Below are 72,089 nucleotides of genomic sequence, written 5' to 3' on the forward strand. Positions count from 1 at the left end.
AATGACGCGGCTTTGAAAGACCTGCTTAATGGTTGCCTTGACGAGCCGTTGTCTCATTGTGAGATGGAAGGGCTACAGAGCTTAAACTTTTGGAAGTTTGCCGCATATCTCTGCCATCGGATAGAGTGGGCCTCACCTAGACAACCAGCCAGTGAATCCGCTTCAGAGCCCGTTCCAGTCAGTAAGTCCGTTCCAGCTCGTGAGTCCGTTCCTGAGATCACTGAGGAGGTGGGCGCTGAATCTTCGCTTCCCACACGGAAGAAAAGGAAGCGGAGGAGGAAGGCTCCAGCCAGCGAGTCTACTACAGAGCCCGCTCCAGCCAGCGAGTCTACTACAGAGCCCGCTCCAGTCAGCGAGTCTACTACAGAGCCCGCTCCAGCCAGCGAGTCTACTACAGAGCCCGCTCCAGCCAGCGAGTCTACTACAGAGCCCGCTCCAGCCAGTGAGTCTACTACAGAGCCCGCTCCAGCCAGTGAGTCTACTACAGAGCCCGCTCCAGCCAGTGAGTCTACTACAGAGCCCGCTCCAGCCAGTGAGCCCACTACAGAGCCCGCTCCAGCCAGTGAGCCCACTACAGAGCCCGCTCCAGCCAGTGAGCCCACTACAGAGCCCGCTCCAGCCAGTGAGCCCACTACAGAGCCCGCTCCAGCCAGCGAGCCCACTACAGAGCCCGCTCCAGCCAGCGAGCCCACTACAGAGCCCGCTCCAGCCAGCGAGCCCACTACAGAGCCCGCTCCAGCCAGCGAGCCCACTACAGAGCCCGCTCCAGCCAGCGAGCCCACTACAGAGCCCGCTCCAGCCAGCGAGCCCACTACAGAGCCCGCTCCAGCCAGCGAGCCCACTACAGAGCCCGCTCCAGCCAGCGAGCCCACTACAGAGCCCGCTCCAGCCAGCGAGCCCACTACAGAGCCCGCTCCAGCCAGCGAGCCCACTACAGAGCCCGCTCCAGCCAGCGAGCCCACTCCAGAGCCCGCTCCAGCCAGCGAGCCCACTCCAGCCAGCGAGTCCGCTCCAGCCAGCGAGTCCGCTCCAGCCAGCGAGTCCGCTCCAGCCAGCGAGTCCGCTCCAGCCAGCGAGTCCGCTCCAGCCAGCGAGTCCGCTCCAGCCAGCGAGTCCACTCCAGAGCCCGCTCCAGCCAGTGAGTCCGCTCCAGCCAGTGAGTCTACTCCAGTGCCCGCTCCAGCCAGTGAGTCCACTCCAGTACTGCATGCTCTCCCTGTCAGTCCCGTGATGGCTAGGAGGGCTGTCTTCACTTTTTATATTTTGGCTGTCTTGCGTGCCTGGAGGGTGCACTCAGAACAGCCCGAGCCCGCTCCAGCCAGTGAGTCCGCTCCAGAACCCGCTCCAGCCAGTGAGTCCGCTCCAGAGCCCGCTCCAGCCAGTGAGTCCGCTCCAGAGCCCGCTCCAGCCAGTGAGTCCGCTCCAGAGCCCGCTCCACTCAGTGAGTCCGCTCCAGAGCCCGCTCCAGCCAGTGAGTCCGCTCCAGCCAGTGAGTCCGCTCCAGCCAGTGAGTCCGCTCCAGCCAGTGAGTCTACTCCAGTGCCCGCTCCAGCCAGTGAGTCCACTCCAGTACTGCATGCTCTCCCTGTCAGTCCCGTGATGGCTAGGAGGGCTGTCTTCACTTTTTATATTTTGGCTGTTTTGCGTGCCTGGAGGGTGCACTCAGAACAGCCCGAGCCCGCTCCAGCCAGTGAGTCCGCTCCAGAGCCCGCTCCAGCCAGTGAATCCATTCCAGCCAGTGAGTCCGCTCCAGCTCCGCATGCTCTCCCTGTCAGTCCTGTGATGGACTCAGGGCAGCCCGAGCCCGCTGCCGTCCCAGGGCAGCCCGAGCCCGCTGCCGTCCCAGAGCAGCCCGAGCCCGAGCTCCCTGATACGGCCACGGAGGCCGTCACCGAGCTGCCCGCTCACCCTGATACGGCCACGGAGGCCGTCACCGAGCTGCCCGCTCGCCCTGATACAGCCACGGAGGCCGTCACCGAGCTGCCCGCTCGCCCTGATACGGCCACGGAGGCCGTCACCGAGCTGCCCGCTCGCCCTGATACGGCCTCGAAGCACCCTTGGCTAGTCCTGCCGCCGCCGCCGTCCAAGCCTTCTGCCCTGCCACCGCCGTCCAAGCCTTCTGCCCTGCCGCCGCCGTCCAAGCCTTCTGCCCTGCCGCCGCCGCCCAAGCCTTCTGCCCTGCCGCCGCCGCCCAAGCCTTCTGCCCTGCCGCCGCCGTCCAAGCCTTCTGCCCTGCCGCCTCTGCCCAGGCTGCCAGAACCGTTGAGACCCGCCTGGTCAGTTCCTCCAGCGCCGCCCTGGCACTCAGCCAGGACTCCAGAACTGCTGGAACCAGCCTGGTCAGTTCCTCCAGCGCCGCCCTGGCACTCAGCCAGGACTCCAGAACAGCTGGAACCAGCCTGGTCAGTTCCTCCAGCACCGCCCTGGCACTCAGCCAGGAATCCAGACCTGCCAGTGCCCGTCTGGTCAGTTCCTCCAGCGCCGCCCTGGCACTCAGCCAGGACTCCAGAACCGCTGGAACCAGCCTGGTCAGTTCCTCCAGCACCGCCCTGGCTATCAGTTGGGCACCCTGGATCTGGCCCACCATCCCTCCCCCTGATCCTCCTCCTGTCCACCTCCCTCCTGAGTTTTTGTGTGTTTGTGTTTTGTCTGGTGGAGCGTCTGGTAGCAGCTCCTTTGAGGGGGGGTAATGTCATGATCACCAGTGAGAGTGCCCTTTCAGCCACTAGAGGGCACTCCATCCCGGACTCTCTGTTCACCCATTTCATGGACTACATTTCCCATACACACTCCCTGGACTAATCACCATTCATCATTGCACTCAGCTGTTTTGTGTTTCATTATCAGTGTCTGTCTATTTAGTCTCAGTTGTTTCTGTCCTTGGTTGTGGTTTGTTATATTCTGTTATGTGCACATTTTGTACCGCTGGCTTTTGTTTTCTGTGGACTGTCACTCTGGATTTTGACCCATGCCTGTGCTGGATGTATGATTTTGGATTTCCCTTTTATTAAACTGCTGCACTTGGATCTTACCATCTTGTTTCTGTGTGCAACCGTGACAGAACAAACCACCACTATATTGATCCAGCAGCATGGATTTCCGGATCCCTTTCCCGGCCCGCATTACAGAACGGATGGCTCAAGTTCGGACATTGAGAGCCCTACGGCAAGAAGGATGGGAGGTAGGGTGCTTTGCAAAGGTCTTTTGGGCGATGGCGGTGGGGCTGGATTACAATGACGCGGCTTTGAAAGACCTGCTTAATGGTTGCCTTGACGAGCCGTTGTCTCATTGTGAGATGGAAGGGCTACAGAGCTTAAACTTTTGGAAGTTTGCCGCATATCTCTGCCATCGGATAGAGTGGGCCTCACCTAGACAACCAGCCAGTGAATCCGCTTCAGAGCCCGTTCCAGTCAGTAAGTCCGTTCCAGCTCGTGAGTCCGTTCCTGAGATCACTGAGGAGGTGGGCGCTGAATCTTCGCTTCCCACACGGAAGAAAAGGAAGCGGAGGAGGAAGGCTCCAGCCAGCGAGTCTACTACAGAGCCCGCTCCAGCCAGCGAGTCTACTACAGAGCCCGCTCCAGTCAGCGAGTCTACTACAGAGCCCGCTCCAGCCAGCGAGTCTACTACAGAGCCCGCTCCAGCCAGCGAGTCTACTACAGAGCCCGCTCCAGCCAGCGAGTCTACTACAGAGCCCGCTCCAGCCAGTGAGTCTACTACAGAGCCCGCTCCAGCCAGTGAGTCTACTACAGAGCCCGCTCCAGCCAGTGAGCCCACTACAGAGCCCGCTCCAGCCAGAGAGCCCACTACAGAGCCCGCTCCAGCCAGTGAGCCCACTACAGAGCCCGCTCCAGCCAGCGAGCCCACTACAGAGCCCGCTCCAGCCAGCGAGCCCACTACAGAGCCCGCTCCAGCCAGCGAGCCCACTACAGAGCCCGCTCCAGCCAGCGAGCCCACTACAGAGCCCGCTCCAGCCAGCGAGCCCACTACAGAGCCCGCTCCAACCAGCGAGCCCACTACCTCGCCCGCTCCAGCCAGCGAGCCCACTACAGAGCCCGCTCCAGCCAGCGAGCCCACTACAGAGCCCGCTCCAGCCAGCGAGGCCACTACAGAGCCCGCTCCAGCCAGCGAGCCCACTACAGAGCCCGCTCCAGCCAGCGAGCCCACTACAGAGCCCGCTCCAGCCAGCGAGCCCACTACAGAGCCCGCTCCAGCCAGCGAGCCCACTACAGAGCCCGCTCCAGCCAGCGAGCCCACTACAGAGCCCGCTCCAGCCAGCGAGCCCACTACAGAGCCCGCTCCAGCCAGCGAGCCCACTACAGAGCCCGCTCCAGCCAGCGAGCCCACTACAGAGCCCGCTCCAGCCAGCGAGCCCACTCCAGAGCCCGCTCCAGCCAGCGAGCCCACTCCAGCCAGCGAGTCCGCTCCAGCCAGCGAGTCCGCTCCAGCCAGCGAGTCCACTCCAGAGCCCGCTCCAGCCAGTGAGTCCGCTCCAGCCAGCGAGTCTACTCCAGTGCCCGCTCCAGCCAGTGAGTCCACTCCAGTACTGCATGCTCTCCCTGTCAGTCCCGTGATGGCTAGGAGGGCTGTCTTCACTTTTTATATTTTGGCTGTCTTGCGTGCCTGGAGGGTGCACTCAGAACAGCCCGAGCCCGCTCCAGCCAGTGAGTCCGCTCCAGAACCCGCTCCAGCCAGTGAGTCCGCTCCAGAGCCCGCTCCAGCCAGTGAGTCCGCTCCAGAGCCCGCTCCAGCCAGTGAGTCCGCTCCAGAGCCCGCTCCACTCAGTGAGTCCGCTCCAGAGCCCGCTCCAGCCAGTGAGTCCGCTCCAGCCAGTGAGTCCGCTCCAGCCAGTGAGTCCGCTCCAGCCAGTGAGTCTACTCCAGTGCCCGCTCCAGCCAGTGAGTCCACTCCAGTACTGCATGCTCTCCCTGTCAGTCCCGTGATGGCTAGGAGGGCTGTCTTCACGTTGTCTCTGGTGGCTGTTTTGCGTGCCTGGAGGGTGCACTCAGAACAGCCCGAGCCCGCTCCAGCCAGTGAGTCCGCTCCAGAGCCCGCTCCAGCCAGTGAATCCATTCCAGCCAGTGAGTCCGCTCCAGCTCCGCATGCTCTCCCTGTCAGTCCTGTGATGGACTCAGGGCAGCCCGAGCCCGCTGCCGTCCCAGGGCAGCCCGAGCCCGCTGCCGTCCCAGAGCAGCCCGAGCCCGAGCTCCCTGATACGGCCACGGAGGCCGTCACCGAGCTGCCCGCTCACCCTGATACGGCCACGGAGGCCGTCACCGAGCTGCCCGCTCGCCCTGATACAGCCACGGAGGCCGTCACCGAGCTGCCCGCTCGCCCTGATACGGCCACGGAGGCCGTCACCGAGCTGCCCGCTCGCCCTGATACGGCCTCGAAGCACCCTTGGCTAGTCCTGCCGCCGCCGCCGTCCAAGCCTTCTGCCCTGCCACCGCCGTCCAAGCCTTCTGCCCTGCCGCCGCCGTCCAAGCCTTCTGCCCTGCCGCCGCCGTCCAAGCCTTCTGCCCTGCCGCCGCCGTCCAAGCCTTCTGCCCTGCCGCCGCCGCCCAAGCCTTCTGCCCTGCCGCCGCCGCCCAAGCCTTCTGCCCTGCCGCCGCCGTCCAAGCCTTCTGCCCTGCCGCCTCTGCCCAGGCTGCCAGAACCGTTGAGACCCGCCTGGTCAGTTCCTCCAGCGCCGCCCTGGCACTCAGCCAGGACTCCAGAACTGCTGGAACCAGCCTGGTCAGTTCCTCCAGCGCCGCCCTGGCACTCAGCCAGGACTCCAGAACAGCTGGAACCAGCCTGGTCAGTTCCTCCAGCACCGCCCTGGCACTCAGCCAGGAATCCAGACCTGCCAGTGCCCGTCTGGTCACTTCCTCCAGCGCCGCCCTGGCACTCAGCCAGGACTCCAGAACCGCTGAAACCAGCCTGGTCAGTTCCTCCAGCACCGCCCTGGCTATCAGTTGGGCACCCTGGATCTGGCCCACCATCCCTCCCCCTGATCCTCCTCCTGTCCACCTCCCTCCTGAGTTTTTGTGTGTTTGTGTTTTGTCTGGTGGAGCGTCTGGTAGCCGCTCCTTTGAGGGGGGGTAATGTCATGATCACCAGTGAGAGTGCCCTTTCAGCCACTAGAGGGCACTCCATCCCGGACTCTCTGTTCACCCATTTCATGGTCTACATTTCCCATACACACTCCCTGGACTAATCACCATTCATCATTGCACTCAGCTGTTTTGTGTTTCATTATCAGTGTCTGTCTATTTAGTCTCAGTTGTTTCTGTCCTTGGTTGTGGTTTGTTATATTCTGTTATGTGCACATTTTGTACCGCTGGCTTTTGTTTTCTGTGGACTGTCACTCTGGATTTTGACCCATGCCTGTGCTGGATGTATGATTTTGGATTTCCCTTTTATTAAACTGCTGCACTTGGATCTTACCATCTTGTTTCTGTGTGCAACCGTGACATTCACAGGACAATGTTGTGAAGCATTAATTTTACATTGCCTGGTTAAAAAGCAGCTTTTGCTCTAATCAGAAAAAGGCACACTGACCAGATTTAAATAACATCATGCAACTAAGATTACTCAGTAAACTCTATTCAATTATTTTACCATTAACTAATTGCCTGCTTCCTGCTCTTCCTCTATCTGCACTTCTTGTACTAGGTGCTGACTGCTTTAAAGGAACACTCCACTTTTTTTGAAAATAGGCTCATTTTCCAACTCCCCTAGAGTTAAACAGTTGAGTTTTACCGTTTTCAAATCCATTCAGCCGATCTCCGGGTCTTGCGGTACCACTTTTATAGCTTAGCAGAGATCGCCGGAATGAGAGTATAGTTCCTAGCCATATCGGCCTACAAAATCGCAACTTTTCATTTTCCATCAGTCTTAGTACACGATGTAACTACAGAAGAGTCAAGTTTTAAATAGGAAAAATATTGAAACTCTTTGGTCATTTTTGAGTGAGATGCTAACAGTCTAATCAGATTCAATGAACTATGCTTAGCTATACTAAAAGTGGTACTGCCAGACCCAGAGATCGGCTGAATGGATTCGAAAACGGTAAAACTCAACTGTTTAACTCTAGGGGAGTTGGAAAATTAGCCTATTTTTAAAAAAGTGGAGTGTTTCTTTAAAAATCAGACCGAAATCTGGTATGTGCTAACAGAGATAGATGTCTAGAGATGACTGGATTGAACACATTTCATTTTTAATTTTTCACCTGATGTATTGCACTTATATTTATCTGTAATGACGATTCAACAAAGTGAGGATCCATTTGCAGTTTATTGAAGCAGCAAACACAACAATGGCAAGGACGAGGCAAAAGCGGTAACAGGGACAGGCAGGGATCAGGGCAGGCAGCAAACAGACAAAGTCCAAAGACAGGCAGGGATCAGGGCAGGCAGCAAAAGTACAAAGTCCAGGAACAGACAAAGGTCAGGGCAGGCAGCAGAGAATCAAACACGAGGAACAATCCAATCAAACACAGGTATCAATCCACAATAAACACTAAGAAATGATTGCCGTTTCTCAAAACCAAGTTCGCAAACTTCGGACTCGCGTCCTTGGTAGTTAGGACTTGGCAAGTTCGACTCAGGAGAACGAACTCCCGTGGACGGGAGACCACAAGTCCGGTGATTCTGCAAATGGAACAGCAGCCTTCTTGATAACGTCACTCAGCTCGCTCTGGCTTCTCCGGTTATCTCTGTATGTATATTTTAGCAAAACAACAAAACGAAATTTGTTATAAAACACCACTCTGCCTCTTTTCGTTTTATTTAAAAAACAAACAAAAACGTATTAATAGTCTCAGGCAACGAGTGATTGACTATCTGCAAAGTGTATTTATAACAAAACGAAATATTAAACAACCCTGCCTCTTTTCGTATATATTTAAAAAATATTAAATGTACTATTTGTGCATACTCGGATTAACTTCACTGTAATAAAATGAAATAGGCTATAACATAAAACAAAACCATGTCTCTATTTTTTTTATGTCAGTTTTAATGATCAATAAGCCATTATAAAAGGTAAGAATAACCAATAAGAAATAAAGCCAAAAATTCAGTCAAGCGTACAAAATCAGCGCTTTAGTAGGATACAAAAGTTAAATAGCCATATATAAAGTTATGAAACGTCACGTTGCCCTCAGCCAAAACGGAGCCAGCGGCAAACGTCAGAAGGACTAGACGAGGTAAGGCTGCTCTCGGCTGGGCACATGAGCGCTGAGCGTCCGGTGATCGCCTGGATCTCACAACTCCGACAACGTCAGATCAAATTGTCAGAAAGGCGCAATCTTTATCAAGAAACCACAAATTTGAGCTTTAAACCAGCACATTCTCACCTGAAAAACTCTTAAAACTACATATCATGATATAAACAGAGGTATGTTTAAATTATGCGGGTTTTCTCCTTTACTATTGAAGCTTGCTGGTTAGTGCGAGATGCATTCTGGGATACCTGGCTGTCTCAAGTCTGCACAAGTCACCTCTCGATGCATCCTCGATAAAAGGGGCGGATCAAGAACACATCCGGGAATGCGAACTGAACTTGGCTAGATGCGAACTTTGAATTGGAACAGTACTTGGACAGCGACTGATGACGTTTCACAAGTCCACAAGAACACAAGTACAGACAAGTACGCTTATTGAGAAACGGCCGATCACTGGGCATCAAGACTTTGCAACATGTGTGTGTGATAGTTGCTTAATGGGGTGTTTGTGTGTCATGTGGTGCAGGTGCACGCAATCAGTCTCAAGAATGAGGGCCTATGGGAAATGAAGTCCGAATGGAAAACAGTCAATATTCAGGTGATGTCTCCCTCCGGTGGTGCAAGGAAGGAGGTGCAGGAGCCTCACTTTTAATATATCCAGAAATATTTATGTACTTTAAAAGAAAAGAAGAACACTACCAACATCCCTAATCATCCATGCAGTGGAAGAGTCTACATATAGTCAGCAGGATACATATGAATACAGCAACAATGCATGACTTTCAACCTCTTGTCAAAATGGATGTTTTGAAATATGAATGTTTTGAAGAATTATATTAGGAATGGTGAGGTCTGTTTTAATTATTTTAATTACTTTTTAAAATTATTTTAATGTAAAGAACTTTGAATTACCATTGTGTATGAGATGTGCTAAATAAACTTGCCTTGCCACTATGCAAAAAAATGTCTAGAAATTTGATAAAGCTGATATTCAACAGTTGCAAACAAAGAATAAATAAAGGGAAAAATGCCTAATTATGCATAATTATTTATTTATACCAGAACTAACAGAACATTTTCATGGTGTTAAAATGAGAAGTTGTAAATTTGAAAGTGTGTCAAACCCCTGTTCATCCACACATTTAATTTTGGAAAAAAAAAAAAAAAAAAAAAAGGTCAATCCCCTGTTCAACCACACATGTCATGCTGGCAAAAAAAAAAAAAAAAAAATCAACCACCTTTTTAACCACACATTTCATGCTGCCAAAAAAAAACAACCCCCCCCCCCCCCCCCCAAAAAAAAAAAAAAAAAAAAAAAACAGGTTGAGAGAAACATTTCCTTTACTTATCAGTGTTACTGCCGAACAGACGATTTAATTCTCACTGGTATGTATTGTATATCTCTCAGTATGATCATTTAAAATCATTTCATTTTAATTCATGTTTTAATTTTTATTTGATATATGAATGTGCAGTTTTATAGTCTTATTGAGGTTTTACCATTTATTATTTACAATGAATAAATAATGAAAGAGAACAAAATGTGTGTAAACGATATTGATGTATGTATCCAGGTATTTATGTATGTATGTTTTCTTTCTTGCCAGACATACTAAGATATGGAATTGTCAGGTGAGTTTGTTAAAGTTATGGTGTTTATCTGTGCCTGTTGTGTTTGTTTTACCTATAACAGGCACTGTGTGGATGCAGAATATGCCTGACCCCTTGTGAAAAAGAAGTGCGCTTTAGGATACTGTTAAAAAGAGTAGCCTTATTAAAAAAATAACACCGTTTCAGATAGAGATAGAGATCACCAGATAGAGATCCCCTATATGGGGAGTGCAGATGACAGTATAGCTATGTTTTTATACATCACCCTGTTTTTATGCACATTTTGAAGTAGGCTATCACATCAGAAACGAGTGATGGAAACGACAAATTTCGTTTTTTTTTCGCTAAAAGGTTTTTACGCTCGCTTGAGGTGGTTTTTGACTTGTGTGAAAAATAGTTAATGTGAATAATGGGAGAAGGAATCTTATTTGCCGAATAAATTCTGATGTAGCGAACATTAAACACACGCGACTAAATGGCTGTTTCCACTGATGGTATTTTATATAGTACTACTTACTATTGGTCACTAGGTTATAGCATAGGTGGCGATTTATATTTTTACTTGTGGGTCCTGACACTCCATTGTGTCTTTCTCTTCAAGCGTTTGTGCATCTGATGATTTCATGGGTAGACCAGGTACAGTTGGTTATGGGGTACAGTTGAAACACCTTAAATAACTTGCGTACGCAACAAGTCTGATCTGTGAAATTTTCTTAGCACATGCATATTAGCGCCCTCTTCAACCGTGTGAAATTTGAAGTACATGCGCTTCTCCAGTCCAAAGATAGCGGCGAAAGTTTTTTTCTAAGGTAATTTTTTCAATTCACCACGTCGCTTCCACATTGAATAGCTTCTCATCCTTACATGACTGTTAAAGTTAACTTACATTTTCGTAAACCTTATTTTGTGCTCTATACACTGACATATTGCATGACTTTGTGTCATACAAGGTCTTCGTAAAATCTAGAGAAATGTTCGAGGTGGTCAGCGGGGTACAGTTGAAACACATACCCACCACAGAATCCTATTGCGGCCCATGCATTTTAGTTGCACGGTGTAAGTTCTATTAAGATCTATTAATCTATTAAAATGAATAGATTTCATCTGTTTTATTATTGCTGTTTGCAATTGTTCAATCTTTTTTACTGTTACTCAACTTTTCAACTGTTAATATTAAAATTATGACCAAAAATTAAATATTGTATCGCTGTTTGCCATTACTGCACAATGTTTTACAAATGGACTACTTTTAACTAAACAAAATAATAAAATAAAATACTAAATGGAAATAAAAACTGTTAAATTCTAATTTTTAAAGTTATTTTACATTTGTAGTGAATAGGTTAGGCAGCTTTACAGCATTCCGGATGGGTGTCTCAACTGTACTAGGGTACTGTTTCAACTGTACCTGACTGTTTCCGACATGGGTACAGTTGGAACAAAAAAGCATCTTGTGTTTATGAGCTAATTGTGAAAAATATGACCTACTTATGGATGTTAATAATTAATAATATTTTAGACAAGTAAAAGAAATGTCATATGAAAAATCACTTCGTTTCACTTCTTTTCAGTCCCATAGTTTTGGTGTGGTAACGGTGAAAGCAAAAAGTGTACCAACTGTACCTGGTCTACCCTACACAAAGTTATTCACATCTTGTGAAGAGAAAAACACAGACTGCAAATACATAGGTCTAGGATCAGTTTTCTCTGTAATAATAGCATATTGGTTTGGCAAATTTTACAGTGCATAAGGTTTCTATTTACAATGTTTGGATGAATGGAGAATAAGTTGTAAGATGGGAATTTTCTAAGAGCTCCTACTCGTACCACCTTAATAGTGTTGCCATAGAAACGCAAAATTCCCAGTCCGAGGACGTGATCAGCTCTGAACGTCACGTGTTGTCATCTCGAAATTACGGTAATTGCAACATGGAGTGAACGCTGCATATCTGTAAATACTTTTTTTTAAAATATATATTTTTTTAGATTTTAAGTAGGTTACACTACAAGTGCACATTCAATTCATTTAATTTCACTACTATTCACTTCACAGGGACTGTTTATGAAAGACAAATTTAAACCACTGTACTGAATCAAGTAATTATGTTTCAATATTTCTTGCATCAAAATATTTTTAGAACTTAAGGGTGGGAACAAGAAAGTTATGATCTGCATATATGAAGTAGATAAACCTGATTGAATGTTGTGTAAGAAGGATGACATCCATTTTTTATTAACCCTTTGAGCGGTACGGTCCCACATATGGGATTTTTATTTCAGTGCCCCTGGGCGTACAGTACCACATATGGGATTTCGAACGTTCAGCGACGTCACATAACTGCCAGATTCAAACTGTGCTTTCGCGCCCTGGCTGTGAGACAGACACGCGCGCTCTTGTCATATATCACAGCTATGCAGTGTTTTCAGGCACATAATGTTTATTTTAAGGTTTCAGACATTTAAATATGCATAAGCACCATTAAAACAATACATTAAGCGTTTATAATTTACACATTGATGTCCGACATCAGTGGAAGCAGCAATAACAAATTAATTTGGCGACATTTATTCATATCAGACACACATAATGGGCCTAAGTAACTATAAAGTTTACTCTATTATTCTTCCAGTTCAACAGCCACTTACTTGCTTATATTTCGGGAGAAACTGATGAATTAACCTGCTGTAAATCCGACTGACAGGACTCTTGTGAACTGCAGCGCAAACTAAGATGGCGGCACCCATATCGCATTATAGATCAAGATAAAGATCATTTATAAAGGTTTTAAAACGACAAAACACACTCACTTACACATATTTGAGAATCGGAATATCAGATAGTTGATGACATGGTAAGCAATTTTGCGAATATTTTAAATAAAAAAGGAAAAACTAAATAATAGCGATCCATCTGTCATACAGTGTTATTGTTGCTGCGCTCAGCGCTCGTGACACGCAAGACGCGTCGCTATGGAAACATTAAAGGCGAACGTTCTAAAATAACGGTCGCCTTAAAAAAACTCACTCTGGGGGGACAGTTAGAATATTTTAAACTCACGATCGAAAGGGTTAATAATAGGCCTACACAATAGATTTCAGTGTGTAATAATTTGTTTTAAAAAACTGTTTGATTCATACACATGTTTTTGCTCCACTAGATGACATAACAATGATACCTTGCCCAGACCCGTACCACTGTCCTTGTCATATGGAGACCTTGACCTGGGTCAGTTAAGACTGGATATGTTTATTATTAATACTAATGTTTATGATATAATAAGGTTTATCAGCTTATTTGCTCAATAGTGCATTTTTTTCTCTGGCATTTGCAAAATAGATAGCACAGTGAATGTAGCCTATATATCATTATATCAAATGGGACACTATCATTTTGGCTTTTTGGGGGGTACTACTGCTGTGACGTGTGCGATATGAATAATCATTTGAAGCATGTTATACACTATTTCGTGACTATGTCACGAACTGCCGTGAGACTGGGTTTGCATATGTAGTTCGTCAGCAAGCGGACTATCTGATAGTATCGTGAATGTGTATATGGTTGTCAGTGCATGGGACACCAAATATATTTTTTGTTTTAATAAGATTCTACTAATAAATAGACAAGAATAAACCTGGTGTCCTCAATGATTCTTATTCATTCCGACAAGCATTTGAATGCAACAAGCTCGTAATCATGACTTCTGAAGTGGGAATTATGAAATTTCCGATAGCACGTGAAGGCAGCATAAGGCAAGAGAGCGCATATTTTATTTCAGACATTTAAAAATAAGAGTTCCAGTGCTTGTTTATAGTCTTGCATTATTCAAAAAGAAAATTTCCCGATGTTACACAAAGCTGGTTTCAGTTGCTACCCAGGTAAGTCTGAGATTAGTTTCTAGCTGTGTTCATCATCATGGACCAAAACTGGACCAATCAGCTGTGAGTAAAGTGACATATATCTGATGCTCTTAAACAGTTTATAGTGAAAAAATATTAGAGACAAAATTGCCTGCCTTACAAAATTACTAAGCACTGCAACCGAAACAGCAGCTACCTTTTACAGTTCCTCCTGAACCAAAACAACAAGCTTATGCTACATTCACGCAAGCTCAATCTATGCAAAAGTGGCAGCCCTTCTGGCACACTCAGTGTCCGAATTTACTCTCTCGTTTTCATTCATTCCTTCAAGTAAATTATATTAGTAGACTAATGTGGGGAATAGTGAATGAGGGTATAGGGGATGATCTTCGGAACACAAATTAAGATATTTTCAATAAAATCTGAGAGCTTTCTGATCCCCCATCGAAAGCAATGGTCCAGAAGGGTAGTAAAGAAATCGTTAAAATAGTCCATGTGACAGTGGTTCAATCTTAATGTTATGAAACTATGAGAATACCTTCTGTGTGCAAAAACAAAACAAAAATAATGACTTTATTTAACAATTTCTTCTCTTCCCTGCATTCTCCTTCACTGTTTACATTTCCAGGTTCTACGTCAGAATGGTGACTCAGTATTGTGAGTGGGACGATTCATGATTCTGACGCAGGAGCCAGCCAATAATGTGTCGACGTTCTGACGTAGAACCCAGAAGCGCTGCACTGTGTCTACAATGGAAAGTGTGTAGGAGGATGACAGGGAAGAGAAGAAATTGTTGAATAAAGTCGTTATTTTTGTCAAAGATTAATTATCATGTTTGGAAGATCTGGCATCTGTCATATCATCTCAGATGTATTAGGCAAGGTATGAGGAATGGACCCCAGGTTTATTCTTGCCTATTTATTGGTGGGAATCTTATAAAAGCCAAAATGATATTTAGCTTCCCATTGCTGACAACCATATAAACACTCACCATATCTAGATAGCTTGCTGGTGATTCTGGAATCTTTATCAAATACAAGCTATTTTTGCTGTCTATAATACATACAATATGCTTTAAATGATGATTCATACATGTAAATAGGCACTACTTTAATGACAAGACAAGGTGTTTTAGCTATTGTGGGAAAAAAAGAAGACATAAAAAAACAACCAAGGTGCATTCCAGTTGACTGTAAGTGGAGTGCGAAGTGGACTTCACAGGGCATTGTGCCATCTTAAGTGAGATTCCAATCCGAAGGGAGCAAACATGTTCAGTTTGAAGGGCATAGCATAAGGCAATGCTTATACATCACTTGTAAACTCAATTTGTATTTACTACTGGGGAACGAAAATGTATACCTGAGTTTTCGAGTTTCATGTGCCATAAACTTTAAACTTCTTGGAGAGGGAGAGGGAAAATCACCCAACTGTCATTGCCGTTCAAAGAGTTTTTCAATGGCTTTGCATTGGAGGAGTTTACAAATGTGAAAAAAAAAAAAAAAAAAAAAAACATTATTATACAAACTAGAGTATTTATGAATGTTTATGGTGATGAATGTAACAATATTAGCATATTCTAATGTATTATTGTATTAAACTTTGATTTTCATGTTTATTTCAGATTGATCAATTGTTTGTCTACAGAGAACAACATCTGGATGAATGTTTTAATGAAGGTTTGTTCATCAGCATTTCATAAATGAAATACAGCTAAATAAAATGAGCAACACCCTAATCTCCTTCCTTTTAATTTATCAAAGTTTGCTGTGGAATAAACTCTAACAACAGATATAAGGTGAAGGATGACATCGGGAACAATGTTTTTAGTATTCTTGAGGACAGCGATTATTGTAGCAGGCAACTCAATAGAGAATTCATAATGAATGTTATTAATCACTCAAATCAAGAGATCATCAGACTGGTCCACCCGTATGCTTGTAGCACTTTCAGTCATGAGGTATGTACACTATTTCTGTGTTGTTTAGCCCTTGATTATGTTGGACCGTAAATTATATGTTGTATGTATATTTTAGCTGGAAGTTCAGTCTCCACCAGGCGTTGCCATTGGACATGTTCGGCAAAACTGGCATGTTTGCCTACCTAAATTGACTGTTGAGAATGAACGAGGTGAACCAGCATTTAAGATTGTGGGACCTTGTGTGGCCTTCTTCACAGATGAGAACTTTGAGGTGATGCACCCTCAGATACAAGTTTCTACTTTCCATTGACTTTTATTATTTCTTAAATTGAAGTTATTTTCTACTATTTACATTAATGTTAACCTTCACATAAACTTTTTAGCATTATCAGATTATGATTTTAATGCTTCTAGTAAGCTTGTTAAGCCATTTTTTTCACTGCCTGACCCACATTGGCTGTAGGTGATTCAGGTTGTTCTATATTTCTGGGGAAATTTGATCCCCACACTGAAGGGAAAAACATGACCCCCACACATTTCTTTGGTTTTAAATGTCAGAGTTAACATGATCTTGTTTGCTTTCTTAAGCCGTAGCAGAATGAAGCTTAAATTGTAAATCCAGTGCTGTTTTCTGAAAACATTTATCATAGATCCCAATAGGCCTATTTACTAAAACATTCTAATGTTAAAAAAATACTGTAGATGAGGACTAGCTAGTAACCTTTGCTTGTGTTAATGTTTGTTGCTATTACTTGTCTATATTGTGACCACAGCTGGTGTCTTTGAATGGGGCAGCGATAGACAGACCATTTGGCAAGATCTTCAAACCCTTCTCATGCTGTGGACTAAATGCAGGTGCAGATTTTGTAGTGAGGTTTCCAAGCAACCTGGATTTCAAAATGAAAGCTACACTATTGGGGGCCTGCATACTTATTGTAAATATTGTTAAAAATACTTTTTAAAAAAAACATTTTATTTAACTTTTTGTATTATAATACTTTGTAATTATAACTCCATTCTTTTTTTAGGACTTCATTTATTATGATAAGCCAAAAAACCCGGTAAACTTTGTGGTAAATCTGTTCAACGTAGATTGTCTCAGGTTACGTATGTAACCATAGTTCCCTGAGAAAGGGAAAGAGACACTGTGTCCGATAGGATCGCTTAGGGAATGGCCCGAGTGTGATTGCGTCTGATGCACGTCTGTCAACTAGTCCAATGGCGAGAGTGAACGTCATGGGCGGGTGACGTCATGACTAGGAAAGGATAAATACAGATCCGGCTTCGGCTCAAACTGCTGAAGCAAATCGATCATAGGGATGCAGGGAGTATGGCAACGCGACACAGCGTCTCATTCCCTTTCTCAGGGAACTATGGTTACATACGTAACCTGAGACGTTCCCTTTCGAGGGAACTCGTGCTGCGTCCAACCGATAGGATCGCTTTGGGAATGATATACCAAAACGGCATAATCACAAATACCTGTCTGTGTAAAACTGTGGCACACTTAAGACAGCAAAACCGATGATCCTGGAGCTGCATCCAGGTCAAGGTCATAATACCTCACAAATGTGAGAGGTGAGGACCAACCGGCTGCATCGCAGATCTCTTTGAGGGAAACCCCCGAAATTAAGGCCTTGAAGGCCACCATACTCCTAGTCGAGTGAGCTCTGACAGCTAATGGACACTGCTGGCCTGAGACCTCGTAGGCGAGTGAAATAGCCTCAACTATCCACTTACTTACATTGTGTTTGGATGCAGGACGACCCTTGTTATGTGGTCCAAAGCACACAAATAACTGGTCTGCTTTCCTCCACAGGGCAGCTCTGTGGACATATGTGTCATATGTGGACACAGAAGATTCAGTTTCTCCTGGTCTGGGGTTACAAATGGAGGAGGACAAAAGGCTTGCAGCACTATAGGCCTAGGAACGTTAGTCAAAACCTTTGGAATATACCCAGGTTTAGGGTAAAGGAAGGCTTTGACCATCCCCGGTGCAAATTCAAGACAAGTTGGGCACACTGAAAAGGCCTGAAGGTCTCCTACTCTCTTAGGGGATGAGATGGCAAGAAGGAAGACAGTCTTAAGTGTCAGGAACTTATCTGAGACTGACTCAAGTGGCTCAAATGGAGCTGTATATAGGCCAATAGCCAAATCCCAAGCATGGACCCTAGTGAGCATCACAGGCCTCAGCCTCTGGGTGCAAAGGAGGAAATGGATAACCAATGGGGTTTTCCCCACAGTAGTACCATCCACATGGGCATGGTAAGCAGAGATAGTTGAAACATACACCTTAAGTGTAGATGGGGTTAACCCAGAAGAGAAGCAACTCTGTAGACACTCAAGTACTGAACCAGTCAGGCAGTAGACTGGATCCAACTGTCAAACCCAAAGGTTCCACATTTCTAGATGGGGATGATGAATCATGCCCCCTGCCTGAGACAGGAGGTCCCTCCTGATTGGAATCTTCCAAGCTGAGCCATTGAGATGAGCTATCAGGTCCGAAAACCATATCCGGCTCGGCCAGTGAGTTGCTACTAGCAGTAGACTTATCCCTTCCTGGCAAATTTTCTCCAGAACTCCCGGGAGCAGAACAACTGGGGGAAATGCATACAGACGCATCATTGGCCTGTACCATGGCATCCAGCTGGATGTGTGAGGAAGAACCAAAGTGGACAGTGCGTCGTATCCTGAGACGCGAACAGATCCATTTCCGCTTTGGTCATAAATCTCCAATATGAGCTTCACCACATCTGGGTAAAGTCTCCATTCCCCTGGCCTCAGCCCCTGCATAAACAGGATGTATGCTCCTATGTTCTGTGTCCCTGGAATATAGATTGCTCTTCCGGCAAACCTGTCAATTTATATAAGAGACCACAGATATGAGACCACTGATGTGTTGTTTGTCCTGACAAGCACATGATGGCCCATCAGGTCTGGAAGGAAGAACTTCAATGCATTGCTCCAGGCAATTTATGTGCCACAAGAGCTGATGACTCTTCCACAGACCCTGAGCTGAGTGGCCTTCCATTACCGCTCCACAGCATGTGAGAGAAGTTTCCGTCGTCAGAGTGACACGACGACACTGAGCTCCTAACACAGGGCCCTGGGACAGGAACCAGAGGATGGATGACAGCGTGGTAAATACTTTTTGAATGCCTCCGCCTGCTTCGGAGGAACCTGTCAACGACTGATGTGACAGCGTCGCCGAACAGGCCAGATGGCGCAAGCGGGGCATCCAGGAAAAAGGCCCTGTTTTTATCCTTTAACTCAGACAGATTGAGCCACAGGTGTCTCTCTGTCACTACCAAGGCTGCCATAGACCGCCCAACTGCTCTGGCGGTCTCCTTGGTGGCTCTAAAGGGGCTCGCACACTGGACGCGAAGCTCAGCGCCGCACCACACCACATCTTTAAAAATTTAAACGCATTGTTTTCTATGAGTGTACGCACACCGGCAGTGACATTCGGCGCCTGTCCGCGGCACCCAACTATTACTCGGAAAACAATGAGTTCAAATTTTAAAGACGTGTCCCGGAGCGAGCCCCTTCAGAGACAGATCTGTGGCTCGATGCAGTTCTCAAACTGCGCCTGGGCCAATCCCCTCCCCTCCTCACCATCCAAATCCTTCAGCAGGTCGGCTTGGTACGATTGCAAGATAACCATTGTGTGCAAGCATGCACCAGCCTGACCTGCCGGCGTATACGCTTTCCCCGCTAGCCCTGAAGTAGCTTTGAATGGCTTTGTGGGAAGCATAGGGGACTTCAGGGACGATGCTGAGCCTGGGGACAGATAGCTCGCAAGCGTCTGTTCAACCAGGGGCATCGCCCCATAACCATATTCTTTCAGTCCTCTTATATCGGAGTAATGTTTCACGTGAGAGCTGAATAAATGTGATGAATATGGTTTTCTCCATGATCTCGCCAAATCACCATGGAGATAATGGAATAATGGAAGGCCCCTTGGTGGAGGTGCTTTTGATGATAGAAAATGCTCATCCAGCTTGCTTTTAGGATGAGCGCCCTGTTTCTCGGCTGTTCAACTTAGACACAGTGCGAGATAACACCTCCACCAGCTCGTCATACTCTAGGGAAAGAGATGGCGAGTCATCTTCCCCCATATCGACGCTCAACACATCCACCTCCTCAGAACTGGAGTGTTGAAGCGACGAGCCCTCTACCTGGGCAGAATAAGCCACTGGGCGGGTTTCCGACACCAGAGAGGGGGCGACAGATATGCCAGGTGAAGGCTGAGAAAGGGCACTCATGCCCATCTCAATCCCCACTGACAGATCCATCTGCGAACTCCATGACATATTTCTCCGTGCTGTCTCAGCAGCTGCGGGTCCAGAGCCATGGGGAACGCTTGCCTGCGCACTTTCCTCGAAAAGTGCGAGGCGGGAGTGGAGCGTCCTCAGGAACCTTCTCACAATGCTCACATTCATCCCTCTCAAAGGCTGAAAGAGCATGCTCCGCTCCCAAACACATCACACACAAATTGCATGTATCCCCAACAATTAGGAAACGAGGGCAGGGAGGAGCACACAATTTAAATGCCTGAGTTGCCATAATAACTGTATATTGAGCTGTACTATTTCGGGACAGACAACAATAAATAGGCAAGACAGTTTGACACAGAGTGCTTTGCTGAGAAAGAAAAGCTGAAGCCGGTCTCGCCGGATGTGTATTTATCCTTTCCTGGTCGTGACGTCACCCGTCCGTGACGTTCACTCTTGCCATTGGACTAATTGACAGACGTGCATCAGACGCAATCATGCTGGGGGCATTCCCAAAGCAATCCTATCAGACGCAGCGTGAGTTCCCTCAAAAGGGAACTGAAATTGCACTAAAGGGGGTGGTGGGGGGTGGGTGGGTGAGTGTTGTGGTATGGGGGGTTGGGGGTGCTGGGTGTGTTTCTATATTCTATGGTGAATGCAGAAAGCACACGCAACATTCCATTCCCGCATCCACCTAGCCCCCACCTCATGTTTGCGGGTGGCTGCAAATGATCATAATTGATGAACATCTATACCCGGGAAAAGACCACAGCAGAAGCGATGAATCCTGCTGTGAGTCACTTTCAGGTATGTGTTTCTAAGGCTATACGATATATTAAAACTATTTAAAAATCATAATACAGCATATCATTTATAAACCTACATTATATGGAATACATCAATGTGTTTCTAAATATACAAATTGTTGTTCACCGCGATTTCAAAATAGAAGTTTAAACCCTCGCTCTGAGTTTGTCCACATCAGGCTATAGCATTTCTATCACAAAGTGGCCAGATATTACATTTGAATTAAATGTGGTTTGGCTAATATTAAACAATGATTTGTTAATGCTCTATGCTTCCTTCCACTGCAGAAAAATTAAGGCAAAATATCCCAGTATCAGTCATTGATGATTATATCATTTGGAGCCAGAGTCTATGCAGTAGTGATCCTGAGGTGGAACCACGGCATCAAGACCTATCCTCCCACTCCTGCAGACTCGGTTGCAAAGCACATCTGTCAATCATGATGTTACATCCCATTTCTATAGCATCAATAAACTAACTAAAACCAAACTTATTGGGAAAACGAACAGTTAAACATATGTATTTGTGATGAGAACTACCTAAAATGACAGAAACCATCTGTTACGTTCCACGTGTTATGTGTACACCTTTACGCTCTTCTATTCTATTTTCTCTCTGTCTGCAGGTCGGAGTCTATTGGCTGCTTCGACTGGCAATCTTCATTTCTGACGTCATGATGCCTTGCCCATTTGTTGATGCGCCAGCTGTATTTAAGGGCTTGATTTGTCTGTGTGTGGCGTGCGCCAGGCCAGCGTACCTCGCGCTCCAACGTGGCCATTTGTTTCGGGCTATTGCCATTTGTTTCTCTGGTTAACTCACTTTGTGCTTTGTGACGTGAGCTTTGATCTATATATAGATTTGTGTAACAATGTCCGTGTTGGAGTTTTGCCGTTGTGCGTGTCAAACTATAGTTAATCCATCTAGCTAAGTAACATAGCCACGAGCTCTTTGTTTGCGTTTTTTTTTTGGGGTTAGATTAATTTGTATTATATTAGCCTTGTGAGTGTCGCACCAGCCTTGTATTTTTTTTTGTAGATTATGATAGTTTAGCTTGGGCGTCATATGCGCTGAAGATTTCGGTTTTATTTTCACATTTTCCTTTGTTAGTTAGTTAAGAGGTTAGTTGTAAGGATTGGTTTATTTTGTTTATTTCTTTTATTTGGGCGACACTCCTGTTTTTTTTTTTTTGTTTTTTTTTAACATGATTTCTTTTTTTTCCATTTTTTTCTAAACCCTCTGTAAAACATAACGCCAAAGTAAAGTCCTTTACAACTACTCTGTTTGTACCATCTTTTATCTGCACCACACCTGGTAACAGTTGTCTCACTTAAATGTTATGAGAACATCCCATTTTTATCATCAAACACGTAACACCATCTACGTAAAAAATTATTTGAAATGTAATTGGATTTTTTAGTTTTTTTTAATTTGCCGTCCCATTCGATTACATGTAGTGGGCAGGGTTTAAGACCTATACTGCAGCCAGCCAACAGGGGGCTTCACTTTTCAGGACTTGTGCAGCACACTTGAGGTGCGTTCTGATTGACAGTGTCCCTATGCAGTGTTCACTGCTCCCTACTCCCTGAGGATGCTATCCAATGAAGACTTCGCTGACAATAATCGCTCATTTGGAACGCACCGCAACGTCATCAAAAAAATGCAACTACAGGGTCACATGGATTATGATATAACATAAATATTATATTTTACTTAACTTTCAAATTTAAAATACATATAAAATACTGGCACATTATATATCTAATAAATATAATCAAAACTTAAATGTTTACTTGCATGACTACTGCAGCTATTAATTGACTATTAACATATTTGAAGCTGTTCTAAATGTCATGCCATATGAAAATAAATTCTGATTTGCTTAACTGTGTGCATATGTGTTCTTAATCCATGGTCTTAATAACTGAATAGTGGTCTTATCTCATGCACATTCTTTCCCATGCACAGCTGCATAGTAAACACTCCTGAGGTAAATAAAGTAAGATAAAAACTGCTTCTCACCACTTTTCTTTATCATACCTATACAATAGAAATGCAAATGTAACATTTATCATTATTAATAAAATAATAAATAATCAGTGAAAGGCTCACAATATGAACATAATAATAAGCTTTTTTAAAAATCGGGTACAATAAGATGACATTATTCTACTTAACCTTCAACCATTGAACATTAAAAGTAAATAAAAAAATATTGCATTAACAAAGTACTTTCAAAAGACCACAAACTCCCTTCAGCAATATGGACGTGTTAAATATCACTGTAGTATATACGGTGAATAACTGTAATAGATCTAATGGTATTTTTAATGTGATCAATTTTACAGTAAAATATTGTTAAATTTACAGTTTTTGGAAGTGAAAAATAACTAATTATAATAATCTACAGTGAAAAACCGTAAATTTACATTCCCACAATTCCCTGCATGACACTTCACATTTGATGTATTTTTGTTTAAATAACTGATTACAAAAAAAGAAGATACAGTTATGTACTAGGGTTTATGCTACATCAAATGTTGTTAAATTAATGTTTATTGTATTTTTAAAATTTCATGTGTGCTACCATGATGGTGTTTAGCGTTTGTGTGAATGACACTGTGTGCATCTTCTATATATCTGTATTGTCCTTCTCAGCTTTAGGAAAAACTGCTTCTGATGAACTTTCATTCATCATTTGAGTCTCATCACCACTTTGTTATTGGTACAAAACAGATATTAGTACTTCAATAGGTTGGTAAATTAATATTATATCAGTTAATGAAATATGTTTTTTACGGTGTGTAAAATAAAAGGTCATGAACCGTAATTACTACAATATAAACATTTAAATTGTAGGATTTTGAACTGTAAAATAGACAGTGAACTAAGTGCTGTCCTGTAATTCCTAAAACATTGCTACCGTATTTTTTTTGATAAAGTTCTGGCAACCACAGCTGGCGTTTTTTTACTGTAAATTTTACAAATTTACAAACTTTATTTGTAGTGCAACCTTGTGGTTTGAAATGATTCCTTTCAATCTTTTTAGAGTAGCATCTGCTTGCAAAACCGGAGGCTGCATTTTCAGGACCATAGCCCTAGGACCGTATTTCTAGGACCCTAGATTTTTAGTGACAACGCCACCTACCAAATTATAGGACCAGTGACCGCATGTTTTCTGTAAGATGGACCACATTCAGAGTGTGAGTATCAAATGTGAATCATTTTTTTTATTTGTTTAGCATTAAAAACAATTGCGATTTATTTAATTGGGAAGTTAACATAGCCGAAGTAATTGTGAGTTACTAAATAGTCTTGAATGCACTTTATAGCCGTCATATATTAGCTTCTAATGCTGTAAAACAAATTGTTACCATATTTGTTTTTATAATGTTTATTGAGGCATTTGACATTTTTAATAGTCAGACATAAAAGAGAGGTCATCATAATAACTGACTGTTAAAATACCACGTGTTAGATTTGGTCATGTTCTGTGTACTCTAGTGATTTCAAGGACACAGCTCAGTGCAGGCAATATATGGTGAAGTACTAGGCTTAGACCTAATTTATGTCTATTTACTTATATGAAATGAACTTAAAATGTTTTATTTGACCAACTGGACTCTCTTTTTCAAGAAACACATAACAATCCATGAAGGGAGATCATTTCCTGGACTAAAGAGTTCCACTGCCCGTTCTGCAGTTCTGCTTTGTTTCACCCAACAAAGTTGAGCAAAGTGAAATCCCATTTGAAGAGTTCTCCATGAAGGAAACATTTGCAAACATTCTTTTGGGAAATGCAATCTTATGATTAATTCAATTTGAACTTTTTTTCCTAGATTTCAATGAACAAATTTATTTTGATAGGCCATATTACGGCCTGGCTGGGCTGCAGAATTTGTCTCTGCGGGATGCTGAGAGGGCCTTTTTTTTTGGTCCGGGTCATCACCACAGGTAAGAGTAGAATTTTTTTTTTTAACCTTTTAAAAAAATTTTTTTTTTTTTTTTTTTTTTTTTTTTAACACAGTGTCCAATGTATCATTTAACCCAGCAGTAATTATGTTCCCTTTCGAGGGAACTCGCGCTGCGTCCGATAGGAACGCTTTGGGAACGCCTCCAGCGTGATAGCGTCTGATGCACGACTGTCAACTAGTCCAATGGCGAGAGTGAACGCCACGGGCGGGTGACGTCACGACCAGGAAAGGATAAATACACATCCGGTGCAACCGGCTTCAGCTTTTCTGCCTCAGCAAAGCGCTCTATGTGAAACTGTCTTTGTCTATTTATTGTTGTCTGTCCCGTTATCATACAGCACAATATATATCAGTTATGGCGAACACACAGGCATTTAAACCGTGTGCTCCTCCCTGAACCTCGTTTTCTCTCGGGTGGGGATACACACGATTTGTGCGTTATGTGTTTGGGAGCGGAGCATGCTCTTTCAGCCTTCGAGGGGGCTGAATGCGAGCATTGTGAAAAACTTCCCCTGAAAACGCTCCGCTCCCGCCTCGCACTTTTCGAGGAAAGTGCGCAGGCAAGCGTTCCCCACGGCTCTGGACCCGCTGCTGCCGAGGCAGCGCGGAGAAAGATGTCGTGGGGCTCGCAGATGGATCTGTCAGCGGGGCTTGAGACGAGCACGAGTGCTTTTTCTCAGCCTTCACCTGGCAGATCCCGCGCCCCCTCTCTGGTGTCGGAAGCCCGCCTTGCGGCTTCTTCCGCCCAGGGAGAGGGCTCGTCGCATCAGCACTCTAGTTCTGAGGAATTAGACGTGCTGAGCGTCGATATGGGGGAAGATGACTCGCCATCACTTTCCCCTGAGTACGAGGAGCTGGTGGATGTGCTTTCTCGTGCTGTGTCAAAATTAAACATCGAGTGGCCAGCCGAGAATCTTGGCGCTATTCCAAAAAGCAAACTGGACGAGCGGTTTCTGTCATCAAACAAAGCACTTCCACCACGGGGCCTTCCCTTTTTCCCTGATTTGCATGATGAGATATCTAAAACTTGGAAAAAGCCATATTCATCACGTCTTTTCAGCCCTCATGTGAAACACTACTCTAATATAAGAGGGCTGAAAGAGCATGGTTGTGGGGCGATGCCCCGGGTTGAACAGACGCTTGCGAGTTAACTGTCCCCGGGTTCAGCATCGTCCCTGAAGGCCCCCACGCTTCCCACTAAACCACTAAAAGCTACATCAGGGTTAGTGGGAAAAGCGTATACGGCAGCAGGTCAGGCTGGTGCGTGCTTGCATACTATGGCTGTGTTGCAAGCGTACCAAGCAGACCTGTTGAAGGATTTGGATGGCGGGGAGGGGATTGGCTCGGACGCTGTTCGAGAACTTCGTCGAGCCACAGATCTGTCTCTAAGAGCCACAAAGGAGACCGCCAGAGCTGTTGGGTGGTCTATGGCAGCCTTGGTAGCGACAGAGAGGCACCTGTGGCTTAATCTGTCTGAATTGAAGGATAAAGACAGGGCCTTTCTCCTCGACGCTCCGCTTGCACCATCTGGCCTGTTCGGCGACGCAGTCACATCTGTCGTCGACAGGTTCCAGGAAGCTAAGAAGCAGGCGGAGGCGTTCAAAAAGTATCTTCCACGCCGCCATCCACCTTCTGGGGCTGCTGGGCGTGAGCAGTCCCAGCCGTACAGCTCCTCGTACCGAGCGCAGCAGAAAGAGAGTGTCGCCTCTCGAGCTCCACCCCAAAGACACGGTGGGCCGGGACGGCACTCTCAGCCCAAGCCTTCCAAGCCAAAGACAGACCTGAGGGTTTTGCTTCAGGCGAAGAAGGCTGGGCAGAAGAAGTCCTGACGCCAGTGGCGTCAGACTTCTGAGGGCAGCCCCACACGTGGTGGTGCGGTACACACCTCAGTATACGGTGCCCGTTCCACCTCGTGGCCCTCAGGGGGCCGTTCTGCCAACCCCGCCACCCTTGGTGATTCGGGGCGCAGCGGTTCCCACCGAATTAGTGACGCAGTGTTCAGAACATCAACACGACACTGCGTCACATCCTCTGAGGAGGATAAATTTACATCAAAAATGTGCTGTGAACAAAACACCAGAGGCCAGCCTCGAGAGGCTGGTTCCCTTAGTAGATTTTCTGGTAGAGTGGAAATCTCTTCAAAATATCTCACGTTGGGTCCTGCAAATTATGGAGAAAGGTTATAAAATCCAGTTTTGGTGCCGTCCACCTCTATTCAAAGGAGTGCTGCATACGTCAGTGCTTCCTCAGCAGGCTTTGGTGTTGGAACAAGAAATAAAAACCTTATTAGCAAAGGAGGCTATAGAGAGGGTTCCGGTTGCCGACAGGGAGTCAGGGTTTTACAGCCGGTATTTCTTGGTTCCAAAAAAGGATGGGGGATTGCGCCCTGTTTTAGATCTACGTCATCTGAATCGAGCAGTTCAAAAGCTAAAATTCAAGATGCTGACGTTAAGCCAAATTGTGACTCAAATCAAATCCGTGGATTGGTTTGTCACAATAGATCTCAAGGACGCATACTTCCATATCTCCATCCTTCCACAGCACAGGAAGTTCCTGAGGTTCGCTTTCGGGGGCGAAGCGTACCTATTTCGGGTTCTTCCGTTCGGCCTAGCTCTCTCACCCCGCACATTCACAAAATGTGTAGATGCAGCGCTGGCCCCGCTCAGGCTGCAGGGCATACGCATCCTGAATTATATCGACGACTGGTTGATTTTGGCACAGTCAGAGGAGATGGCGGTTCGGCATCGAGATGTCGTTCTCGCACACATTCGAAAATTGGGGTTGAGACTGAATGCCAAGAAAACCGTGCTTACTCCACAACAGAGGACCACTTTTCTTGGCGTGGTTTGGGATTCAGTGACAATGCGAGCATGTCTCTCTCCAGCTCGCATCACTGCTATTCTATCAGCCGTGAAAGAATTGAAGCTAGGCCAGTCACGCACTGTAAGGCAGTTTCAGAGACTGTTGGGTCTGATGGCAGCAGCGTCCAACGTGATACCTTTTGGCCTGCTGTACATGAGACCCTTACAGTGGTGGCTCAGGACCAAAGGGTTTTCCCCGAGGGGCAACCCACTTCGTATGATCAAGATCACGCGCCGCTGTCTCCACGCCTTGATCATATGGAAGAAGAATTGGTTCCTGTCCCAGGGCCCTGTGTTAGGAGCTCGATGTCGTCGTGTCACTCTGACGACGGACGCTTCTCTCACAGGCTGGGGAGCGGTAATGGAAGGCCGCTCAGCTCAGGGTCTGTGGAAGAGTCATCAGCTCTCGTGGCACATAAATTGCCTGGAGATGATGGCAGTTTTCAATGCATTGAAGTTCTTCCTTCAAGACCTGAGGGGCCATCATGTGCTAGTCAGAACAGACAACACATCGGTGGTCTCCTATATAAATCGGCAGGGGGGTCTGCGGTCACGCCCATTATACAAACTGGCACAACAGATCCTCCTGTGGTCTCTGGGGAAGATGCTCTCCTTGAGAGCTATCTATATTCCAGGGATTCAGAATATTGGAGCAGACACTCTGTCGAGGCAGGGGCTGAGGCCAGGGGAATGGAGACTTCACCCGGAGGTGGTGAAGCTCATATGGGAGATTTATGGCCAAGCGGAAGTGGATCTGTTCGCGTCTCAGGATACGACGCACTGTCCACTTTGGTTCTCCCTCACACATCCAGCTCCTCTGGGGCTGGACGCCATGGTACAGACGTGGCCGAGGCTGCGTCTGTATGCATTTCCCCCAGTTGTTTTGCTCCTGGGAGTTCTGGAGAAAGTTCGCCAGGAAGGGATAACTCTATTGCTAGTAGCACCTCACTGGCCGAGCCGCATATGGTTCTCGGACCTGATAGCTCTTCTCGATGGCTCACCTTGGAAGATTCCGATCAGGAGGGACCTCCTGTCTCAGGCGGGGGGCACGATTCTGCATCCCCGTCCAGAAATGTGGAATCTGTGGGTTTGGCCTCTGAGGGGGCCAAGATCATAGAAGCTGGTCTCTCAACTGAGGTTGTAGAGACCATTCTTCAGTCCAGAGCTCCTTCCACGAGGAAACTATATGCCCTGAAGTGGAAACTGTTCACTTCCTGGTGTCAAGAACGACAGTTGGATCCAGTCTACTGCCCGATTGGTTCAGTACTTGAGTTCCTACAGTGCCGTTTCTCATCTGGGTTAACCCCATTGTGTCGAGCAAAGCCAGGGCTGGGTCTGCCTCCTCCGAGGGCAGCGCTTGCAGGCTCACCACCTGATCCTTGAAGGGAGTGGTAGGAACCTTGGGCACATAGCCAGGCCGGGGTCTCAGTACCACGTGGCTGTCACCCGGCCCAAACTCTAGGCACGATTCGTCGACCGAAAATGACTGCAGGTCCCCTACCCTCTTGATGGAGGCCAATGCCACCAGCAGCAAAGTCTTCATAGACAGAATCTTTAAGTCTGCTGACAGCAAAGGCTCAAAGGGAGCAATCTGGAGTGCTCTCAGCACCAGAGTAAGGTCCCAAGAGGGTATGGAGGGGGGACGAGGAGGATTTAACCGTCTCGCCCCCCTAAGGAACCTGATGACCAGGTCGTGCTGACCAATAGATTTGCCATCTATGTGGTCGTGGTAAGCAGAGATAGCAGCAGTATGGACTTTGAGGGTGGAGGGGGACAGCCTACGCTCCACCCCCTGCTGCAAAAAGGAAAGCAGGACTCCGATCGAGCATCTTCGGGGGTCTTCACGGCGAGAAGAACACCACTCGATGAACAGGTTCCACTTCGAGGCATAAGCACGTCTCGTAGACAGTGCACGTGCCGAAGTGATGGTGTTAAGTACCTCAGGGGGTAAGTCACCTAGAACCTCCGCGGGTGCCAAAGAGTGCCCCGTCTCTGAGAAGAAGGTCCTTCATCCAGAGTTCTGGGAACCAGGTCCGGTTGGGCCAGTAAGGCGCAACTAACAAGACCTGCTCCTCGTCCTCCCTGACTTTGCACAGGGTCTGTGCAAGTAGGCTCACTGGGGGAAATGCATATTTGCGCAGGCCCCCGGGGCCAGCTGTGAGCCAGTGCATCTGTCCCAAGTGTCCCCTCGGTCAGAGAGTAAAACAACTGGCAGTGGGAGGTTTCTGGTGAGGCAAACAGGTCTACCTGAGCCTCTCCGAATTCTCTCCAGATCAGCTGAACCACCTGGGGGTGGAGTCGCCACTCTCCTGGCAGCGCAGCTCGTGATAGCTCGTCAGCCACACGGTTGAGCACACCGGGAACATGAATGGCGCAAAGCGACCTCAGATGCTTCCGACTCCACAGGAGGAGATGGCGGGCGAGTTGCGACATGCGACGGGAGCGTAGACCACCTTGACGGTTGATGTACGCAACTGCAATCGCAGTGTTGTCCGTACGGACCAGTACATGCTTGCCCCGAAGCAGGCCTTTGAGGCGGCAACTCGAGGCAATTGATGTGCCAATGCAGATGGGGTCCCGTCCAAACCCCTGAGACTGCATGCCCGTTGTACGTGGCACCCCAGCCGGTGGCAGAAGCATCTGTGAAAACCACAGCATGCCGGGACACTTGTTCTAGGGGCACTCCTGCCCGGAGAAACAAAGGGTCCGACCACGACTGAAGGTTCGGCGGCACTCCTGAGTGATTGGCACCCGGAACGTGCCGCGTTGCCACGCCCATCTCGGGACTCGGCCGTGAAGCCAGTGCTGAAGCGGTCTCATATGAAGCAGACCGAGCGGTGTTACAGCCGCTGCAGCCGCCATATGCCCCAGGAGCCTCTGAAAGAACTTCAGTGGGACCGCTGTCCTGCTGTTGAACGTATTCAGGCAGTTCAACACCGACCGAGCACGTTCCTCTCTGAGGCGTGCTACCTGTTCGACCGAATTCAACTCCATACCGAGAAAAGAGATCCTCTCCTCTGCGTGAAGCTCAGGAATGGCCTGTGTCGCGGAAGAATCGAAACATGGAAGTACGCGTCCTTCAGGTCGATCGCTGCAAACCAATCTCTGGGACGGATACACTCGCGGTCGTAACCCGCCGCTTTTCTTGGGTACAATGAAGTAGGGGCTGTAGAACCCCAACCTCAAATCGGCTGGAGGGACCGGCTCTATCGCGTCCTTCGCCAGTAGGACTGCGATCTCCGGCCGCAGAACAGGGGCATCGGCATCTTTCACTGTAGTGAAGAGGATGCCCCTGAACTTGGGGGGGGGGGGGGGGGTGCCGGGCGAACTGAATCGCATAACCGAGCCTGATGGTCCGAGGGAGCCAGCGAGACGGACTGGGGAGCGCTAGCCAGGCTCCCAGAGACCGCGCAAGCAGCACCAAGGGGACCACCGGCGTACCCGCCGCGGGGCAGCGAGGTGGAACGCAGGGACGCGGCCCGGGAGGCTCTCTGTGTGAGGCGGCCCGAAGCGGGGTCACAGTGTGCTGTGCAACACTTACCTGCTTCCACGGGTGGACAGAGGGAGCAGTCGAGGTTTTGCCTACCTGCTGCTCGCTGCTGTCCGCTGGCGACAGAAGAGTTGGATGAGAGTGGTGAGGTTCTAGCCCTCCCACTGCTCTCCGAGGCCTCTTCGGACCCGGAGATAGAGGAAACTGCTCTTTTATTGAAAATTTGGGTACCGCTGGCCGTTGAGCCAGCGGCGGAACAAAAAAGGGAAACAAAAGCTTCTCCACCCAGCCCTCCTCCGGGGGAAGGAGCGGTGTTGTCACCACCTCCTGAAGAGCAGTCCCATCCATCTCCGGGTCGCCCGTCCTAGGGCCGCTTGGACTTGGCCTTGCCACCCTTCTTCTTAGGGGGTGGCTGGACGGGCTGGGCACCCCGCCCGCGACCGGCTCCACGACGCCGCTTGGATGGAGGCTGCTGCTGCTGGGGCGTGGGAGCGGGGGCGGCTGCAGGGGGGTGCCCTCGGCGACGGGCAGTCTGAGGTGCCGCCGGCGGTGGAGGTGCAGCAGCTGACCGCCTCGGCAGGATGTGACTGATGGCCTCTGACTGCTTTTGTACAGCCGAGAACTGTTGGGCAAAATTCTAGACCGTGTGGCCGAAAAGGCCGGTCTGGGACACGGGGGAATTAAGAAACCTGACCTTGTCGGTATCCCTCATGTCCGCGAGACACAGCCAGAGATGGCGTTCCTGGACCACCATGGTGGACATCGCACGACCCACTGACCGCGCCGTAACCTTCGTCGCTCGAAGTGCGAGGTCCGTCGCGGCACAAAGGTCTTGCAGAACTTGCGGATCATGACCACCCTCGTGCAGGTCCTTCAGTGCTTTGGCCTGATGGACCTGCAACAACGCCATAGCGTGTAAGGCGGAAGCGGCTTCCCCACTTGTGTGTCTTGCACACACCTGCCATATGATGATGAGACCCTGAAGTCACTTGTCTGGATCGGGCTAACTACTATCATCCCATTGAACTCCCAGACACCAAAGAACTTGACTGGAAGGAGGCCGTCATTAGGTGTTTGGAGAGCATCAAACCAATATCCAGAGAGCCAGACCCAGAGCAAACTTCAACACCATCGACCATGGAGGAATCGTGTGGGCCCTCTGCGACAAGTGAGTCACAGCCCGAGGATTAGAGGACAGGACTTGCCATCACTCTGGAAGTGGAACCCCATAGTGAATCTGACCAGGGAAATGAGCCCACGACATCAACAGCTGAGGGAACGAAGATGGAGGACTAGCTGATGGACTTCTATGGGGATGTGTTGACTCCCACCCTATCCCACCTGGTATCTGAATCATCTGTATTGTCCAAAGAGAACTTTATTATCCGTGATTCATCAGTCTGTTTGAAATTATCACTGTTTAAGTACAGTGCACATTATGACCTGGGATCTATTCTTTGCTTTAACCTGTGTGGAGCTTATCATGATTACTGTCATCCTGTCAAGTTTCATTTCATCGCCACCACCACAGAGTTCAGCCAGTCCTCTAGCCCGCCACTGCCGGATGTTTGCAGCCCTACACCATCTCCGGGAATGCCCTGGCTCCACCAGAGACACTCGGCCTATTGGCTCTTCTGCGTTCCCTCGTCCTTTTTCGTTTTAATTGAGGGCCTCACTGGCTCCCCCTTCGTTAGTCATCACACCACTTTCGCCATAGACTTATGGGCCGTCCGTTGCGCTCCGTCCTTCCACCTCTATGGCTGCAGCGGTTCCTTCTTCCCTGTCATGTTCAGCTTGTCCCTGTCATGTCACAGTCATGATCAGTTTGTTTTAGTTTTCATGGACTTTCTGTTTGTTTTTTATTCATCACATGCATTCCTTTAAAACCCTGTACTGCACACATGTTGATGGCATGTTTAGATTAGATTAGATAAACTTTATTATCCCGAAGGAAATTTGTCTTGGACACATGCCAAACCAGTGACTGATTAAATAAATAACTTAATACATACATACAAACATTACAATACATACATATACACACAATATCTGTGATTAACTCACTGTAACACAGTTCGTAAATGGGAAGAAGGAGGCGGGAACCGGCGAACATTCAACGTAACTTTAATTCAAAATAAACAAAGAACAAAACGAAAGTAATGCCGGTGTGGTGGTTACAAAAAAATAATATAAAATTATAAAAATATTTGACATTGAATATGTTTTTTTATAATGTATTTTACATTATATTTATATTAATTTTTTTGTCTGACGATCGATCACTGATCATTTGATTACTTTTGCCTTGAAAGCGTTCACCTGAGGGGGGAGGGGGGGTGCGCTGCTCAAATAATACACAGACTGATGTGAAGCAGCAGCAGCTCCGTGTGTCGTGTCATTAATATACATTTATTTCCTCCCTCATCAGGTATGAGTTATATAAAACAGTAAGAATATGTTTTTAACACATGCGAGTCATGAAAAATGTATATGATGTTGTTTAAAGTTATAAATATCTCATGTTTAATAAGTATAAAAGTTCGTTCCAGATTTCCTTTTGATTAGTTTGAGCTAGTCATGTAGTTCATGCTAACGATGGGGACCATGCGGTCTGACAGATAGCATGACGGTACAGTTGTTAATGTTATATGTGGTTTTTTTTGATGAATGATGCAACAGTTTAGCTTGATAAAATGCATTTGTACTAAAAATGTTTCTCATTTCTCATTCTCTCTAATTGTCAGGGTTGTGTCAGATGTTTAATACAGCAGAATATTATATATTTGTATATGTTATAAATGAATATATTATGTTATATTATATTATATTATAGATTATATCATATTATACTATGTCTTTCATTGTGGCTACAGAAATGTATAAGAAAAATGTATATAATTAACTCTGTTTTATAAGTGATGCTGTCACTCACTGGACTATAAAAAAAATACTTGAACTGTTTTAAATGTTTATAAAAATAATACACAGACTGATGTGAAGCAGCAGCAGCTCCGTGTGTCGTGTCATTAATATACATTTATTTCCTCCCTCATCAGCCGGTGAGGGTGCTACATTTTGGAGGCCCCAGCGAGGATGAATGCAGTGTGAGACGGCTTCCAGTGACGACAGCCCGCTTCCAGTGCCATTCAGCCTACTACTCATCCCAGGTGACCAGTGGAGTGAAGACGTTTGGTGTCCGTGTCGAGCCAGGAAGGAGAGTGCATGCAATCTGAGGTTAATCTTCGATACCAGGAGTGCTGCAGGATTCCAGCTAGCTAAGGACATTACTTCTATCACTTTGCACACATCTAGAAACTGAGTAACTCATGGATCATTTAGAGGACTTGAAGCTTGAGGTGACAGGAGCATTATATGCTCTCTCAAGAGAGAATCTTCTTGAACTGTGCGAGTTTCTAAGAATTGAATGTGAATATGCCATCAGCCAAAGTCGTTCATTTCTTATTTCTGTGATTGTGAGACACATTGAGAGAGAAGCATTAGAGGAGCTAGAAGATGCTGGTATGTCAGAGCTTTTGTGTTTAAGAGATAAAATCAGTGAAATTAAGAGTGCTAATGGAAAAAGTGATTCAGAAAAACACACAGCACAGACGTCTAAGGGAGTGACTTTAGATCCAGTAGCAGAAACAACAGAGCAGGAAAAGCTGCAAAAAGAAATTGACATGTTACAATTAGCTCTGCAAAAGTTAATCGAGCAAAAACAGGGTGCAGCAAATCGCACATACCAAAACACTAGCACACTACAAAACACAAACATACCACAAAGCTTTCACACATTACAAAGTTCAAACATACAGCAAGACACACACACCTACCCACATCCAGTGCCATCCCGACCAGTCATGTTTCCCTGGAACAGAGAGTTCAAAATATCAGGACAGATCGGTGAGCATGGACAAAAAGACAAACTCACCTTTTCAAGTTTGGCTCATCAAATTGAGCATGGACTGAGCAGGGGGTTTTCAGAGCTTGAAATTGTGGATGCAGTAATAAGAGCAATAGCACCAGGCATGCAGCTGCGTAGCTACCTGGAGGGAAAACCAAACTTAACTCTGCCCATTCTCAGACGCATTCTCCGAGCACATTATCAAGAAAAAGGGGCAACTGAATTGTACAAGCAGCTTACCTCAGAAGTACAGAACAGCAAAGAGACCCCACAAAGTTTCCTCGTCCGGTGTCTTGATTTGAGGCAAAAGATCCTGTTTGCATCTCAGGAAGTGGAATCCAGTTTGAAATATGACCCGATCCTTGTCCAGAGCATGTTTCTCCACACTGTTTTAACTGGCCTGCAAAATGAAAGTATTAGAAGTGACCTGCAACCTTACTTGACAAGAACTGATGTGAGTGATGAACTTCTCTTAGACAAGGTCAATGTTGCGTGCGCAAATGAAACAGAGCGTCAAAACAAGAAGAAACTTCTATCCCAACAGCACAGCCTCAGATCATGTCCACGCAGTGTCCCACCCATGTGAGGGAGCAAACCAGCATGCAACCTCCTCCATCTCTGTACCCGCCTCCAAGTTATCTGCAGCCTTATGACAGGAGAAGGGGAGCATTCCAACAGCAACAGTGGTTCCCTGCACAACGCTACCATCCTCCTTCAACTCGTGTGAGGAAATGTCTGGCCTGTCAGCAAAGTGGATTGGATGTGTACTGCACTCATTGTTATAGATGTGGCAGCAGCGACCATTTCCTGGCTGGTTGCAGAGCGCGAGGGCCAATGATGTACAGAGACCAGTCGTTAAACGGGACAGGGTCACCACCGCGGGACAGGGAGTGACCAGCTATACATTAAAGTCCCCACAAAGCTGTGCACATTGTGGCATCACAGATCCTGACCTCATATTGCGACAATGTGCCGCCTGTAAGCAGACATTGTATTGCTCCAAAGCCTGTCAAGCTAATCACTGGACAAAACACAAAGAACAATGCGATCAGTACTCTAATGTAAATATAAATGCTGCAATGCCTAAAAGGAAACTGAAAGCATACGGGTCTACCTGTACATCTTTTGTAGGGAAGCAGTGTCTGGTACAGTGTTACATCCAAGGCCAGCTTGTTGATGCATTATGGGATACAGGATCTCAAGTGTGTATAGTGGATGAGCAGTGGAAAAATGAGCACTTACCAAATATCAGACTGAGAAATGTTGCAGAGGTAATTGATGCGCCTGAGGGACTCCGTCTTGTGGCAGCAAATGGACAGGACATTCCTTATACGGGATGGATGGAAGTGACTTTTGGTTTGGCATCAAATGAATTGACAGCAAAAGAACTTGTCATACCTGTGTTGGTCATGAGGGGCAGACAGCTTTGTCATCCTATTATCGGATACAACGTGATTGAGCAAATGATGAACAACAAGGAATTAACTCAGCCAGTTACCCCTGAATCTCTAAGAACTGTTCTTCCTAGTGTGGAAAGAGAAAAAGTCCAAGCTTTTATTGAGCGAGTTCATGCTGAGACGCCATGTGAATATTTAGTCAAAACAACAAAGGAAAATGTTCATGTGCCCAAACACACATCTGTACAAGTTGAATGCAGAGTGCAGTCACATCGACCAAAGGAAGAGGAGACATTGCTCATTTTTGAGCCTGATGTTAACCCTCAGTGGGCAGAGGGGTTGGAGTTCTGTGAGACAATCGTGACCCTGCGGCAACATACTTCGCCACACATAATTGTCAGTGTTCAGAACCCTACGGATCATGACTTACTGTTAGCAGGCAAGATGATCATAGGCACAGTGCAACCAGTACAGGCCGTTTATCCAACTGCTGCTTTTGAGGGACCTTGTTTAACTTCTGTGAGTGTCAATCAAATAAAAAATGAAATCAGCCATACCTCCAATATTGAATGGGTTCCGCCGGTTGACTTGAGCCATCTCAGTGAGCCTGAAAGACAAATTGTTCAACAAATGTTAAAACAGGAGGCAGATTCGTTCTCCAAATCTGAGACTGACATAGGTTGCATAGAAAAGCTGCAGCTAGCCATTTCACTGAAAGACACTACTCCCGTTGCACGCACTTACCAGTCAGTGCCTAAACCCCTCTATCAAGAAATGAAAAACTACCTGCATGATCTCATTGCACAAGGATGGGTGCAGAAATCAAACTCGCCATATGCCTCACCTGTTGTATGCGTTCGAAAAAAAGATGGTAGCTTACGTCTGTGTATCGATTACAGACAGTTAAACCGTAAAACTCATCCTGATAGACAACCCATCCCTCGTGTACAAGACATTATGGACAGTTTGGGAGGGAACTCCTGGTTTTCACTTCTTGACCAAGGAAAAGCGTATCATCAGGGCTTCATGGCCAAGGAGAGTCGACCATTAACAGCCTTTGTAACACCATGGGGCTTGTATGAGTGGATCCGGATACCTTTCGGCCTGATGAATGCTCCTTCGGCTTTTCAGCGCTGTATGGAGGAGTGCCTGGATGAGCTAAGAGATAACATCTGCGTTCCCTATCTGGATGACACGTTAGTTTTCAGTAACACCTTTGAACATCATGTAGAGGATGTGAGAAAAGTCTTGCAAAGATTGAGGCAGTATGGAATAAAGTTAAAGCCTAGTAAATGTGAATTGTTTAAGCGTGAAGTGCGTTACCTTGGGAGGATTGTGTCTGCAGAGGGAAGTAAGATGGATCCGGCCGATACAGCTGCTGTGACAAACCTGAAAGAGAAGAGACCTACTACAGTTGGGCAGCTGAGAGCAGTCATGGGCCTGTTGAGCTACTATCGACAGTATATAAAAGATTTCTCCAGAATCGCCGGACCCTTGTACGACCTACTGAAACAAACTGAGGCAAACAAAGAGGAGTGCAAAGAGACAAAGAACCAGCAGTGGAAAGGAAAGAAAAGGGGAGTGCCTTCTCAGACGCCAATTGTGTGGACGGACAAGCATCAAGAGATACTAGAGGGACTGATAGACTCTCTGGTTGAGCCTCCTGTTCTTGCATTTCCTGACTTCTCACAGCCGTTCGTACTTCATACTGACGCATCAAATCAGGGACTTGGAGCTGTTTTGTATCAAAAACAAGACGGAAAGCTTAGGGTCATCGCGTATGGGTCCCGAACATTGACAGCTGCGGAAAATAAGTACCACCTCCACTCAGGAAAACTGGAGTTCCTGGCCTTAAAATGGGCTGTCACCGAAAAGTTTAAGGATTATTTGTACTATGCACCCACATTCACCGTGTTTAGTGATAATAATCCGCTCACCTATGTCTTGACCAGTGCAAAGTTAAATGCAACAGGGTGTAGATGGGTGGCAGAACTTGCGGATTTTCATTTTAACATCAAATACAGGCCCGGCAAGGAAAATGTGGATGCAGACAGCCTATCCAGAATGCCCCTGGACATTGAGACAATAATGAAAGTGTGCACAGAGGAATTACCATCTGACTGTGTTGAAGCGACCATCCAAGCAGTAGAGGCACCGCATTCCAACCTCTCTTGGACTGCCATGATTTCTTTTGATGACACCCTGACATCTGAGCACGTATGTGAACCATTGCCTGTGGATGAGATCAGACAAGCACAGCGAAATGATGACCACATTGGACCCGTATTACAGTTTAAGTTGGCCAACAAAAAGCCAACAGGACATCTGTTTAAGACCTTGAGTGCACAAAGTAAATGTTTACTGCGCAGTTGGGATAAACTTGTCTTAGGAGACGATGGCATCTTCCGTAGAAAGACGAATACCCGAACACAGCTGATCTTACCTGCTAAGTATAAGCAATATGTGCTGAGAGAATTACATGACAACATGGGTCATCAAGGCCTTGATCGGACAATGTCATTAATCAGAGAAAGGTTCTATTGGCCACGAATGAATTATGATGTTGATCATTATGTGACCAAAAGTTGTGCTTGCCTGAAACAAAAGAAACCATGTAAAGAGACCAGAGCACCTCTGCAAAATATTGTCACTACTCACCCGTTCGAGCTTGTTTCCATTGATTTTTTACATTTGGATAAATGTAAAGGAGGGTACGAATACATCTTAATCGTAGTTGACCACTTCACACGATTCGCACAAGCTTACGCAACTACCTCAAAATCAGCTAAAACTGTTGTTGACAAGTTGTTTAATGACTACGCTCTAAAGTTTGGGTTCCCGCAAAGAATTCATCATGACCAAGGAGCGGAGTTTGAAAACCAGCTGGTTGCTCAGTTGAAGAAGAGTTGTGGAGTTGCGGGATCAAGGACCACACCGTATCACCCCCAAGGAAATGGGCAGGTTGAACGTTTCAACCGAACTTTACTCCAGATGTTGAAAACATTGACCGAAAAACAGAAAACCAACTGGAAAGAGTCCCTAAACAAACTTACCTTTGCATACAACAGCACACGATGTGAAGTTACAGGATTTTCACCATTTTATTTACTGTTCGGAAGGTCCCCAAGGTTACCTGTGGATCTGCTGTTTGGCTTGACCTCTGAAACAGGAACTGCCGACTATAAAGAGCATGTAAAGAGATGGAGGCAAGAAATGCAAGAAGCTTTTGAAATTACCAGACAGACAGCGAAGAAGTCAGCAGAAAGGAATAAGAAGAATTATGATGGGAAGGTGAGGAGTTCCATATTGTGCCCTGGAGATCGTGTCCTAGTGCGAAACTTGACACCAAGAGGTGGGACTGGGAAGCTCCGCAACCACTGGGAAGATGTTGTACACACAGTAGTACGTCAAGTAGGAGAAGGGAGTCCAATTTACGAAGTGAAACCGGAACAAGGAAAGGGAAGATCTCGTGTTCTTCACCGTAATCTCTTACTGTCTTGCGATTACCTACCATTGGAGGTTGAACTCAGGAAGGAGTCAAAGACGAAGAAGACAGTGAACGAACAAAGGTTAGCCGATGAAAATGAGTCTAGTCCAGAAGAAGGGGAGGATGAAGACTATTACTGTTACTTACCTGCTGTGCAGCATCAGCAACCTGTGGAAGAAAACAGCGAATTAGATAACCCATACTTACCTTTTGTCCAGCCCAGCGAACCTGAAAAGGAAAAAAGAGAATTTAATCTAGAGATAATGAATGCTGATGAAACAACAGCCCAAACAGAAAATGAAGACTTACCTCAACAGGAAGATGCGATGAATGAGGAACAACCTGTAGAACAACCTGATGATGTAGCAGATGCTTCTGCAGCCCCAGATGAAAGTAACAGTGAACGAGAACAGGGGTACAGATGGCCTAGGAGAGAGAGGAGACCACCGAAAACATTCACCTATGATTACCTGGGTACCCCTGCATGTCATAGTGCACAGCTTCCAAACACAATGTCATTTCACCCCACACCATATGAAAGGCAGAACCTTATACCGTGGACTTACCCAGTGTCACAGTATCAGCCAGTATATTTATATGCATACTGAAAAGACTTAAAATAGTTGGGAAAAAAAAACAAACAAGACAAAAGACTGTATATATGACTGTAATATATACCTTTATTGAAGAGTTGTAAATACAGTTAACCTGCAGTGCATACATAAATTACAATTTGAATTTGCATTATACAGCGCCACCTTAAAAAAAAAGAAATATATATATATATATATATATGTATATATGTCAATTAAAACGAAACAGAGTAATGTCGGGACGACATTTATTTTCGAAGGGGAGAGTGTGGTGGTTACAAAAAAATAATATAAAATTATAAAAATATTTGACATTGAATATGTTTTTTTATAATGTATTTTACATTATATTTATATTAATTTTTTTGTCTGACGATCGATCACTGATCATTTGATTACTTTTGCCTTGAAAGCGTTCACCTGAGGGGGGAGGGGGGTGCGCTGCTCAAATAATACACAGACTGATGTGAAGCAGCAGCAGCTCCGTGTGTCGTGTCATTAATATACATTTATTTCCTCCCTCATCAGGTATGAGTTATATAAAACAGTAAGAATATGTTTTTAACACATGCGAGTCATGAAAAATGTATATGATGTTGTTTAAAGTTATAAATATCTCATGTTTAATAAGTATAAAAGTTCGTTCCAGATTTCCTTTTGATTAGTTTGAGCTAGTCATGTAGTTCATGCTAACGATGGGGACCATGCGGTCTGACAGATAGCATGACGGTACAGTTGTTAATGTTATATGTGTTTTTTTTTTGATGAATGATGCAACAGTTTAGCTTGATAAAATGCATTTGTACTAAAAATGTTTCTCATTTCTCATTCTCTCTAATTGTCAGGGTTGTGTCAGATGTTTAATACAGCAGAATATTATATATTTGTATATGTTATAAATGAATATATTATGTTATATTATATTATATTATAGATTATATCATATTATACTATGTCTTTCATTGTGGCTACAGAAATGTATAAGAAAAATGTATATAATTAACTCTGTTTTATAAGTGATGCTGTCACTCACTGGACTATAAAAAAAATACTTGAACTGTTTTAAATGTTTATAAAAATAATACACAGACTGATGTGAAGCAGCAGCAGCTCCGTGTGTCGTGTCATTAATATACATTTATTTCCTCCCTCATCAGCCGGTGAGGGTGCTACATTTTGGAGGCCCCAGCGAGGATGAATGCAGTGTGAGACGGCTTCCAGTGACGACAGCCCGCTTCCAGTGCCATTCAGCCTACTACTCATCCCAGGTGACCAGTGGAGTGAAGACGTTTGGTGTCCGTGTCGAGCCAGGAAGGAGAGTGCATGCAATCTGAGGTTAATCTTCGATACCAGGAGTGCTGCAGGATTCCAGCTAGCTAAGGACATTACTTCTATCACTTTGCACACATCTAGAAACTGAGTAACTCATGGATCATTTAGAGGACTTGAAGCTTGAGGTGACAGGAGCATTATATGCTCTCTCAAGAGAGAATCTTCTTGAACTGTGCGAGTTTCTAAGAATTGAATGTGAATATGCCATCAGCCAAAGTCGTTCATTTCTTATTTCTGTGATTGTGAGACACATTGAGAGAGAAGCATTAGAGGAGCTAGAAGATGCTGGTATGTCAGAGCTTTTGTGTTTAAGAGATAAAATCAGTGAAATTAAGAGTGCTAATGGAAAAAGTGATTCAGAAAAACACACAGCACAGACGTCTAAGGGAGTGACTTTAGATCCAGTAGCAGAAACAACAGAGCAGGAAAAGCTGCAAAAAGAAATTGACATGTTACAATTAGCTCTGCAAAAGTTAATCGAGCAAAAACAGGGTGCAGCAAATCGCACATACCAAAACACTAGCACACTACAAAACACAAACATACCACAAAGCTTTCACACATTACAAAGTTCAAACATACAGCAAGACACACACACCTACCCACATCCAGTGCCATCCCGACCAGTCATGTTTCCCTGGAACAGAGAGTTCAAAATATCAGGACAGATCGGTGAGCATGGACAAAAAGACAAACTCACCTTTTCAAGTTTGGCTCATCAAATTGAGCATGGACTGAGCAGGGGGTTTTCAGAGCTTGAAATTGTGGATGCAGTAATAAGAGCAATAGCACCAGGCATGCAGTCCCCACAAAGCTGTGCACATTGTGGCATCACAGATCCTGACCTCATATTGCGACAATGTGCCGCCTGTAAGCAGACATTGTATTGCTCCAAAGCCTGTCAAGCTAATCACTGGACAAAACACAAAGAACAATGCGATCAGTACTCTAATGTAAATATAAATGCTGCAATGCCTAAAAGGAAACTGAAAGCATACGGGTCTACCTGTACATCTTTTGTAGGGAAGCAGTGTCTGGTACAGTGTTACATCCAAGGCCAGCTTGTTGATGCATTATGGGATACAGGATCTCAAGTGTGTATAGTGGATGAGCAGTGGAAAAATGAGCACTTACCAAATATCAGACTGAGAAATGTTGCAGAGGTAATTGATGCGCCTGAGGGACTCCGTCTTGTGGCAGCAAATGGACAGGACATTCCTTATACGGGATGGATGGAAGTGACTTTTGGTTTGGCATCAAATGAATTGACAGCAAAAGAACTTGTCATACCTGTGTTGGTCATGAGGGGCAGACAGCTTTGTCATCCTATTATCGGATACAACGTGATTGAGCAAATGATGAACAACAAGGAATTAACTCAGCCAGTTACCCCTGAATCTCTAAGAACTGTTCTTCCTAGTGTGGAAAGAGAAAAAGTCCAAGCTTTTATTGAGCGAGTTCATGCTGAGACGCCATGTGAATATTTAGTCAAAACAACAAAGGAAAATGTTCATGTGCCCAAACACACATCTGTACAAGTTGAATGCAGAGTGCAGTCACATCGACCAAAGGAAGAGGAGACATTGCTCATTTTTGAGCCTGATGTTAACCCTCAGTGGGCAGAGGGGTTGGAGTTCTGTGAGACAATCGTGACCCTGCGGCAACATACTTCGCCACACATAATTGTCAGTGTTCAGAACCCTACGGATCATGACTTACTGTTAGCAGGCAAGATGATCATAGGCACAGTGCAACCAGTACAGGCCGTTTATCCAACTGCTGCTTTTGAGGGACCTTGTTTAACTTCTGTGAGTGTCAATCAAATAAAAAATGAAATCAGCCATACCTCCAATATTGAATGGGTTCCGCCGGTTGACTTGAGCCATCTCAGTGAGCCTGAAAGACAAATTGTTCAACAAATGTTAAAACAGGAGGCAGATTCGTTCTCCAAATCTGAGACTGACATAGGTTGCATAGAAAAGCTGCAGCTAGCCATTTCACTGAAAGACACTACTCCCGTTGCACGCACTTACCAGTCAGTGCCTAAACCCCTCTATCAAGAAATGAAAAACTACCTGCATGATCTCATTGCACAAGGATGGGTGCAGAAATCAAACTCGCCATATGCCTCACCTGTTGTATGCGTTCGAAAAAAAGATGGTAGCTTACGTCTGTGTATCGATTACAGACAGTTAAACCGTAAAACTCATCCTGATAGACAACCCATCCCTCGTGTACAAGACATTATGGACAGTTTGGGAGGGAACTCCTGGTTTTCACTTCTTGACCAAGGAAAAGCGTATCATCAGGGCTTCATGGCCAAGGAGAGTCGACCATTAACAGCCTTTGTAACACCATGGGGCTTGTATGAGTGGATCCGGATACCTTTCGGCCTGATGAATGCTCCTTCGGCTTTTCAGCGCTGTATGGAGGAGTGCCTGGATGAGCTAAGAGATAACATCTGCGTTCCCTATCTGGATGACACGTTAGTTTTCAGTAACACCTTTGAACATCATGTAGAGGATGTGAGAAAAGTCTTGCAAAGATTGAGGCAGTATGGAATAAAGTTAAAGCCTAGTAAATGTGAATTGTTTAAGCGTGAAGTGCGTTACCTTGGGAGGATTGTGTCTGCAGAGGGAAGTAAGATGGATCCGGCCGATACAGCTGCTGTGACAAACCTGAAAGAGAAGAGACCTACTACAGTTGGGCAGCTGAGAGCAGTCATGGGCCTGTTGAGCTACTATCGACAGTATATAAAAGATTTCTCCAGAATCGCCGGACCCTTGTACGACCTACTGAAACAAACTGAGGCAAACAAAGAGGAGTGCAAAGAGACAAAGAACCAGCAGTGGAAAGGAAAGAAAAGGGGAGTGCCTTCTCAGACGCCAATTGTGTGGACGGACAAGCATCAAGAGATACTAGAGGGACTGATAGACTCTCTGGTTGAGCCTCCTGTTCTTGCATTTCCTGACTTCTCACAGCCGTTCGTACTTCATACTGACGCATCAAATCAGGGACTTGGAGCTGTTTTGTATCAAAAACAAGACGGAAAGCTTAGGGTCATCGCGTATGGGTCCCGAACATTGACAGCTGCGGAAAATAAGTACCACCTCCACTCAGGAAAACTGGAGTTCCTGGCCTTAAAATGGGCTGTCACCGAAAAGTTTAAGGATTATTTGTACTATGCACCCACATTCACCGTGTTTAGTGATAATAATCCGCTCACCTATGTCTTGACCAGTGCAAAGTTAAATGCAACAGGGTGTAGATGGGTGGCAGAACTTGCGGATTTTCATTTTAACATCAAATACAGGCCCGGCAAGGAAAATGTGGATGCAGACAGCCTATCCAGAATGCCCCTGGACATTGAGACAATAATGAAAGTGTGCACAGAGGAATTACCATCTGACTGTGTTGAAGCGACCATCCAAGCAGTAGAGGCACCGCATTCCAACCTCTCTTGGACTGCCATGATTTCTTTTGATGACACCCTGACATCTGAGCACGTATGTGAACCATTGCCTGTGGATGAGATCAGACAAGCACAGCGAAATGATGACCACATTGGACCCGTATTACAGTTTAAGTTGGCCAACAAAAAGCCAACAGGACATCTGTTTAAGACCTTGAGTGCACAAAGTAAATGTTTACTGCGCAGTTGGGATAAACTTGTCTTAGGAGACGATGGCATCTTCCGTAGAAAGACGAATACCCGAACACAGCTGATCTTACCTGCTAAGTATAAGCAATATGTGCTGAGAGAATTACATGACAACATGGGTCATCAAGGCCTTGATCGGACAATGTCATTAATCAGAGAAAGGTTCTATTGGCCACGAATGAATTATGATGTTGATCATTATGTGACCAAAAGTTGTGCTTGCCTGAAACAAAAGAAACCATGTAAAGAGACCAGAGCACCTCTGCAAAATATTGTCACTACTCACCCGTTCGAGCTTGTTTCCATTGATTTTTTACATTTGGATAAATGTAAAGGAGGGTACGAATACATCTTAATCGTAGTTGACCACTTCACACGATTCGCACAAGCTTACGCAACTACCTCAAAATCAGCTAAAACTGTTGTTGACAAGTTGTTTAATGACTACGCTCTAAAGTTTGGGTTCCCGCAAAGAATTCATCATGACCAAGGAGCGGAGTTTGAAAACCAGCTGGTTGCTCAGTTGAAGAAGAGTTGTGGAGTTGCGGGATCAAGGACCACACCGTATCACCCCCAAGGAAATGGGCAGGTTGAACGTTTCAACCGAACTTTACTCCAGATGTTGAAAACATTGACCGAAAAACAGAAAACCAACTGGAAAGAGTCCCTAAACAAACTTACCTTTGCATACAACAGCACACGATGTGAAGTTACAGGATTTTCACCATTTTATTTACTGTTCGGAAGGTCCCCAAGGTTACCTGTGGATCTGCTGTTTGGCTTGACCTCTGAAACAGGAACTGCCGACTATAAAGAGCATGTAAAGAGATGGAGGCAAGAAATGCAAGAAGCTTTTGAAATTACCAGACAGACAGCGAAGAAGTCAGCAGAAAGGAATAAGAAGAATTATGATGGGAAGGTGAGGAGTTCCATATTGTGCCCTGGAGATCGTGTCCTAGTGCGAAACTTGACACCAAGAGGTGGGACTGGGAAGCTCCGCAACCACTGGGAAGATGTTGTACACACAGTAGTACGTCAAGTAGGAGAAGGGAGTCCAATTTACGAAGTGAAACCGGAACAAGGAAAGGGAAGATCTCGTGTTCTTCACCGTAATCTCTTACTGTCTTGCGATTACCTACCATTGGAGGTTGAACTCAGGAAGGAGTCAAAGACGAAGAAGACAGTGAACGAACAAAGGTTAGCCGATGAAAATGAGTCTAGTCCAGAAGAAGGGGAGGATGAAGACTATTACTGTTACTTACCTGCTGTGCAGCATCAGCAACCTGTGGAAGAAAACAGCGAATTAGATAACCCATACTTACCTTTTGTCCAGCCCAGCGAACCTGAAAAGGAAAAAAGAGAATTTAATCTAGAGATAATGAATGCTGATGAAACAACAGCCCAAACAGAAAATGAAGACTTACCTCAACAGGAAGATGCGATGAATGAGGAACAACCTGTAGAACAACCTGATGATGTAGCAGATGCTTCTGCAGCCCCAGATGAAAGTAACAGTGAACGAGAACAGGGGTACAGATGGCCTAGGAGAGAGAGGAGACCACCGAAAACATTCACCTATGATTACCTGGGTACCCCTGCATGTCATAGTGCACAGCTTCCAAACACAATGTCATTTCACCCCACACCATATGAAAGGCAGAACCTTATACCGTGGACTTACCCAGTGTCACAGTATCAGCCAGTATATTTATATGCATACTGAAAAGACTTAAAATAGTTGGGAAAAAAAAACAAACAAGACAAAAGACTGTATATATGACTGTAATATATACCTTTATTGAAGAGTTGTAAATACAGTTAACCTGCAGTGCATACATAAATTACAATTTGAATTTGCATTATACAGCGCCACCTTAAAAAAAAGAAATATATATATATATATATATATGTATATATGTCAATTAAAACGAAACAGAGTAATGTCGGGACGACATTTATTTTCGAAGGGGAGAGTGTGGTGGTTACAAAAAAATAATATAAAATTATAAAAATATTTGACATTGAATATGTTTTTTTATAATGTATTTTACATTATATTTATATTAATTTTTTTGTCTGACGATCGATCACTGATCATTTGATTACTTTTGCCTTGAAAGCGTTCACCTGAGGGGGGAGGGGGGGTGCGCTGCTCAAATAATACACAGACTGATGTGAAGCAGCAGCAGCTCCGTGTGTCGTGTCATTAATATACATTTATTTCCTCCCTCATCAGGTATGAGTTATATAAAACAGTAAGAATATGTTTTTAACACATGCGAGTCATGAAAAATGTATATGATGTTGTTTAAAGTTATAAATATCTCATGTTTAATAAGTATAAAAGTTCGTTCCAGATTTCCTTTTGATTAGTTTGAGCTAGTCATGTAGTTCATGCTAACGATGGGGACCATGCGGTCTGACAGATAGCATGACGGTACAGTTGTTAATGTTATATGTGTTTTTTTTTGATGAATGATGCAACAGTTTAGCTTGATAAAATGCATTTGTACTAAAAATGTTTCTCATTTCTCATTCTCTCTAATTGTCAGGGTTGTGTCAGATGTTTAATACAGCAGAATATTATATATTTGTATATGTTATAAATGAATATATTATGTTATATTATATTATATTATAGATTATATCATATTATACTATGTCTTTCATTGTGGCTACAGAAATGTATAAGAAAAATGTATATAATTAACTCTGTTTTATAAGTGATGCTGTCACTCACTGGACTATAAAAAAAATACTTGAACTGTTTTAAATGTTTATAAAAATAATACACAGACTGATGTGAAGCAGCAGCAGCTCCGTGTGTCGTGTCATTAATATACATTTATTTCCTCCCTCATCAGCCGGTGAGGGTGCTACACCGGCAGACCCTCGCGGACGTCTGCCGGCCACACAAACATAATAAACCATAAAATAAAGTCCAGGCCTGGTCCTCTCTCGTCCTTCATTGTAGTCGCTCCTCCTTTTATGCCTCCGGAGCTCCTCCGTGAGAGACTCGAGGCCGGCACGCCTCGCAGGTGACGCTCATTATCACTCGCATCACCGGCCTCGCGCCGTTCCCTCACGGCTCTCGCCCGCCCTGCTCGTCACACTCACAATTATCATCGACCAACCAATTGCACACTGCTCATCTTACAACACACCTCTAATCAGTAAATTCATAAAATATACATGAACGTCTTGACAAAGGGGCACTATAGGGGCAGACCTCTCACTGACTTGTTATTTAAAGCTTTAATAGACAAGGGGACAAGGAGTTCTTAAAACGGTTAAGCCTGCACCGAGGGACTCTAAAACGTCTTCCCAAGGGAAGAAGCTGGTACTCAGGATGGAGGACATGACTTGGATCTGAGATTATTTTCTGGGCTTGTCTAATAATAATTTCATTATAGACAGCCTGAAGTGTAGGATGCTGTCTAACTCCCATAATTTGCATGGCTGTCTGTGTTAGCCGTGTGATCTGGGCTTTCAGCTGTACACTAAGGTTACCAAACCAGGCTGAAATGCCATACCGCAAAAGGCTCTCAATTACAGCATGATAGAAAAGAAGCAACACTTTCTGATTAATGCCAAAGGCCCTTTATCTACGTAAAAAATATAGTCGTTGTTGAACCCTACAACAGATGTTTTCTACCTGAGCACTCCATGTCAATTTGTTATCAATATATATGCCCAGATATCTATATAGGAGTCAACCTGAACTATATACTGATCATTAATGGCCACTGGTAAGTGGTCTCCAATGGATTTAGGGTCAAATACCATCTCCACTGTTTTCTTAGTGTTAATGGTGAGAGAATGCTTATCGCACCACTGAACAAAATTCTGGACCTCCTGTTTATATGCAACTAGGTCTGATGTATCCAACATGAGACCCAAAATGGCTGTATCGTCAGAAACTTAATCATGTAATTGTTAGCAGTACTACATGTACATTCATTAGTATACAGTGTGAATGAACAGTACAGGGGAACTGACGCACCCCTGAGGAGCACCAGTGCTAATGGTCACAGGTTCAGACAATGTCCTGTTCACCCTGACTTGTTGGCTGCGATTTGTCAAAAATGAGTGGAACCATCTAATAATAAAGGGGTTGACATCATCACATGCATTCCTTTAAAACCCTGTATGAGAGGTACATGGTAACTATGTTGTACTTATGAACAAGTGTGGGTAATAACAGGCACTTATTGATGGTAACTTATAAGACACATTACTGTACTTACTAATTGTATATACAAAGTAACTATGTAGTACTCACAAACAATTGTGGGTAATAACAGGCACTTATTTATGGTAACTAGTAAGACACATTTCTGTACTTACTAGTGGTATATACATAACTATGTTGTACTCAAGGACGAGTGTGGACACAAATAACAGACACTTACTTACAGTGTGTGCATGTTAACTACTGTACAAAACAGAGGCTTACCAAATAGTGTTGTTTTCTCACTGATGCCATTTAAAAAACTAAATTCTCAAAAAATAAAGTAATTGTTTTGCTGCACTATGTATGTACTTTATGTATGTACTTATGAATGGTTAATGCTAAATTGCTCTCCACAACAGTACATCTTATTTTACAGTCCTTACTAGTTGGTATTAAGTACAGTATTGTGTCTTACAATTTAGAGTAATGTGTCTGTTAGTTACCATATACGGAAACTATAAGTAAGTGCCTGTTATTACCCAACACTTGTCTATAGGTACAAAGTAGTTACCATAGTGATTCTTATTAGTTTCCATGTACATACATGTCAGGTAAGTACCTTGTGTTACCACTCTTTTACCTGTATGTACAGTATAATTACTATATATGTACCAGGAAAGTACACGTACTGTAAAATAAAGTGCTACCGAAAAATTTGTTAACACTCATCATGACAGCTGTTTGTCTTTTTAGTTAATCATCTCTGCATATTTAAGTTCCTGCATGTTTTCTGTTCTTTGTCTGGTAGGGGAGAGTGGGGTAAGATGAGCCACTGTTTACTTATGTGGTCCTCAAGATAAGGGAAAAAGAGGCAGCAGTACAATAAAATGATTTATAGTAATTTCAGGATGTTTCCTATCATTTTAAATGATGAGAATACATCTATGACCAAGGGTTCTAAAAATATGGAAAAGAGTGTTCCTCTGGCTCAATTTGATCCGAGTCAGTAGGTGGGTGTAAACTGACCATCTAACTGAATCTGAATCAAACCCATGTAATTTTAAAGATACTGTACCTATTTTAAAACCAAATTTAATAATCAAATTTCCTTTTACAGATATTCTTTTGTAAAAATATTTTACAAATATTTATTTTTTTAAAGCTAAATTAAACAACATAAAACCAACCAAATAACTGTTTGCATTTCTGAAACAATATGTTGAGAATGAATAAATGTCACTGAAACTAATAAACATTTTAGTCAAAAAGTTCTTGACATGGTTGTTTTTCTGCAATGTCGACCATGTTAGGCCATTAGAGACTACAGATGGAAAGATATATGTGATTAAACCTCCTCTGGTTCGTATCAGAGAAGGATTTGTTGTACTTGTACACTATTCCTATCAAATAAACTCAAAAATAAAGATAAAATAAACCAGTTGCGTAATATTACATTGAAATGACACCAGTTTATATTTCAGATTTAACTTAAATTCATTGCCTTATGGTGGGGCAAGTTAAAACACTGGCTCAATTTACCCCACAGCATTTGGCTCACTTTGCCCCATAGCTGCCATTTTAGGAAAGGCTAGCTAGCTTACCAATTCAGAATAATATTTAGCTAAATGACTTGCATGGTTTTATAGATTGCTAAATCACCAATATGCATCATAAATATTTTTAGACTTGAACAAATTTGCTTTGATGGTTTTACTTTGACAAGCCAAAAACAGTTTTTAAAGTAAATAAGCTACTTCCACTCCTCCCATGTGCTTCTCTTTTCACAGACTAGCAGAAATGATGGGTGGTTCTAAAATATATGGTCACATGACAATTAAATGATACGGTTGCCAAGATACAGGGGGTGGGTCAACTTACCCACTGGCTCATCTTACTCCACTCTCTCCTACTGTCTCGTGTTAGCATGCAGTTTTGCACGTTGGCTGTCAATTTAGATTATTCTCATAAACCCTGTGTGTAATATTATCATCTTCTTCATCTTAATTGGGATATAAGCGTTACACCCACAAACCCAGAGACATTGTGATAAACCTGTCTGAATTGTTCCACTGCCTGTTTTACATAAGTAAGGAAAAAAAAAAAAAAAAAAAACATTATAAAGACAGTTATCTTTTAACATTCATGATGCATTTTACTCATCCAGTCTTAGCCAAAATAATCCAGCAACAAGCATAAATGTTTATGTTTCAGAAACAATCATAAATGTTTAACCAACAAAAAGCCATGCTTTTGCATAGAGGGGTATATTGTTGTCGGTCAGTATCCTGGCAACCTCCTTGCTAAACTGTGAAGTACGGTGTTCCCCAGGGGTGTAGAGTATCACTGGTGTCTTGATACTTCACAAAATGCCAGGCAAAGGAGTTTGCAAAGTCATTGCCTTTTTATGTCCGGAGGTGCAATTCCTATTAACGCAACAAGGAAAACATACACTCAAATTGTTGCCTGTCAGGGAATAATATTTCTATGCCAGATAAATGAAATGTTGGAACATGTTCAATGTGCTTGAGTGCCGTCATCATCTAATCTGGTAAGTAAACATACATTACAAAAGCAGTTGTTTTCCTATATGTGAATATGTGCTAGATTAATGTATTTGACCATTTCGTTGCTTTTTTCCCTTTTTGGATTCAAAATGTGCGACACCTTTGTTCTGCTATGGTATAACATTGCTCTCACATGATCAGTTGGTTCAAAGAATCAAAATTTATAGAAGTGCATTATAGTTAGGCTAAAATAATTGCTAGACATACTCAAAAAATTTAAAACTTTTTAACATAAGTATATATTGACTTTTCCCCTTACTTTTTAGTGTAGTATTAAGGCGTTCATGCTTCTATACTTAATAACTGTGCTCAGTTTATGTGACAGAGTTTTATTTACAATGGCTAAATGTAAACAAATAGCTGCTGTGACCCAGAGACCTTTGAATCCTGCAGGCAGCCCTGAATGCGTGTATGGTCGTGCCCTGAATAGACTGATGACATATTTTTGTAGGCCAGCCCAGAAGTTAACATGGTTCTCTAGACAAAAATCCAATATGATTTTTGCCATTGGCTTTTGGATTATTGCAGAAAATAAGCTCTGCCTCTAATAAAAGTTTATTTCTTATATTTTGTTTATCATGATCATTTTCACAATTTTTATTAATTTTGAAACCTAAATACAATTGCCAGAAGTAATAAACTAAATACAGGCAATAAACAAACTACACCACTATCACATGACTTCAACATCACCATCATTATCAGTCTTTCTTTTAAAACATTTTTTCCTGAAAGTTTGTAATAATAGTTTGCAAGATTGTAATCAAACACAACAAGGCACTTGTTAGTGACCACTTTTTTCAAGACAAGTAAAAGATTTTTAAAAATCACAATATTACTGATCTATTTTATGTCTTAGAATAAATCATAAAAATATATTGAGCCATTAAAAAACCCTTTGACTTCAAGACGATGGAACCAGAAGTGCTATGATGCTAACTAGTTTCTGGGATTTGGCCTACAAAAAATATGTCATCCCTGCAGAACTCTATAAAGTGAGTCAAATTATGAGCTGAGCCGAGTGCCTTACAAACATGTCCCGTTCTCTTGATCATTTAAAACACTTAAAAAAAAAAAAAAAAACATACACACAGGGAGTTTGACTTTGGTCAGTGTGTATAGCCTCTGTATAGCCAAATACATGACTGCAATATCTCTCTTTTTTTTTCTCTTATTGCTCTTTGTGAAACAGAATACTTTTACATCCTTCAGCCAACTGACACACCCTCAGGAACTTTAGTAAAAGAAGACATGAATAATTTATGTTTCTTTAATTGTTGCATAAACCCTCAGCAAATAGTTGAAATAATTATAGGCCTAACAGTCAACTTAGTACTCTTTTGACATTTAGTGCATTATTGAATGTGAATGGACTGCATTTCTTTGCTTTAGTGATGACTCAAACACAGAATTACTGATGGGAACTCACAATGAAATCCTGTTGTTTTCTCCCTATTGTGTTTCATTACAGAGAAACATCAATTTCTCATCATGTTTTTGCAAGGTAAGTGATTACCCAAAAGTTCAAAACCATCTGAATTCATGAAAAGTGCATGGCATTGCAAAACAAGCATAAGGGATAGTCATCCGGGGTCCAACGGTCAATTGTACAGTTTATCGTTAATATCAAACAAGTGAGAGCATACTGATCCAGACCAACAGCATGGTTGCTTTTATACAGTTCAATAAACTGCTTCAATAAACTGCTTTTATACAACTGTTCAATAAAACAAGAGGTTCATATTTAGTAATATACATTTCATTGCCAGTTACTTTTGTATTTTTGCTCTGTGGTAACAGTTCTGAATTAATCCAATGCAAATGGAAACCATGTTAAGTCTGGTAATATACCTATTAGCACCATCAGTGCATTTAAACAAATCAGTTGAGTGGACAATTCAGTGACTCACTAATAAAGATGTTGTGTGTTGCCAGGACTGTGTTCCCTTTCAAGAATCTGAAATTACACGGATATGACTATTAATGTGAAAAATATTCTTAATTTTTGTGTTTATTATTTATTGTTGTATTATATTTTATTATAATGGATATTTAATATTACCTAAAACTTTGATTGGCAATAACTGGTAACATTATGTCTAAAAAAATGGAAGTTACTCAATTTTAACTTTATGCCTATCGAACCATTGTGAGCAATAAAACGTCTTGGTTATGACTGTAACCATGGTTTCCTGAAGAGGGAACGAGATGCTGCGTGAACTGATGCCGTTGGAAAGCTCCACGTGATTGCGTCATGAAGCATATGTGAAATCGGTCCAATCAGTTCCTCATGGTTCGGGTCCCGCTGCTGCAGAGGCACGTAGTGATCTAGGTCATGGGGATCACAAATGGATTTAACATAGGGGTTTAAGATGGGCCCAGCCTTATCTCTGCCCTCACCTGCTAGATCCAGCGCCTTTTCTCATGGCTCAGAAGCATGTACTGTGGTTTCTTCTGCCCTGAGTGAGACATCGGTGCTGCAATTATCTAGCTCTGAGGAGGTGGATATTGTAAGCTTCGATGCTGGAGATGTTGAGGATTCACCACCTCACTCTCCAGCATACAAGGAGCTGGTAGAGGTTGTGACTCGCGCTGTTGCCAGATTAAATATTGACTGGCCAGCTGAGAAGCAGGACATTCATCCTAAAAGCAAGCTAGACGAAGGCTTCTTGTCCTTGCAGTCACAACCCTCTCGTCAGGGCTTGCTGTTTTTTGGAGAAAACCAGTGTCTTATTAAGGGTATAGCACATAAACATCCAGCTATTTATAGTTATTAGCTATTTATCTCTCTCCTCAGTCTACATTGTCCCTAAAAGCCCTGACATTACCCACCAAACAGGTCAGAACAATTTCGGCTTATACAGCAGCTGGTCAGGCAATATCTCTGCTGCAAGCATACCAGGCTGATCTGTTTTTTCACATAATCAAGTTCACACAGCGATGCTTACATTCCTTGGTTATGTAGAAGAAACCCAGGTTCCTATCCCAAGGTCCCATGTTATGAGCTCCTTGTTGACGCAAGATGCTAAAGACAGATGCTTCCCTCACTGGTTGGGGAGCAATTCTAGATGGTCACTCAACTCAAGTTGCAATTCTAGGCAGGGGCTGAAGTCCGGGGAATGGAGGTTCCACCCCGAGGGAGTGTAGGAGATATGGAGGGTTTTCAGCCAGGCTCAGGTGATCTTTTTGCATCTCAAGAGACATCTCACTGTCCACTCTGGTTCTCCCTCACACATCCAGCTCCTCAATCTATGCAGCCTAGAAAGGGAACGTCTCGGGTAAGGCTGTAATCTTGGTTCCCACAGTGTCAATCGATGCAGTGTCTTGTTGCCTCTTCAGGGAACCAATGTTACAGTCATAACCGAGACTATTTTATTGCTTGCAATGGTTCGATAAGCATAAAGTTAAAATTAAGTAACTTACTTTTTTAGACACAATCTTACCAGTTACTGCCAATCAAAGATTAGAGGTAATAATAAATATCCATTATAAAAAAATATATAATACACTTAGTGCTCATTTACAAAAAAGATATGAAAACTCTGGAATAACAATTTTAACAATAAATACAAAAAATAATATTTTTCAACAATATTTTTCTTAAATTTAATAAATACAATTGGAATAATAATACACTATATCAGTTGTTTCTAATAAAACTAGTGTCAGACTGCAGAGATGACCGAAGTTGCATCTGAAATAGCATTTAGCCATTATTTACAGAGACTATTGTACTAACTAAGTGTTCTCATCAACATAATTTGTTAGCTATGTACAAGTGTTCATAATGTTATGTGATGACATTATTTTATGGCTAAAACTCGTTCAGGTCAACATGTAGCTACAATATGGTGTATGACTGCTTTTGCTGTCATAAACCATATTGTTCTATGGTAATGTGCCTGTATTACTCCATGACAGACTAGTGAGCATGATCTTAATGATCTTGGAGATTAACAGGAAACAGTACCCAAGTGAAAATGTACCCAATGAAATGGATTATTACTGTGATGACATGACCTATTTCTAGTTTAATAACTTAATGATCAAATCTATTTTTTAAATTCATTGTTCTTAAATGTAGGTCAAACAGGAGGAGAAAATGTACCTGCAGCCAATGTTCCTGTGGCACCTGGTGAGAATTCAGGTACCTTTTCTATACAGCAGCCATATAAAAATGTTCACGAAAAATCAACACAATCTGCACTTGCATTTGACAATCTCGTAAAATTACCAACTCTTCATAGTCAAAACTAAATTTAGTGGGGTTACCCTTGTAATGGCTGAACCAATCAGACACACAAATTATTCATTATATTTAATGAACAATCTGGCAATGTAAGCATGTAGGGGAATGGAAAAAGGGTACGTTTTTGTCATGTGGTGCAAGTTCCGCCCTCTGTCTTCCTGCTTCTAATGCTCCTTCTTCTGGTTGATGTGTGTGTGGGACCCCACTGCGGCCCATGTGCACTAGCAGGCCTTGACCACAGGCTGCTATATCTTTACTCTCCGCCCAGGAGAAAGAAGAGAACTCTCTCTCAGCCATAGCAGAGTCAAACTAACCACGCAAGTTTGTCATCATTTCTTCATTCAACACAGATGAAATCGATTGCAACTTAAGCACCATCGACTCAAGGAACCATCAAAAACTTCTTCAGAAACTTCACAGACTGCTTCAACTGCCATGGCAATGCAAGTATTGCATATTTGAACTAAACAGATGTTTAGGATAAGCAGTAAAATCCTCTTAACGAGGTGTTTTGAAAATAATAAGCTGATGGTTGCTTTTTGCGGTTAAATGACACTTTTCCATAGCTTCATTCCCTGTTTCTGTTTCCGTTTTCATAAGTTATGATTAATTATTAATGTCTCCTTTTTGAGCTAATTTGCTACACCTTTATGAAGAAAAAGTACACTTTTACAAGGCATACTTTTAAAAAGAGTTATTTTAACTGAAATAATATAAAATAATATACTTCAGTGAATGTACTGTTTTCAGACACTTAATTGCATGTTATTTACAATTAAATGAAACTGTATAGTTTAAATTTAATCCCTCACACCCGATTACTAATCACTTGCATTGCACTCAGACCAGTATCATTGTACTCCAGTGATCTGAGCTTACTTCAGCAATATTCCCTGTAAAACTCACTCACCTTATACTTACCATGCTCATCCAACACGAGGGTGAGTAAATTATGACAAAATTTAAATTTTTGGTTGAACTATCCCTTTAATCTAATCCCTAACCCTATCAGATACTTACTATCAGAGACTGAAACCCACATTGTGGCTGCATCTCTCAGTATATGATGACATCATCCTCCTGATTCTGGAGAAGTCAACTGCCAGTGTGATACTAGGTTGCCCCTGGCTCATCCTGTTCTGTCCGGGTATAATAGAGACATCTTGAAGTGGTGTTTTCCAGACTGCCCACTGCCTACTAGTTGTCATACCATCTCCATCAACTCCACATTCATCGAGAGTCCCGCAGAGCAACAGTCAGTGGATATACTATCCTGCCACCCCCACTATCAAGACATCTTCTGTCCCAAAAGGGCCTCACAATTACCCCCACAATGACCATGGAACTGTCCCATAGACCTTATTCCAGGTTAGCCAGTGCCCCGTAGAAAGATCTACCCACTCTCTATACCTGAACAGAAGGCCAAGGTGGAGTACATGGAGGAGGCCCTGCAACAAGGCTAGATCCTTGTAGAAGTTTGTATCAGTGCTCTGTACCCTATGTGGATGCAACTACCTGGTAACCCAAAACTACCTGGTAACACGAATTATTTGGTAACACAAAATGTCTCAGTTATTACTGTAACCTTAGTTCCCTCAAAAGGGAATTAGATGCTGCATTGAGATTTGATGTTGTGTGAAAGCCTCTACGTGACTGAGTCTTGATGGTCCAATGGCATGACGGAATGTCATAGGCAGGTGACTTCATGCGCAGGAAGCTATAAAGCGCACCCAGAACAATGTCAACTTCTGATAGGCGAAGCAAGTCGATCACAGGCACCACGATCCATTTTCAGGGCCTGCAGGACCCACTGAGACATTTTGCCAGAAGCTCCCATGCTACCAAATTGTCTACTAAGGGTGTATTTCAAGTAGTCAGCTTGGCACCCTGAAGTGGAAGACTGGCAGGGAACAACCAAACTGACTTCTTTGAAACCCACCTCAGAGGGTGCAAACATCCCAGCACCACAACATACCCAGGCGGAGACTGAGATATAGGCTCACTGGAGACCACTATGCCCTGAAGCACATGAGGTGGTGGGGTTGACAGAACGGCCCCCTGAGGGCACCGAAGGAAGATGGGCACTGTGAAATGAGGTGTATTCCATTTCCCTCCGGAGGGGTCTGCCCTCAGAGGTCTGACACCACTGGCTTCAGGACCTCTTTGCCAAAGCCTTCTTCGAGATAACGATGGTCCTCATATCCGTCTTACCCCAAGAAGACTTCAGCTGAGAGTACTGCCCCGGTGCCCAGTCTTTTTGTGGTTGGTGGTGCTCTGCTTCTGTTGAGATCTTTTTGGCAGAAGTTCCAATACTACTAAGGGAACCAGCCTGAAGCGGAAGACTGATAGAGATCAACCAAACTGACTCTGACTCTAAAGTCGCCCAGTGCAGCAACGTTTCCGAGCGGACACTGAGACTAGAGCTCGATGGAGACCGCTGTGCCTCAAAGCACAAGAGGTGGCGGGGTTGGCAGAACGGCCCCCTGAGAGCACCGAAGGGAGATGGGCACCATATGATGAGGTGTTGTTATCCATTTCCACCCACAGGGGTTTACCCTCAAAGGCCTGACCCATTTGGTGTCTTGAGAGGATGGTGGTCCTCAGATCTGTCCGCCCCTGGGAGGACTTCCAGCTGCAAGTGCCACCTCGACTCCCAGTCTCTATGAGGTGGGCTCGAGTAGTGACATTCAGCTCTTAAATAGACATTAATACAAACATAGACTTTTCAATGCCAGATGCTTCTTTTTTCACCATTTAATTCCTTAGAATTAAATGCAGCCAAAGATCAACAGTAAGACAAGTAAACACTGTCAGACAAGTAAACACAGTCTGGATTAAATACAGACATCTTACTTCTCAAAATCAGATTAGTATCTATCATTTAATTCCTCAAAATTAAATTCTGCCAAAGATCAATCAGAAAAGTAAACTTGGTCTGGATGAAAGGCTAAAAAGTAGAGTATTTTCATACAGGCAACTATATTCTCAAAGCCAGACAAATATTCCATTTAATTTCTCAAAATAAGTATACATGGTCTGAATGACAGGCTGAATATTCTTATTAGAATAGTTTCAATATACCAGGTTATACTAGATTTACGAATATATCAATATACCAATATACTAGATTTTGTATTGCACAAGAATTTCTTCCCTCAAGAAGAAAGCCAACAGGACTGGAGCTAGAAATCCTGATAATGCATGATTTCTTTACATGTTGTGATAGTTTTGATGAAATGCACAGGTTTTAATGATCACAAATGCAAGAGCCAATCGGGAGATAGACAAAAAGCTAACAATAAGCGAATAAAAAAAGAAGTGGAAAGAGCAGCGAGAGGTAACATTGACGTGTTGAGTTGTTGTGACAGTGAGTGCCGGCAACAGTAGAGGCTGCTGCTGAGTCGAGTCGCGGGCAGTTTGAATCAAATACACACAGGTTTTGCTAGGACAAAACCAAAGGAGAATACTTGCCACACTTTCGAATCCTTTTGACACAGACTGCATAGCACTTGTTCCTGACACAGACTGCGGAGAGTTGCCTGGCACGGACAATGAAGAGTTGCTGGTTCCTAGCACTTCCAAGATTGTCTGCTGAGCATGTCTGTTCATGTGTTTCCAAAAGCTTCCCCAGGTAGCCATCATTTGCACCCAATACCACACACACATTCACACTTCTTTCCCTTTTTTTTTTTTTTTTTTTCTTTTTGGGGTAACTGTCTGATGATTTTTAACTGTTTTTGAAACCGAGTGTTTTGCCAACATTTCTTTCTTCTTTTCTTTCTTTCTCTCATCTTTTGTTGAGAAACAAACTCTTAGCCCTACAAACTAATAATTACACCACAATGCACCACATCAAAAGACTTTGATTTGTGTATTTTTATTAATTTGCATTAATCCTTTGTGTGAAAATTGTTTTCTCCTATTTTGATATTGCACATTGAATCTTTTGTGTGGGATGTTTTTGTTGTTGTGAATGAATTCCATTACTTTACATTGATATCTATTTTTTTGTAACTGGTGGTTTGAGTTATCCTGGGTTAATCTGTTAATTGCAATTCTTTTGGTGGATTAAGTTCTGCCTGGTGACCTAATTAGCAAAGATTATTTTAAGGAATTCATTTTCAATTAAATTCCTGTAGTTAGTGTACCATCGCTATAACATTGGGACATTTTATGAATAAAAACAGTCAGTCCTCTCGAGAGCTGATTCTCCCAAACAAACAACACATAAATCGTTTGTATCACACACTCACAATGTAACCAGGGCAGGTTGAACATACAATTCAAATTGCTGTTTTCTTGCTATTATACTCCTGTCTTATTACATATATATGCTTGAGACAAACAAACAATAAATAGACTGAGACAACTTCCTGCACAATAACACAAGGCTGTGTAATTCAAAACTTTTCTTTTTTTTTTAATACATTTATTTTTATTTATTTTAACTACAAATTTAAATGAAAATGTAAAAAAATATGAAAAGGAAATTTGTTGTCTTGCTGCCTTAAAGGCAATGACTCTGCAGGCAACAATTGCACATGAAGGTACACATTTACACACAAACTATCCAGAAACTGGAACTTTCAGATGCATACAATTGTGGGATATCAAATGTCAAAAAAACTAAAAACTCAAAAATCGATCAGCTGAAGGTATCTCAGGAGACAGAAATTGAAGCTAACATTGGATTCGGATGTGCCTTGATGACTTCCTACCTTGGAATGCATTCTCCGAAGGCAGCATTTTTAAGTTTTTTGATGCAGCCCATATGTGCAGTGCATGTTAGAGTTGAGTGGCTGTGTGGGAAGTAAAGGCCTTTGCACAGTGAGTCCGAAATTCACATGCAAATCATTTGCATGTTAAAAAATAAATTCAACCTAACGTTATGTCAATAATGTTTAAACGCTACCTCCGAAACTTTCGTTCGTCATAAAAATATTTGGATCATGTCCGATTTTCTGCATTTTTCACATCCGTGCCACGCATTTTGAGAGACGTTTTGACAATTCAGAGCCACCATACGCAAATGCAAAAATCCAGAATGTGTGACAAACAATGTGCGGAATACAAAGAGACATAATATAAAGTCAGATTGTGCCAGTAGCAAAACATCAAACTGAGCCACTGACATCCTGAAGTAAACTTTGAAATGCTCGAGATAATCATGCAGCTCCTTGATGAGGTGGAACTCTCCTTTCTGTCTATGCAATCTCAGGATTTGATGGACCCAATATTTCCTCTTTCTTTCTTTTTTTTTTTTTTAAGAAGAGAGAGGACAACTAAATCGTGCTCACTGCTTGAAGACTTCATTTTGTATTGTTTTGCAATTTTTTTTTTTCGCAACGGATTCATTAATATGCATCGGACTCAGTGTGCAAGGTCTCTGTGCATGACAAATTTTTAGGATTACGAATACGAAAAAACGTATGCGAAAATTTCGGACCCAGTGTGCAAAGGCCTTAACTGCGCATGCATCCTCCACTTAATGGTCCTCTACTTTCTTCCTTCAAAGAAATGAGTGAGCACCATTTAAAACAAAAATATAATAAAGTGTGTTGCTCAGTTTTTAGTTATAGCTTCAGATCCATGATATTTCATTTGCTACAAGCAGGATACACAAGAAGTATGTTCAACGCGGATGTGCAGATGGTTGTTGTAGCAATGAACACTAAAGCAACCTTTTGCGCATTTGTGCTGAACATGCATCTTGTATATAAAAAGCATTTTTAGGAGGCCCTCGGCTTTTGAGGGTCCAAGACGGTCGCCTACCTTTGCCTAATGGTATGTCCGTCTCTGCAAGGGTACATACAGTATGGTTTGGTTTTCTTATATCACACTGCAGGCAAATTTCAACCTCTTGTGAAATGTTCATGTCTGAACATGTAAATGTACTGATATGAGATTTTCTGTTTTTCCCGTAGTACCTGTATATACCATTGGCCCTCATCTAGGCAGAAACGAAGTTTATCCTACACCACCAGTCGGTAAAATGATAAAGAGTTTAATAATGATAAAGGGGTTTTTTTTCTTTCTTTTTTTTTCTTTACAGATAATATGTTTATAGAGTTCAGATACTGTAAGCATTTTCTTTTCTGCTGCAGGTTATGTACCACCTCAGGTCCCGATGGTCATGCCAGTCCCAGACAGACCCCTGGGCTGTCCTCCGGGTCTAGAGTACCTAACCCAGGTGAATAACAGCATAAATTATGAAGTGAACATTTCAAATATATGAACTATATAACTATATAAACCTTTCTCTAGGATATGTGGTGACTTCACAGCATCTGCTTTACAAATTGGAATCATAAATTATTTAATGGTTCAGACTGGTGAGGGGATGCGTAATGACAGCTGGGTGATTTTTGCTCTCCACTTCCTGTGAAGTGATGTATCGATGCTCCCTTATTCCATATGCCGTATGTAACCTTCGAACTGAACATGCTCGCTCCCTTCGGATTGGAATCTCAATTAAGATGGCAGAATACCCTGTGAAGTCCACTTCGCATTAGACTTGCGGTCTCACCTTATGACACACAAGTGCCCTGCTCCCTCCCAAGTGTCTACTTCAAGGGGTCTGCCCTTTGAAATGTGTAGAGCATAGGGATCCTCACTTCCGATTGGAATTTGCCCAAAAGCAGGATGTATTTGACCTTATGAATCACCTGTAGTTCAAGCTAGGGTTGCCAGGTCCGTGGTTTTTCACTACGCCATACATTATTTGTAGTGCACCTCCCATCTAATAATTTCAAAGAGCGTTTTGCTTTGTTACTTCTGAAACAAAGTCTCATCTTTCAAATTCTGTACATTTTATCATGAAATTCAAACAATAAATGGCTCTTAAATGTGACATGACAGATCGGCGTATCACTTTTCTTCCACTTTAATACAAGTTATATCTCAAAAATCACGAATAAATATCAGAAGGTGTGTTGAAATTTTGTGATCGTGGGCCCGAATAATGAACGGCCGGTGCGAGGACCCTGTGCAACTCTGAGAACCGAATGAACGAGTACAATACGAGTAATGAGTTAAACAGAATAATCAAATGTCTAGATAAATTATCATGTCAATAATCAATTGGCTTTATAACATAAATTCGAGGTCATAATAAAATGGAGTCAGATAACATTTTAATTGGAAACTACTTTGCCACACTGAAAAGACAGAACATGCAAGAAATCTTCACCCATTCTGTTGGAAACGGAAGTCATTGGGGCGATAGGGCGGTCCTTACAGCTGTATGTATTTTATTCATTAAAATTAGAGTCATTCATTTTAGAGTCAGACTACATGATCCACTAAAAGAATTGATTCATTAAAGTCATTTTTTTGAAGGCGGATAACATTCGTTAGACTTAGTGAGATGCTGTTAAGCAAAGGGATAGTTCATCCAAAAACTCATTACATCCCCCCCATGATATTCCAGATGTATATAACTTTCTTTTTTCAGATAATGACAAATGAAGATTTTTAGAAAAACAACCTCTGTGATTACATATAATGCCAGTGATTGGGCGCCAAAAATGTTGAAGCTCCAAAAAGCACATACAGCCATCATGACAGTAATCCTAAATCTATGTCTATTTATTTATTTATTTTATTTTTTTTTTAAATGGAAGCAATTTCGAAAACGAGATGTTTCTCGGTTTGCAACAAATGGATATATTTTGTAAATATACTGTATATCTAGATGTGAAAATACATTCTATGTATATTTTCATGACAGTTCTACAATGCTGCTTATCACAGGTTGACCAGCTTCTAATTCATCAGAAAGTGGAACTAATGGAAGGTAATGTTTAGCCATTGATTGCACTAGAAACACTTCTCTAAACTTCTGTCACATAAACACAAATGCTCTCTTTCTCTCACAGTTCTCTTGGGATGGGAGACAAAAAATCAATATGTGGTGAAAAATAGTTTAGGGCAGCAGGTGTTTTTTGCTGCTGAGGAGAGTGATTTCTGTACTCGTATGCTCTGTGGATCGGTTCGCTCCTTCCTGCTCCATATCCAGGATAACATGGGACAGGAAGTGATGACTTTATCCCGTCCCCTTAACTGCAGTAGTTGTTGCTTCCCTTGCTGTCTACAAGAGGTATAGTATACCACACAACATGACCACTGTGTATACTGTTCCATGATTATTATCGCACTGTTTTGCATCCTGCTTTGCATTCTGGTATAGCCACATAAATTAAGAGGACAAATTATTTGAAATATTGCAAAATACCTATGTTGCTATCTTAATGTCTGTACTGCCATATATTTCAGCTGGAGGTTCAGAGCCCTCCGGGCAGCCCTATTGGTTATGTAATGCAAAGTTGGCATCCTTTCCTGCCAAAGTTCACTGTTCAGAATGAGAGAAAAGAACCCGTTCTGAAGATTGTGGGACCGTTCTGTGACTGCAAATGTTGTTCTGATGTTATTTTTGAGGTATGGTGCAAAAATTATAGCAAATATTATACTGTCATGTCCAATAATATAATATAATATAATATAATATAATATAATATAATATAATATAATATAATATAATATAATATAATATAATATAATATACAACTGTATTCATCATTATAATAATAAGTGTTAAAGGGGTGGTTACGTGGTTTTCTTCTAGGCTTGATTGTGTTTTTGGGGCACAGTATAACATGTCTTAATGCTTCGTTTTTTTGAAAACGCTGTATTTTTCATATATTTTATCTTTATTCTACACCTCTGTTTCCACTGTCATATGAACGGCTCGTTTGACTTCCTGCTTCTATGAAGCCACTCCCTCCGACATACGCAATGTGCTCAGATTGGTTAGCAGGTTGGTAACTGGCCCAGTCTATCGTGATTCGCTGAAGCGTCTGGAAACGCCACGCCCCTTACCATCCGTTATTACGCGCTTAGGTGGAAAGTAAATAAAAGCGCCTATATTGCTGTATCAAATTGAGCCGAATCAGACCCAGATGAAGAGGATAAAGCAGAACCTCTCCAATCGCGGCTTTTAAAGGACGTTTATGAATGGTATTTCATTTAGTATTTGTGTCAAAGTGTTTACATATGCTGTCACTGCTGTTTGTTAGCTTTCAATATACAGTTTTATCCTGATTAAAGCCTTCCTGTAGTAAATACATGCCTGAGTAGTCGCATTTTTGTAAAGGTATCTTTTAATTTATAGCATGAACAACTGTTTGTCTATGAACATAGAAGTTTGTTAGTGTTTGTTGCACTAGAATTTAGCTAACTGGCTAGCAAAAACGAGTTGCTCTTTGTATATGTCCTAGATGCATTAAAAACAGCAACAGAACTATAACATTACGTTTAAAAGACATGTAAGTTACAAACAATAAAATGTACTTACAGTTTGAAGACAATAAACAGCAGCTTCTGCTTTTAAAGTGGGAACTGCTTCATCTTTCAGTAAAAGTCTTTGTGTAAATCCAGCATTGAACTCGTGTAGATTCTGGAATCTGTCTTCAGCGCCACATCCAGAGTAGAAAATATCACAGATTATATCTTTTGACGCGTCGCGTCGCGCAGCTCGCGTTCGGTGTAAACAACTCTTCCGCTTTCATTATGCTGCGCCACATGGCCTCGCCCACTTTGTTGCGTGTTCCCGGGGGCAGTGTTTATGTTAATAGCAAGGGTTTATGATGTCACCAACCCGGGAAGAAGCTCGTTGTAGTCCAAACCACCCGTTTTTGTAGGCAATAAAATGCCATAACTTTAAAAGACAATATCTCCGTTTGCATTGAACTTTCAGCGCTGTAACTTTGCAGATACTGTTTATGCTCAAGCAGCAACATTACACACTAACTAAAGTTAAAAAAGTGAAATCGCATGTAACCACCCCTTTAAGCATCAAATCAGTATATTAGAATGATAAAAAATATTTAATAAAAACAGTTGTCTTGTTGTGAATGTCAAATGTTTTAAAAATATTTATGTTTTGTGAATGTAACTGATGCTCATCAAATGTTGATTCCAATGTACATTCCAGGTGATGTCAATGGATGAGTCCTCAGTGATTGGTCGAATTAGCAAACAGTGGACAGGATTTGAGGCAGAAGCGTTTACTGATGCAGACAACTTTAGCTTACAATTTCCAATGGATTTGGATGTGAAAATAAAAGCAGTTCTATTAGGAGCCTGCTTTCTTATTGTAAGTAATATGTACACTTTATTAATACAAACCATAATATTGTTCAAGTGTTTTAAAATCATACAAACAGTTAAAAGAGTAATAAAGGATGAGTGCACTTTTTAAATCTGAGAGCCTAACAGGTCATTTTTCATTTTTTTTTAAACTTTATTTATTAGCTTTTCCATCAAAATGTAATAATATTTCTTTGTATTTGGTTATAATGGTCATTTAATCATGGTGCAATCATAATTCTGCTTAAAACAGTATTTAGGGTGTAATTGGATATATTATATTCACATAAATGCATAAATCATAGTCATTTACTTTTGTCTTTTTCTCATTTTTAATATACAGGATTTCATGTATTTTGAGCACACTCAAAACCAAGAGTAAAACCATCCTGGAGCTTTTTTCCCCATTTTATTACATCGTGTATTTCTTTTAAAATACAAATGCTGTACAGTTTTCTCTTTGAAATTTTAACTCAGAATTATGTGGATCATAATCATAATTTTCCCCAATTACAATACCATCCGGTCTCATCCTCACTAACAATTCTTCCAGTTTTCTTCCACCCTCACCTCTTTTTCATATTATTTATATATAAACAGTAGTAAAGTTTTTTTTTTTTTTTACATTATTTTCAGACACTTTTCTTCTCCACCTTTCACCTCACCTCTACCTTACATTCCCCCTCTCTTTTATCAAATAAAGAAAGGTGTGTCACCATAAACCTGCCGTGAATACATGTCAGCCCTCTAGAACATGTAAATGTTTAACTAATCTATGAAATGTGGATTTAAAACTTGCATTCTCATTTAGGTAATTCTTCAGCTGGGCTTTTTTGCTTTTTAAAACTACTAGTTCATGGTTGGGTATCGTTTTAATTTGAGCCATTCCAATTCTTTTCGATTCCAGTGCGTTAAAAACATGTATTTATATTTATTCTGTATCTTTTGGAAAAACATTTTCTTGCAGCTGATTTCCATTAACAAAAATCAGGATCCTACAGAAGCCTCAATAACACTAACATTTTCCCATTGTTTTAACAAAAATACCTCAGCAAATTCAATTTCAAGTAAAGACAAGTAAACAGTGGTAAAATAAGAACAAATAAATAAATTAGCAATAGCACAAATCAATACAATTGAACAAAGTGCAGGTACAGAAATTGTAATCAAATGTAAAATAACACAGTTTTATTTTTATAAATAAAATGAAGATTAATCCTTATTAAAGTTACAAAAGTTATTCAGTGAGTGATTTTCTTGTTCTTTTGTTCTTTGATTAACATTAAAGGCAGAGACTACAGCAGGTTTATTAGGCTGCTGTCACTTTAAGACCTCATGCAGGATCCAATATAGCCTACTAGTGATGCAACTAAATGAAAACTCAGGGCAGAGTCTAAAAATTCAGGATGCACTTGGCAGAGAACTGAAACTAATAATAATAATAATAGTAATAATACTAAATATTCAATTAATTATTCAAATTTATTTAATAACAAATAGCTAAAATGGGGTTGTTCTACAAACATTACATGTGCATTTACATTGTACATAAGGCATTTTTTATAATAACTTTTAATAACAGAACTGTTTCTACTCCAGTTTGTTGGTAAAATATACACTTTTAAAAGACAATAAACTGTAATGACTTGTTTTCAGGACAAATTTATTCAAACACATTAAATAATGAAGACAATGATAGGTTAAGTAAAAATATAATTAATACAGTGCAGCAAAATGCTCTTCTCAACAGATTTTTTTTTTTCTAGCTAACTAATAGGCCTAAGTTTATGGACATTAAATAGGTTTCTTGAGGTAAATATAACTTTAAGTGACATTCTGAACACCGATTAAGCGATTGCACGAGACAGGATTCCTTTCAGTAAGTTGTAATGGACTTTTCAACATACCTTCTGGTGTTCATCCATGTTTATTCCGTGGTCTAATAGTAGTAATAGTAGCTACAGCGATCTGTCACGCCGTAGGCTATCTGAGCGCCAACATGACATTTATTTTTTGAATTTTGTTGATAGTTGAAATTTTAAATTTGAAAGTTTAGACTTTGTTTCATATTAAATGTCCACTGAAGTGTTTTGGAACATGCAGCATTATTCAGTGTGTAATTTCACTGAAACAGGAAGACAGGGCAGAACATAGCGAATAGCTCCGCCCCTTTTTTAAAATAGCCAATAGTCACAGCTCGGACAGAGCCGTTGAGCTAGTTAAAGCTTTAGTTTCCTTCTAATCTCTAACCGTTTCTCCTCATCCTCTATATCGCTTTAAAATACAGCATTCTGTGTAGAATTTAAATGGGTCTGATATGTTCCCTTTCGTGGGAACTATCGACGCTACGTCGGATGACGTGATGGGAACCCTCTGTATTTTGTGTTCGTGAAGCACCTCTGTATCCAACCAATGAAAAGACGTGACGTCAGAGACGGTGACGTCATGGATCAGGAAGCTATAAAGCACACCTGAACACAAAGCACGCCAGCTTCTGTTGTCTTCAGCAAGCGCTCTCTGTATCTTGTGTCTTATTTGGTGTTGTTTGTCTTATTACATATAAACAAGTCAAGATCTCTTCGTCTGAGGACAAGAGTATCTCACACCAATCCATATATTTATATATAAAAAAGACACGTATTATGGTGAGAAACAGCAGGGAAATGGGAGTGAGCCAAGCGGCAACCTCCCCCTGTTTCTCGTGAAGCCAATACGGAAGTGAATTAAACTGCAATTCATCGACTGGCCGCTAGGGACAGGCTGCAGAAGGGAGCAGAATCTCATTGACCATCATGTTAAATTAGCCAAGTTTACAGCAGAAAAAAACATGTTTCCAGTCTGGTTCATATAGTGGTTTTGGTCTATACTGCGAATTTTGCCCTTCATGACAACTCTGAGGGGGGTGATTTTTTTTTTTATAGCTCATCTGTTTAAATTATATTAAGCCTTAAAGTTCTGCATAATAAAGGGCGTGGTCACTTGAGTGACAGGTATGCTGCTGCTGTCTGTGAGCCGTCATGTTACCTCGGCAGCTCATTTCAGCCGCTGAATTTGGCATCTCAGTCGTATTTGTGCTTTTTTTCTGTATTATTTTATACAATATGGATTGCTGCATACTCAAGACAGATGTCAGTCTGTGTACATGTGCTCGCATGCAGAACACACGTTGTTGGATCGTCGTGGCATTGGCTAAAAGTTTTGTTCCTGAGATGTACTAAGTTACATACCTGAGATTTACTTACTACGTACGACAATACCAGGAGGATATACAACTCTGACAGCACTGCTTGGATATAACTAAAACTGCTGCACTATTTTGAAAAATTATACTTTGGATACGTGCTCATTAGTTTGAGAGAACATTTGAGAGATATATATACATCTGGTACATTATATATATATATATATATTTTACCCAAGTGCCACGGATTGGATTTATCTTGCGATCTCTATTTCATTATAAAGGTATGAAATCCCATTTGATTTGTGTTATTTGCCCACCCCACACAAATTAATTAGCCTACTGGTGTTAGAGCATCTAACGTTATAACGTTATCGTAAAAAAAATCACCGTAGATTGACAGTAATCCTTTAATACTTTCTAATGATATTGCTATCCTTATTATTAATATTTTAGATAGTATCTAAGATAGATAGCTAGGGCGGGCGTGGTTTCAGCAACAAGTCGCATGGGCTCTAACTTCGTCCCGCCTCTTTGCCCATTTTCAGTTATCCGTGAGTGACGTGCGGTCACGTGCAGCTAAGATGGCCGCGGCCTCATTTACGCGTCAAATTATTATTTTTTCCCCCACCTGACCGAAGCCTTTTTTTTATTATTAAATGTTTAACAGAAGAAAAACAAACAAACAAAAAAAAAACAATAACAACAATTGTCATCATCATATAACAATAAAACAATACGCCAAAGTCCATGGACTGCAATCTTTCAGTCCAGATTAAGTCCTTAAACACATCCATTGTTCTCAAAGCCTTCAGGTTTTTAGAGAATTCAATAGAGTCAAAATACATTTTCATCTCATGTTTAAATCTTAAAAAAAGAGGTTTATTTACGCGTCAAAACTGCTGTTCAGAACTCTATGGGTGACGTCACGGACACTACGTCCATATTTTTTTACAGTCTATGGAAGCACGCTCTGCGGTTTCTTCCCCCGGGTTGAGGCACCGATACTCACATGTCCAGCTCTGAGGAGGTGGATATTGTGATATCGATCTGAGGATCGCCACATCACAGTCACACACACACATATCGTGTTTCAAAATCACACGTTTATAACAAATCAATCGTGAACATCAGTTTGATTTTCCCCCTGTGCTACACTACAAAGTATGGAAGCCCGTTTCCGCCACTAAAAAAAAAAAAAAAAAGCCACTTAAAAAAAAAGCCACAAAAAAAAAAGATTAATTGCGACTTTTTATCTCAGAATTGCGAGTTATAAAGTCAGAATTCTGAGATATAAACTCGCAATTGCGAGTTATAAAGTCAGAATTCTGAGATATAAAGTCGCAATTGCGTGATATAAAGTCAGAATTCTGAGATATAAACTCGCAATTGCGAGTTATATAGTCAGAATTCTGAGATATAAACTCCTAATTGCGAGTTATAAAGTCAGAATTCTGAGATATAAACTCGCAATTGCGTGATATAAAGTCAGAATTCTGAGATATAAACTCGCAATTGCGTGATCAAAAGTCAGAATTCTGAGATATAAAGTCGCAATTGCGTGATATAAAGTCAGAATTCTGAGATATAAAGTCGCAATTGCGTGATATAAAGTCAGAATTCTGAGATATAAACTCGCAATTGCGTGATATAAAGTCAGAATTCTGAGATATAAACTCACAATTGCGAGTTATAAAGTCAGAATTCTGAGATATAAACTCGCAATTGCGTGATATAAAGTCAGAATTCTGAGATATAAACTCGCAATTGCGAGTTATAAAGTCAGAATTCTGAGATATAAACTCGCAATTGCGTGATATAAAGTCAGAATTCTGAGATATAAACTCGCAATTGCGTGATCAAAAGTCAGAATTCTGAGGTATAAAGTCGCAATTGCGTGATATATAGTCAGAATTCTGAGATATAAACTCGCAATTGCGTGATATAAAGTCAGAATTCTGAGATATAAACTCGCAATTGCGTGATCAAAAATCAGAATTCTGAGATATAAACTCGCAATTGCGTGATATAAAGTCAGAATTCTGAGATATAAACTCGCAATTTCTTGATATAAAGTCAGAATTCTGAGATATAAAGTCGCAATTGCGTGATATAAAGTCAGAATTCTGAGATATAAAGTCGCAATTAACTGATGGTCAGTGTCTGTCTATAACAGTGCATCAACGATAGCCGTGCTATGGAAGCCCGTTTCCGCCACTAAAAAAAAAAAAAAAAAACGCCACTTAAGAAAAAAAAAAGCCACTAAAAAAAAAAAAAAAAGATTAATTGCGACTTTTTATCTCAGAATTGCGAGTTATAAAGTCAGAATTCTGAGATATAAACTCGCAATTGCGTGATATAAAGTCAGAATTCTGAGACATAAAGTCGCAATTGCGTGATAAAAA

General features: G+C 42.8%; 2 protein-coding genes across 2 annotated transcripts; both read left to right on the forward strand.

Moving 5' to 3' along the window:
- Positions 1 to 15,499: 15,499 nt before the first annotated feature.
- On the forward strand, positions 15,500 to 16,732 carry LOC137002548 (phospholipid scramblase 2-like). The gene is made up of 4 exons (XM_067362276.1): positions 15,500 to 15,632; positions 15,709 to 15,864; positions 16,367 to 16,528; positions 16,622 to 16,732. The coding sequence occupies exons 1-4, from the start codon at positions 15,555 to 15,557 to the stop codon at positions 16,706 to 16,708; spliced, it is 483 nt and encodes a 160-aa protein (XP_067218377.1). The 5' UTR covers positions 15,500 to 15,554; the 3' UTR covers positions 16,709 to 16,732.
- A 45,737-nt stretch (positions 16,733 to 62,469) lies between these two features.
- On the forward strand, positions 62,470 to 66,959 carry LOC137002968 (phospholipid scramblase 1). Its single transcript, XM_067362952.1, has 6 exons — positions 62,470 to 62,547; positions 64,110 to 64,152; positions 64,235 to 64,455; positions 64,632 to 64,793; positions 66,349 to 66,510; positions 66,847 to 66,959. Exons 1-6 carry the CDS (start codon positions 62,485 to 62,487, stop codon positions 66,883 to 66,885), a joined length of 690 nt encoding a protein of 229 aa, XP_067219053.1. The 5' UTR covers positions 62,470 to 62,484; the 3' UTR covers positions 66,886 to 66,959.
- Positions 66,960 to 72,089: the final 5,130 nt, after the last annotated feature.

Source organism: Chanodichthys erythropterus, chromosome 16, assembly GCF_024489055.1.
Source record: "Chanodichthys erythropterus isolate Z2021 chromosome 16, ASM2448905v1, whole genome shotgun sequence".
In the NCBI taxonomy this organism is placed as follows: Eukaryota; Metazoa; Chordata; class Actinopteri; order Cypriniformes; family Xenocyprididae; genus Chanodichthys; species Chanodichthys erythropterus.

What these genes read in the sequence shown, in the direction of transcription:
- LOC137002548 (XM_067362276.1), top strand. Translation starts at nt 15,555, where the DNA reads ATGAATGTTATTAATCACTCAAATCAAGAGATCATCAGACTGGTCCAC. An exon ending in GTAGCACTTTCAGTCATGAG is followed by an intron (nt 15,633 to 15,708) that starts GTATGTACACTA and finishes TGTATATTTTAG; the next exon opens with CTGGAAGTTCAGTCTCCACC. An exon ending in TCACAGATGAGAACTTTGAG is followed by an intron (nt 15,865 to 16,366) that starts GTGATGCACCCT and finishes TTGTGACCACAG; the next exon opens with CTGGTGTCTTTGAATGGGGC.
- LOC137002968 (XM_067362952.1), top strand. Translation starts at nt 62,485, where the DNA reads ATGGTCATGCCAGTCCCAGACAGACCCCTGGGCTGTCCTCCGGGTCTA. An exon ending in TCCCTTGCTGTCTACAAGAG is followed by an intron (nt 64,456 to 64,631) that starts GTATAGTATACC and finishes CATATATTTCAG; the next exon opens with CTGGAGGTTCAGAGCCCTCC. An exon ending in GTTCTGATGTTATTTTTGAG is followed by an intron (nt 64,794 to 66,348) that starts GTATGGTGCAAA and finishes TGTACATTCCAG; the next exon opens with GTGATGTCAATGGATGAGTC.